This window comes from Pelmatolapia mariae, linkage group LG5, assembly GCF_036321145.2.
Source record: "Pelmatolapia mariae isolate MD_Pm_ZW linkage group LG5, Pm_UMD_F_2, whole genome shotgun sequence".
Lineage (NCBI taxonomy): Eukaryota > Metazoa > Chordata > Actinopteri > Cichliformes > Cichlidae > Pelmatolapia > Pelmatolapia mariae.
This window is the reverse complement of record NC_086231.1, coordinates 2,965,083-3,022,734: the sequence shown is the minus strand read 5'-3', so window position 1 is coordinate 3,022,734 and position 57,652 is coordinate 2,965,083. Positions and strand designations below refer to the sequence as shown.

Sequence of the window (57,652 nt, the reverse complement as noted above, 5' to 3'; positions counted from 1 at the left end):
GAGGCCCTTCTCTCTGGGGGCCCTTACGTCTGTGGGGCGGGGATGTGCTTGTTGGCTTATACTTGATCTCCGTGGTGACTTTAGACACTGGTGCAGACTTTCATTGTTTCTCAGAAAAAACAGAGACATCTGGTCTTCTTGGCTTTGTGGTCTTTGCTATTGGTCACGACCAATCTGGGGCTTCTGGGCTTTATGGTGTTTGTGTTCCAGTGATTTGGGCGAGCTTGATCGGGGTGCACAAGTTACCACACTACCAGGTGTTACACTAGTGTACTGTAGAACGAGGTGAGAGAAAAAAAATGGAGAGGTGGCGAATGATGCTTTAAAATAACATTGATTGTCAGACGCCCCAACCTATTACTGTCAAAGTAAATATGTCATGTGAGCCTAGCGCTGCTCCCCCCCCCCCCCCCACACACACACACACACACACACACACACACACACAAAAGAATAAAATGAATAAATGAAATAATTCGTACTATAAATGAAATGTGTTTTTTTTTCTTTCCACCTTCTTACATTTTTTTTCCTCTCAGTGTGTTGACTTGTTGTTTGTTGTATTTTATCCTACTGTAATTCCTTCATCTTTGCTCAGGCTTCCAATATTTAAAAAAAAAAACAAGCAAACAAATCAAAAACAAAAGGTAAAAATAATGACAACAGCCAAATCAAGCGTCTTAATTACATTCCTGGTTGCATAAAGGTTACTTTGAGTCATTGCTCCATCTTGTGGTAAATGTTGGTATTACATGAACGTGCAGAGAGGCCCTGGTTTTGCTCCAGTTGTCTCTTCACTTTCTGTTTATATCTTTACTTCATTTTTGAAGCTTTAAAACTATTTTTAATCACAGGAATTCACAAAAAGTTATTTTAAAGAAGTTCTCTCAGAAATCATCTCTGCTGTAAAGCCCTGAAGGCAAATAATTCTCCCTACAGTTTTTCCCTCATGTATTTGAACATGAATCAGTTCTCTACCTGGGCTTTGTCCTGGCTGAAGTGACCCTTCAGCGCTCAGCAGAGCTGCAGATCAGCTCTAGCTGCAGTCCAGACCCTGATGTGAGAGCAAACCAAGACCAAGGAAGGGCCTGAGCTACTCGGCTGTCCATGAATACCGAAAAAAAGGTATAATTCAAAAATTGCTTAAATGAATAATTTTTTTAATGAAGATTTAAAAAACAAAACAAAAGAAAAACAAAAAACAAAACTGTAAACAGGATGTAGAATAATCCACTGATTTTCAAAGTAAGAGTACGTTAAAATGCCTAAAAAATAAAAGCCTAAAGTCTCGGTGTGGGAGACACGTGGAGCTTGAGTTCTTCATTACCTCAAAATCATCCTTGATTTTATTCAGCTGAGTTTAAATAATGACTTTGATAATGACGGCGTCGGGCTACTGTGTGAATGTAACAGTAACAGAATCATGTTTAAGCAGCTTTCACAGAGCTGTCCACATGTTGGTCAGATATTTTAGATTTTTGTGGTTTTGGAAGGATGAGGACTGGAGGTGGACTCTGATCAGAACCTGTACAGGTATAAATCTTCTCTGGACTCGTGCTTTCTGTGTTTATTGGGCGGCGACCAGCATTAATTCTTGCAACGGGCCCGCGCATGTTTAAACGTGACATGCCCACAGTGAACTTCTAGGAAATGTGATGCTGTTTTGTTTCAGTGAACTGAACTTCTCTGGAAACAGGCGGTTTTTACATGTTCCTCTGTCATCCAACCAGCTCGACCAACGAAGGACAGGATGGAATATTATTACTAACAGCTATGACTTGATGCATGCATGAAAAATCTGAAGTAACGAAAGGTTGACTCAACGTGTGACGATGGTCTGCACTGCATATTTTTCTCTCCAGTCTGTTGAGGCAGAGTTTCTCACACACACACACACACACACACACACACACACACACACACCAGGGAAGACCTGCTCCTATTCCTGCTCCAGCCTGAGTCACACCGGACTCAAAGACTCGTGAACTCCCGGGATTCTTTTTTTGGGGGGGATTTGCAGGAAGTGCTCACTCACTTTTAGAGATTTCAGCTACTGCTGTTTGGATCGCAGGGAGGAACAGACTTTATTCAGCATCATGTTTTTATCTGAGTTTTTATCTCTGAGCCTCTTCCCTCTGACGGTGTCTGCGGTAACAGCAGGACATGAAAACGGTAAGAAATCATCAGTAACTGTGATCACAGCGTCTCCCTGAGAGTTGATTCTGATCTCCTTTATAAAGTGAACAAACTCAGAGCTTCACAGCAACTGTTTAAACTCACCTGCAGTCAAAGACAGAACCTGCCTGCCCCATTTGCTAATACAGTATAAATATTAATAAAAAATATATTAATGGTCACATATGATAAATGCTCACTTCAGAAAGAAGGGAAGAATGAGTCTGTTTTATATTCCCTTTTTAAAATCAAAAGGCTTAAATAATTCTCACATTTTGAGCTCTCTTTATTTGTTATGAAAAAAAAGAAAATAAAGTTGGTGGGATTAAAGGAACAAACAAACATCTGTGGGGTTTACCGAGAATCATTCGGGAAAAAAAAGAAACTGTCCCGTGAGCGCCCAAAAAGTTGATTCTGTTCATCTGGACGTTTTCAGTGGGAGAAACATTTCGTCACTCATCCAGGTGACTTCTTCAGTCTCAGCTGACTGCAGGTTTCCCCAACCTTATAAACAGTACATTTGCATAATGACTGAAACCAGTCCACTGAATGAACAATGGGCTGGGAGGTCAGATGAACAGAATCAACTTTTTCGGATTTACTTACCTGAATAATTGAGCATGCATTAAAACATCCAGTGAGCTGCAGTTCTGCAGTTGAAATGCCTTCATGATGTCAGAGAAGAATGGCGAGGAAGGCAACTCTAATAACGTCTCGTTACAACCAAAGTGGGCAGAAGAGCATCTCTGAACACACTTTGGACCTTGAAGATGGGCTGCAGCAGCAGAAGAGCACACTGGGGCCTGCTGTCAGCAAAGAACAGGAAACTGAGGCTAAACTGATCAAACAGCAGAATAGAAAAACGCTGCCTGGTGTGATGAGACTTTATTTCTGCTGCCATGTTTAGATGGAGGGTCAGAATATGGTGTAAATAAAAGAAAGCATGGCTCCATCCTTCCTGGTATCGTTCCGGTTGCTGGTGGTGTGGGTCTCTCGGTACCAGCGTCATTACAACTCCACCCTTCCTACCTGAGTTTTGTTGCTGACTGTGTTTATCGATTAATGACTACAGTGCACCATCTCCTGATGGCTGCTTCCAGCAGGACAGCACTTAAGGCTTAAAGAAAGAAATTAGCTTGTTGACTCTGCGCCATTAACAGCTCTGAAGGTAAAGACGGTCCAACTTAATAAGAGCAATGTTTCCCTAATAAAGCTGCTGTAGGAGGGAGGCATGCTTTCTGGATTGATAATGTTTGGTTTCTATGTTCTTGGTTGTGAGGTGTGTACTCCACAGGTAAAGGTGATCACACTCACCTGTTCACTTCACCTGGGGTTTGACGAACATGAAGTGAGCACAGGAGGAGTCTGTGTGTTTGATGGTTTTCCTGTCCTGGTGTTTGGCATGTTTGAAATAAACAGAACAGAAGTGCATCCAGTTTATTTTTACACTCATGCTAACTTCCTTAAATGGTTTGGTCATGTGACTCACATCTGCCATGAGTTCAAATGCTGAATAAAACTGTTTTCTAACTCGGTTATAAACTGTTGTTTCAGTTGAGATGATGTGTTTACGAGCTACTTATTTTATATTTAGCTCTGTATCATTCATGTTTTGTTCTGATGAGGTTTAAACTGTGATTCATTCTTTAGGAACTGTGATGGTGGTGGCATCTGAAGGAGGTTATATCATCTTGCCGTGCTCGCTCAGCTCCCAGGAGAGCCTCGTACGAACGCGCTTTGATTGGAGGAAAAACGACGACAGGGAGGTGTTTGTGTACGATGCTGGACTTCATTACAATAACGGCCTGCGAGGTCAAGACGAGCACTTCAGAGGACGCGTGTCACACTTTTCAGAGCAGCTGAAGTTTGGTAACGCCTCCATCATCATCAGAAACACCAAGGTGGCCGACAGTGGAGACTACACCTGTGATTTTCCATTTCATCAGCCAGACAGAGAAACGTTTAACGTCACCCTCGTTGTTGGTGAGTCTTTCATTTCTGAAAACAAACCAAAGACCAAGTTTAAAAAGCGAAGCACATGTGAACTTTTATAACAGACAAGAGGTGAAATATTCCTTTTTTACCACAATATTGATATAAAAACTTTATACTGATTTGATATCAGTAATATTTGGTGTTTTCTGCTGTTAATGACAAAAGAAATCAAGTGTATCGATCATGCTCCGTACTCTTAGTACTGTTAGTGTTGGTTCAAACAACCATTCACTTTGTGGAGAAAGTGACCGCAGATATTTATCTCCTGATGCCTCTGCTTGTTCTCGGGATAAGAACAGGGTGTGTTCAGACAGGCTGGCTGGTAGGAAAACAAATCAGCAGAAACAAAAATTATTCTACATTCCTCAGATTCAACAGTCCTGTGCTCTGTAACCCACTTCAGACGCGTCTGTCATGAAGCAGGAACACCAACAACGCAGAACTTTTCCCTGTTTCACTGAAGTCAGTTTTAAGCTACTTGGCTGATTTGCTTGTTCTGACTCGTGTCTCAGTGAGTGAAAATCACCCGTCCTGCTGCTGTGTTCACAGGTGCAGCTCCGAAGCCGTTTGTTGGGATCCTGAACATCAGCGAGGTCGGGGTGCAGCTGAAGTGTGAGGTCAGAGGTGCTTCTCCAAAACCTAAAGTAGAGTGGAGGGACAGCGATGGAAACATCCTTCCTGCTGAGGAGCCACAGGTGTCACACACAGGAGAGCGCTATGACATCACCCTCCTCACCACGGTGACCAGGACAAACAGCAGCCTCTTCCACTGTGTAGCCACACAGGAGGAGCTCAGCCACCGAGCTGCTGACGAGATCTTTGTTCCAGGTTTGATTCCCGCTCGTCATGTTTCAGTCTGTGAATGATGCTGTTTTTATGAATGTGCTTTTCATTGATCCCAGACTAAATTATTATTTCTGGGTTGAAAGCAGCACTTTGTGCATGTCATGGAGACTCGTGTTAACAGCAGGCTGGTGTCGTGTGTTTCAGACCAGCTGTTTGAGTCGTGTGGTGGAGACATCGTGCTCATAGTTTCATTTGTTTGTGGGATTCTCTCTGCGGTCGTGCTGATAGCTGTGTCTGTGTGTTTCCTCTACTTTACCGTCTAATCATCCAAAAAGGTACGTTTGATGGATTATATCAACATCTCTGTAATCTGTCGACATGACTATACCACGGATATTGAGTTTTGTTTTATTTTGTTACTCACAGCTCCTTCTTTGTTGGGTTTTTTATTGTGTGTGTGTGTGTGGGGGGGGGGGGCATTAGGTATGCTAAAAATACACTTCAGTTCATTTCTCAGAAAAGGACATCTTAAACAGCATTTAGGAATTATTTTTTTATAATTTTTTTGTTTCTCAAAATTGACAATAGTGGTGATGTTGCCTTAAATATAATTTCTTTGTCACTGTTTCACTGAACATATTCACAACACTTTGTTCTGTTGTGTGTTTGATTGTGCTGGAAGGTAAAGCAGGAACTATTTGATGTGTTCAGGTTCAGGGTTGATTGTCTGCAGTTTCACACGTTGATGTTTTGTATGTTTTTATCCGTGAACCCTGGGAAAAATATGAGTTGCTACAGAAACAAACAAAAGTTATATGAATGAATAAATGAGCAAAGAAAGAAAATGGTTAAACTCGAGCTCTTGTTGCAAAATCATATTTTTGGTTTATTGGTTGTTGTTGTTGTTTTAATGACCAAAATGAAAAGTATCAGATTCGGGAAGTTTGCATCCTGCTATGATGTGTTTAAAGCAGAGATGATGGGGACAGGAGGTTAACTGGTGTGAGTGTGAGTGGTTGTCTGTCTCTGTGTTGGCCCTGTGACAGACTGCTGATCTGTCCTGGGTTAACCCCGCCTCTCGCCCTATGGATGCTGGGATAGACTCCACCCCCTGCGTCCCTGAGGAGCATCAGCAGAGGAGGAGGGATAGTTGTTTCTCCTGCTAACAGGTGATGTGTGACTTGTTGAGTTTCTTTATTGAAACTTGGAGTCATGAACATGTTATAGATGCAAATTAATAAGCCTCACAGCTGCTTCTGCTCACTGGGTTCATTGTTAACATTAAAGTCTTTAAAGTTAAAGAGTTTCACTCACAGTCCAGTGGCTTTAAATGAGATGCTGATAATTCTCAGCTTTTTGGGAGCTCCATTTATCACGTGTATGTGTTAATGTAAAAGTTGCCTTTGTGTAATATTTATTTTGATCTGTTGTTTGCAGATTCTTAGAGAAACCAGAGTGATGATCCTTCTAAGGATCCTTGTAACGGTGACACGGAGCCGCCACATCAGACACTCCAGAAGAAACTTAGATTCTCTGTTCAGGACAACAGATTCATACGTCAGTGAAATGAAATCTTTACTTTTACTCTTGTCTCATATTGAGTCAGCGTGAAGGAAATGCTGCTGTTTTATATTTATGAGAAGCGTTTTTAAAATTATGGCTCATGATGAAATGAATGTCTTGTTATTGTCACATGAAGCAGTGACTTCCATGATGCTCATGATACATGAAACATGATACTGGCTGTTGTTACTGGGAAATGAACACTAAGCTACAGTAAAGTCCAGCTTTGCTCTGCACTTTAATGTTTGTCTCACACTGTGATTACCTTATTAATGCTACGTTTTATATCTGCAGTCAGATAAAATTAACCGTCATTTACACAGCAGACTCTCGTGCTGTTTCATTTAATTAAGACTTCATCTTTTATTCATTCTCTTATTTCTCTATATGCAGATTTGAAATTTTGTATAAAATCTTTCCTTCTGATTTAATGATTATTTGCTGCTGTTCATAAACCTGAAGTAGAGCAGCAGGACAGTGATGGAAACATCCTTCCTAATGAGGAAGTTGTACTTTTGCTGAGCAAGTCTTGACTTGTATGTTAGGTTTTTTCATCCTCTTGAAAATTAATTCTTCTTTCCAAAGTCTTTAAAAGAAGACATTTTCTGTCCTTACACCATTTTTCGAATATTTACTTAAGCCACGTATGACTGACCCGTGAATCTTTCAAGCCTAAATTGCAACCGTGTGTGTGTATATAGGTACGTTTATCTCTGAGGTATAACACATTATAACACTTTTTTAACTCCCAAAAGTCAAAAAATGTAACTACAAACAGTTCAAAGATATTTCTGTGTTTTTCACTGACTGATCAAAGAAAAAATGATGATCAAAAATGTAAAAAAAACAAAAACAATCTGAGGTTTAAATAAATTGTTCTCTTGTGTGTCTGCAGCTCAGACGCAGTCTCCTACACTCAGCCCAAACTTCAGACTCAGATGATTTCCCTCGTTTTGTTTTCACTGATTCATTTACAGTGCAGGGACTAACGCGTTATGAAGTAAAGCGTTACAGTAACGACGTTATTATTGTAATAACGAGCACGGTAACTAGTTATTATGCCAAAATCAGGAACGTTACTGGGATTTAGAGTCGTTATAGGGCTTTGGAGTTGACGTAACACCGCAATGCATTGTGGGAGTGCAGCACCATATTGGCAGGCCACGACTCAAAGATTCCCTCAAGATTCAAGACTCAAGATTCTTTATTTGTTGCATGCATAGTCATACAAGTACAACACGCAGTGAAATGTATCCTGACACGCTCCTCGACTGTGCAAAAGAGGGAGAGAAGAACATTATATACATTAAGAATATATACATGGGGGACATTATGTGCAGTAGTAGAATTGTATGCAGCAAGTAGGCGAATTATGTATGAATTAAATAAACATCAACATGTTTCAGAAACTGGAGCAACTCAAATGTATCCAGATAAAAATCCTCTTGTTAAATGTCAGAGGTTCAAAACACATTAGTGGCTTCTCAGGTCCCTCAAGACTATCCAGTCCCCCCCCCCCCCCCCCCCCCCCCTTAAAATATTATTTCTACATTATTGTTACTGTAAATGTGTTGGGGGGTTTTTTCAGTGTTTTAAATTATGTTTTGTTTTGTGTCTCTGGTTTAATCATAAAATGCCACCTTTCACATTTTCTCTTTTCTCTTTACATCATAATAAGAAAAATATCAGAAATATTAAATGTTTTGTTAAATGCCAAATGTTTATTTTGGGCTGTTTGCCTTTATCTCTCAGCCTGGCTGGGGGGCTTCTTTGCCTCCCTTCTGCTGTGTGCCCAGCCTGGAGGCTGCGGTCTGTGACCGGCTCCCGGTGCAGACGGCTCCCTGTGATAGTGTTTCCTCACTTGGCTCATGTGTGCCCAGCCCAATTTTACTCTTTAAGTGTGCGTGTGTGTGTCTGTGTGTGTGTGTGTGTGTTGGGGGGGGGGAATGTGTGTATTCATGATCGTTTATGTTAATGAGAGTGTGGGGGGTGGGTGGGTGGGGTGGGCTGCTTTTAACCATGTGAAGCACTTTGTGCTACATTTTTTGTATGAAAAGTGCTTTACAAATAAAGATTGATTGATTGATTGATCTGAACGTGTCGGTGCACTCAGCTGAGAGAGACACGGGCAAAGATGAACATGAAAAAGACAAATGACTTTTATTTTATTTTTATTTCTTTATGTCTGTTAGTTACAGTTTGATGGTTTTTTTAATGGTTTTTATTTTAAAGAAGCTGTAAGAATCCCCCCCCCCAACTGCACATAATAATTTATGTATCATGTTTATTGTTATCATGTGCTCAGTAAACTAAAGATTTTCTTGAATCAATTAGTTCATAAAATGTAATAAAATACTCGGATAAAAACATTTAAAAACAGTCCAAAGTTTAATTTTAATTTATATATAAGTACAGAAAAGCAGAAAGTATATGTGCACTACAGCTGCTTTTATAATCATATATCCAATCAGTCGTTTCTGGACTTCACATATTTCAGTTCATCACAAACACAATCACAACGTTCAACTTACAGTTGAGTCTGAAAGTAAGAATCTAAAGTCCTTCAGATTTGAGATCAATAACATGTTTTCATTGTTAGATTTCGGTTGAGCTTCGTCTGCATTTGGTCCACAAATTTCAGAATTGCTGTTTTATTTTCAGAGTCATGGAGCTCATTTTATTAAATGCTTTGAATATCAGTTTTACAAAGACATTTTCGTGGAGCAGCAGGCCTCACTTCCGTCTCTTTCTCGCTGCTCTCCTTTCACAAATCACCGCTGACACGTCTCCACACAATAAGTTAAAACTGGAAGAAAACAGTGAAACGTAAACACTTGAAAAACCAAGTCTGTAATACGAGACGTTAGTTAAGGTTTAACTTCGGGGTCAATCCTCGTTTTTTTTTTTCAGTGTTAAAATCATGATTCTGTTTGAGAGAAGAGATCAGTGTGTGTGAAATCACCGCCTGCTGATCGATCCATTCTCCGCAACACAACATCACCATTCCTGGAAGATGCATCACACCTCTGTCCAATTTCAACTCTTGGACTTGGCCTCTGGACGTCTCGAGGCAAGAATCAAGTGCACCCAAAGGAGCTCAGGCGCTCAGAGTGGATATTCCTGCAGTTTGGTGTGATTGAGTTGTGCGTTAATGAATCTGTGTTATTTCTTTGTCAGGTTAATTGGAATGATGTTGGTTATAATTGTTCACGCATGTTAAGATTAAATGTCTCAGTACTTTGATACTATGTTGGTAAGATATTTAGCACTAAGTTAATAGCAGCGGCCATAATCCCCACAATAATAACATCCAGCTGTGTAGATAAAGGACTGTTCGACTTTTTAGTTTAACTGCTGATAGTTTTACCATATTTGTGCCTTAATATGAGCAACTTGTAGGACACGTGTTAAAAAGCTTATCTATGGTCTACAGGGACCCCTTGTGGACATTGTGAGATATTGTTGTGTGGAGAAGATGGAGTTACTGTATTGTGATCACACTTATCTATGACACGTAAACGATAAGACAATAAGTTCAGTTATGGCTGCACCGCCTGGCAAGCACTTTGATGCAAACAACTCTTCTGTGGGACTTTATTAAAGACCAATAACCCAACTCCTGCACTGCTGCAGTCTTTCCCCAACCAGACCCTGGATCAGCAGTCAGGTACGACACATGCCGCGTACTCGGTCTCTTGCATTTACATCAGGCAATGAGACAGAGTACAAAACTGGACTGAGGAAAGCTATTACAGCGGCTGAGAGGCAGTATAAAGAGAAGCTGGATGACGTCTACTCTTCTGCTGACCCCGGGCAGATGTGGCAAGGCTTACAGCACATCACAGAGTACAGGGCCGCCATCAGCACCACCAGCTCTGCAGGCAGTCTGCTGGATGACCTCAATCGATTCTGCACCCGCTTTGAGACCCTCCAGACCTCGCAAACCCTGGAAAACAAAGACTCAAACATCAGGGTACTTTTTGTTGATTACAGCTCCACCTTCAATACTGTCATCCCCACAAACTCACAAGCTTGCAACACTCAGCCTACACACCACCCTATGTGACTGGCTACGGGACTTTTTGACTAGCAGGCCCCAGTCCGTCAGGATCGGCAACTGGACTTCAGCCAGCATTAGTACTAACACTGGCGTTCCACAGGGTTGTGTTCTCAGTCCCATCCTCTACACCCTGTACACCCACAACTGTGTCGCCTCCAATAGGGATAACACCATACTAAAGTTAGCGGACGACACCTCATCAATATTCGCATCACTGGTGGGGACGAGGTGGCCGGTCTGGTGTCATAGTGTGAGGACAACAACCTCACCCTCGACACTGATAAGACAAACGAGATGATAGTGGACATGAGGAAAAAGAGGAGGCCTCACCAGTCGCTGTTTATCCAGGAGCTTGAAGTGGAGAAGGTGAGCATTGTGCAGCTGCATTATGGAGAGCACATTCACCACCCGCAACACTGCATGGTACGGCAGCACAGCATGGTATGGGCCACAAATGCCTGCAGAGAGTGATAACAACTGCAGAGAAGATCACCAGGACCCCGCTGCCCTCTCTGCAGAGCATCTACCATCACAGAGTCCAGAGGAGAGCTGCCTCCATCCTCAAAGACCCCACACACCCCCAACACGGACTGTTCACATTTCTGCCCTCAAGACGAAGGTTCAGAAGTGTGAAATCCAGAACATCCAGACTCAACAACTCCTTCCTCACTGCTATCAGACTCCTGAACAGCTGAGCTATTTTAACAGTAACAATTTTTGCACATCAGGTCATCTCACATATCAACCAGCATATTAAGCTCATAACTCTTTTGCACATAAATCTATTTAATACTTCAGTTTTTCTTTTTTGTCTCGATTTATTTATTCATGCTATTTGTATTGTATCTATTGTACATATTAACCGGCATCTGTGTGTGGACAGCAAAGAAGGAGTTTCATTGTACAGAGAAATGCTTTTCTTGGTACACATGACAATAAACGCTTTGAGTCTTTGAATCTTTCTGACAGACTTGTAAACCCAGCATTCAGGTATATCTGCTACACATATGAAGACACTAAGCACCTAAAAGTTTGATGAGTTTGATAACAAATATAGATTTTTAGAAGGAACTTTTCCCCATTTTTTCCTGTTGGATTCAAACAATCTTGAAACTTTTATTCTTCTCCAAGTATGAATATGTAATCCTCAAACTGGACACTTATTCACACTGTGATGTTTATAGTAAATTTGGTGGTAAACTAAATATACATTTAAATTCTGTTTTTATATTTATTCTTTACTGTCAGACTGTTAGAGCACAGACCCGCTGGTGTTCACCAGATTCAAAATCAGATCATTTCAGATGATTACCTGAATCTAGCAGCAGCAATTTGTAATTTCTAATTTAAATATTAATGGTTAAACGTTTCAGTGGAAATGGGGCCTTTAGAGCATCATCAGTGAAACTGGCTCTAGAATTACTTGAATTTCCCGAACTGAAGTTTTTCCCACTCGTTGCTCCAAGTGGATGAAATCAGACTTTGTTTGTTTTTCCTGTTAAAAACAAAATTTCTCCCGAGGAGACGCCATGCTCTTACAATTGTCCCAAACTTGCAAGGGTGATGTTCTGGTGTCTGAGTTTTCATGAACGCAGCTCAGCATCACAGGAGAGCTCAGTCAGATATCATTCCCTCCAGCAGAAATATCATTATAAGTTATACTTTAATATGAATCCAGCAGGAAGTGACAGAGTTTATGCAACACATTCAGACTGAGGGACGATTTGAGTTTGGTGTCACTTAGAAGTAGAAGAAGAGATTTAAAGAGTAATCTAAAAATAAAACAAGTCTTTGACTTGGTGAGACATGAAGGAACTGTGCAAGAAGTAAATTCACACATAATAAAAAGAATCCATATTAATTCTGTAATTTACCTTAAAATTATCGTTCAGTGTTTAAATTTAAAAGAAGCTACAGGACTGAAAACTTTCTCACCTGTTTGTATCCTGAACTCGTCTCATGTGTCGTCTCTAGCAGTGAGAACCAACATCGAGCTGTGAGGCACTGAAGTAAAGCTGTGAGTAAAGAATGAATTTCAACAAACAAACCATCAAAAGATCGAAATGAATCAGAGAAAACTCAAAGAAGGAAATCTGAGCTGCTGATCATCACAGTTGTGCTCAAAGGTTTCATTTCAAAAGGAGTCTGAAGTTTGTGAATGTCTGAGCTACACATAAACACAACAGACACACAAACTCTGACACAAAGTTTGTTTCACATTATTATTCACCGCTTTATTTATTCAGTTCTACACATTATATATAATCCACCTGTGTGAAAGTGCAGTGAGAGGATCTGTGAGGGTTGGTTGATCATATAGTTTGATACTAAGAGTGACAATAATAAGATCAGAATTTCATCACACTTATTAAAACCAGCATCACAACCTGCTTTACACAAAAATAAAATACACACTATAAAAATAACCAACATCTGGACTGCAGCTGGGCTCTGAAATATGTCCTCATCACTTTTAACAGAACAAACATCATAACTGTCACAGTTTCTCATGTCTGTGAATAAAAACACAGTTTTTCATAATCCTCAGGTGTCCTCGTAACTCGCTGCACTTTCATTCAAGCCTTTTTCTGGTTTTGTCAGCTTACTTCATATATATATATATATATATATATATATATATATATATATATATATATATATATATATATATATATATATATATATATATACATATATATATATATAACACCCATCTCGCCCCTGCGGGCGGTTTATCCTTCAAGCTCGGGTCCTCTACCAGAGGCCTGGGAGCTTGAGGGTCCTGCGCAGTATCTTAGCTGTTCCCAGGACTGCGCTCTTCTGGACAGAGATCTCCGATGTTGTTCCCGGGATCTGCTGGAGCCACTCGCCTAGCTTGGGAGTCACCGCACCTAGTGCTCCGATTACCACGGGGACCACCGTCACCTTCACCCTCCACATCCTCTCGAGCTCTTCTCTGAGCCCTTGGTATTTCTCCAGCTTCTCGTGTTCCTTCTTTCTGATGTTGCTGTCATTCGGAACCGCTACATCGATCACTACGGCCGTCTTCTTCTGTTTGTCTACCACCACTATGTCCGGTTGGTTAGCCACCACCATTTTGTCCGTCTGTATCTGGAAGTCCCACAGGATCTTAGCTCGGTCATTCTCCATCACCCTTGGGGGCGTCTCCCATTTTGACCTCGGGACTTCCAGGTTATACTCGGCACAGATGTTCCTGTACACTATGCCGGCCACTTGGTTATGGCGCTCCATGTATGCCCTGCCTGCTAGCATCTTGCACCCTGCTGTTATGTGCTGGATTGTCTCTGGGGCATCTTTACACAGCCTGCACCTGGGGTCTTGCCTGGTGTGATAGACCCCAGCCTCTATGGATCTTGTACTCAGAGCTTGTTCTTGTGCTGCCATGATTAGTACCTCCGTGCTGTCTTTCAGTCCAGCTTTGTCCAGCCACTGGTAGGATTTCTGGATATCAGCCACCTCCTCTATCTGCCGGTGGTACATACCGTGCAGGGGCCTGTCCTTCCATGATGGTTCCTCCTCTTCCTCCTCTTTCTTGGGTTTCTGCTGCCTGAGGTATTCACTGAGCACGTTGTCAGTTGGGGCCATCTTCTCAATGGGATATTTAACGGGATATTTAACCAAGATGGCGCCGAGTATGGCAGCCTCGTCGCGAGCTCCCCCAAGCAACAGCTGTTTTTTGTGTTTAATTTTACTTTTTCTTTATTTTTTCACGAGTAGCACATGTCTCCTTGTGTACGACCGACAAACCTTACTGGACATAAAAGATGGACTTTCTCATCACTTTCCGGAGTTCAAGTTTTGCAACACGGACCCTCCGTTTGCAGACCCCCCATTCATCTCACCTGAGACGCCTTTGTTCTGGGCCCGTGGAGGCCGCAAACGCCGACGCAGAGGGAGAAGATCTGGCGTTCTGGTTCGACTGAGACGGCGCACTAACAGACCACCGTTACCCAGTTTATTACTGGCGAATGTGCAGTCTCTGGAGAACAAGCTGTGCGAGCTTCGGGCACGGATCTCATTCCAGCGAGAGATGCGGGACTGCTGCGTGATCTGCCTCACAGAAACCTGGCTATCGGACAAGGTACCGGACTCCGCAATACAACTACCGGGGTTCTCTGTGCACCGCGCGGACAGGTCACAGGAGCTTACTGGGAAAAGCAGAGGCGGTGGTGTATGTTTCATGATCAACAACAGCTGGTGTGATTATGCGAACGTGCACCCGGTCAAATCCTTCTGCTCACCGGACCTGGAGTACCTGATGATTAAGTGCCGGCCATTCTGGCTACCGAGGGAATTCACAGCAGTGATTATTACGGCTGTTTACATTCCCCCACAAGCCGACACTGACCGAGCACTCAGGGAACTGTACAGCGCGATCAGCAGTGAGGAAACCGCACACCCAGAGGCGGCGTTTATCACAACCGGGGACTTTAATAAGGGTAACCTGAAGAAAGTTTCACCAAAACTCCACCAACACATCCATTTCAGCACTCGTGGAGACCGGCTTCTTGACCACTGCTACACCTCTTTCCGGGATGCATACAAAGCCCTCCCCCGCGCCCCATTCGGCCAATCAGATCACCGCTCCATCCTGCTCCTGCCCGCCTACAGGCAGAAGCTGAAACAGGAAGCTCCAACCCTGAGGGCGGTGCACCGGTGGTCGGACCAATCGGAGTCTACGCTGCGGGACTGTTTTGATCACGCGGACTGGGAAATGTTTCACGTGGCTGCTAAAGACATTGATGAGTACACAGACTCAGTCTGCGGATTCATCAGAAAATGCGTGGAAGATGTCGTCCCATCCAGAACAGTTAAATCCTTCCCAAATCAAAAACCCTGGATTAACAGAGATGTTCGCACAGCACTGGCGGCACGGAGCACCGCTTTTGCCTCCGCGAACACATCGGACTACAAACACGCACATTACCAACTCCGGAAGACGATCAAAGCAGCCAAACGTGAGTACAGGGACAAGGTGGAGCAACATTTTGACAACCCTCGGAGTATGTGGCAGGGACTAAACACGATCACAGACTTTAGAGGGAAAACCAGCACACCGCAGACCACGGCCTCTCTGTGTGAGGATCTAAACGTATTCTACGCTAGATTCGACACAGCGAACACCACGAGACCGGACAGTGTGCGCACCGCGGATGACGTCAGTGCGCACACTGTGTCTGAGGAGGATGTGCGGAAGTGCTTCAGGAGGGTGAACGCACGCAAAGCTACTGGTCCGGACGGGATTCCCGGCCGCGTCCTCAAGTCATGCGCGGCTCAGCTGGCTGGAGTGTTTACACACATCTTCAACCTTTCCCTCTCTCTGTCTGTAGTCCCAGCCTGCTTCAAAATGGCCACCATCGTCCCTGTACCCAAATCCTCCACCATCTCCTCATTGAACGACTGGCGACCCGTAGCCCTGACCCCCATCGTGAGCAAATGCTTCGAGAAGCTGGTCAGGGACTTCATCTGCTCTGCACTACCCGACTCACTGGACCCTCTACAGTTCGCATACCGCCACAACAGGTCCACTGATGATGCCATAGCCCTGACACTCCATGCTGCCCTGTCACACCTGGAGAAGAGAGACACGTATGTGAGAATGCTGTTTGTAGATTACAGCTCAGCATTCAACACCATCGTTCCCTCGAAGCTGGACAGGAAACTGCAGGATCTAGGACTGAGCAGCTCCCTCGGCAGCTGGATCCTTAACTTCCTGTCTGACAGACGCCAAGTGGTCAGACTGGGCAGCACCACCTCATCCCCCATCACACTGAACACTGGTGCTCCACAGGGGTGTGTACTGAGCCCTCTCCTGTACTCACTCTACACCTACGACTGCACGGCCACTAGAAACTCCAACATCATTGTGAAGTTTGCGGACGACACTACAGTGGTGGGTCTTATTACCAACGGTGATGAGACGGCCTACAGAGAGGAGGTCAGCGCCCTGACCCACTGGTGTCAAGACAACCATCTCACCCTCAACGTCGCAAAGACAAAGGAGTTGATAGTGGACTTCCGGAGGTGCAGAGGAGTACACACCCCCATCACCATCAACGGCGCCGCTGTGGAGAGAGTGAGCAGCTTCCGCTTCCTTGGTGTACATCTGGCTGAGGATCTTACGTGGTCAGTACACATAAACAAAACAGTGAAGAAGGCGCAGCAGCGCCTCTTCTTTCTCAGGAGACTGAAGAGATTCGGCATGAGCCCCCGCATCCTCAGGACCTTCTATCGCTGTGCCATTGAGAGCATCCTCACTGGATGCATCACCACCTGGTACGGCAACAGCACCGCTCACAACCGCAAAGCTCTCCAGAGAGTAGTGCGGTGTGCTGAACGGATAATTGGAGGTGAGCTTCCCTCCCTCCAAGACATCTACAGGAAGCGGTGCCTGAGGAAAGCGGGGAGGATCATCAAGGACTCCAGTCACCCCAGCCATAAACTGTTCAGACTACTTCCATCAGGAAGGAGGTTCTGCAGCATCCGGTCCCGTACCAGCAGACTGAGAGACAGCTTTTTCCATCAGGCCATCAGACTGCTGAACACTTCATAGACACCTCACCCTCACTACTGGAACTTCAACATTATGCACTCCATACTGTATATAAATACCACTGTTTTGCACATACCAACCTCTGTATATTTTATATATCTTATTTTATTGTTTACTTTATTTCATTTGTAAAACATGTATATACATACTATATACACACTCAAACACACACACGTAGAAAAACATATTTAGTATACACATTCAGTAATGTATATACCTTTACATATTGTACATATATTTATTACTTTTTAGATTAGCCATTTTTATATTTTGCTTGTTTTACATTATTGTATTTTGCACAACTCTGTTGCTTGTGAAGCTCGCACACAAGAATTTCACTCACATGTACTGTACCAGTGTACCTGCACATGTGATGTGACAATAAAAGTGATTTGATGTTCGTTGTCTCATCCTAGCTGACACTCACCAGTCCCCGGCCTCCTTCCTTCCGCTTAGCGTACAGCCTCAGGGTGCTGGACTTGGGGTGAAACTCTCCATGCATGGTCAGGAGCTTTCTTGTCTTGATGTCAGTGGCTTCTATCTCCTCCTTTGGCCAGCCTATTACCCCAGCAGGGTACCTGATCACGGGCAGGGCATAGGTGTTGATGGCCCGGATCTTGTTCTTACCGTTCAGCTGACTCCTCAGGACTTGCCTGACCCTCTGCAGGTACTTGGTGGTTGCAGCTTTCCTAGCAGCCTCTTCATGGTTCCCATTCGGCTGCGGGATCCCCAGGTACTTGTAACTGTCCTCTATGTCTGCAATGTTGCCTTCTGGTAGTTCAATCCCCTCAGTTCTGACTACCTTCCCTCTCTTTGTTACCATCCGACTACACTTCTCCAGCCCGAATGACATCTCGATGTCATTGCTGTATAGCCTGGTAGTGTGGATCAGTGAATCGATGTCTCGTTCACTCTTGGCATACAGCTTGATGTCATCCATGTACAGGAGGTGGCTGACAACCGCTCCGTTTCGTAGTCGGTATCCGTAGCCAGTCTTGTTAATGATCTCACTGAGGGGGTTCAGGCCTATGCAGAACAGCAGTGGGGACAGAGCATCTCCTTGGTAGATCCCGCACTTGATGGTGACTTGTGCTATGGGCTTGGAGTTGGCCTCTAGTGTTGTACGCCACATCCCCATTGAGTTCCTGATGAAGGCTCTTAGGGTCCTGTTGATCTTGTACAATTCTAGGCATTCCAGTATCCAGCTGTGGGGCATTGAGTCATAGGCCTTCTTGTAATCAATCCAGGCAGTGCACAGGTTGGTCAGTCTGGTCCTGCAGTCTCGGCTGACTGCTTGGTCTGCCAGTAGCTGGTGTTTTGCACCTCTGGTATTCTTGCCCATCCCTTTCTGTGCCCCGCTCATGTATTGACCCATGTGCCTGTTCATCTTAGCCGCTATGATGCCTGACACAGTATATAACTGTAACTAACTGTATGCTGTAGTTGTATCACATGTTTTTTTCATATGAGACAACTACTTTCCACTTCTTTATTAAACAAGATTTTTAAAAAAGACATTTAAAATCTTTATTTTTTTATTTGAAATTAATTTACGAATGTAAAATGATTTCTATATTTATGGACGGTGATAATAAAGCTTCCCGGTGCTGAGCCAGAAAAAAATGACAGAGTTTAAAGTTAAAAGTGTTTATTTATAATACTTTAAAAAGTGTGATGCAAATCTTATAAAATCAGTGTCAAAATGCTTTATAAAACCATAAAATACAAAAATATCCATTATTTTGACAGCTGCTTGATTCTTAAATACATCAATATCAATTTTAACAGCACAAACTTCATCACTGTGAAAGGCACAGCTGCTGATGACTCTGAATAAAAACAGTTTTTCATCCTGAGAAATTTTACAAACAGATGTGAACACCTCACATACAGACAGACTTTCCTCCAACAAGTCGACTCGACAGGAAGACAAAAGAAAAAGTCAATCTCATCAAGTTTAAATACAGTCAAAGGTTTGCAGGAAACTTTGGTTTGTTCTGACAACAACGTGAAGCTGAGTGATATTTGAAGAAGTCAAAGCAGCTTTTTATTGGATTTTGTCTCGAACTTCTAAAAGCTTTCACACTGACGTGCAGTCAGTTTCCCTGAATGAAGAATCTCTGCTGCACTGATGTTTACAACAATCTGACATCTACAAAAGTAGAACCAGTTTCTGCAGGATCACCATCACCTGCTGTAGGTTTTGGAGTGAAACACTTACAGTTGATATAATCAATATGATCTCCTTGACTCATCACAGACTGTAGTGAGAAACATGGAGACACAACGAGACAGATAACAATAAAAGGGATGAAAATACAAAATATTAAAAAAGTAATGTTGACCTCAGAGATACGAATCCATTTCCCCTGAAATATACAAACACACTACAGCTGTGATGTTAAACAGTTTGTAAGTGAAGTGTCACCGTTACAAGTTTCCTTAGAAGGATCGTCTCTCTGGTTTCTCTGGGAAGCTGCAAAAGAAGAAAAAGTGAGAATATGAAGGATGAGATTATAACATCATGTCTCTGCTTTACTCACAGATGGAGAAAAGCAGCAGTTTGTGGTAACTGTGGTACAAAAACATGTAGTCAGACTAAAGTTATAATTTAATGCTCAGAACCTTGAATATTAAATGATAAAGTTTGATGGCATTATGTGAAGATGAACAGCTCCATGTTGACATGAATGTGCCTGAAACTATCAGAATAATCCTGGTGTGCACACTCTGAATTAGTGTGTACACCAGGATTATTAATTATTAATAATTATGAGTTTTTATTTTTCCTGTTTAAAGCAAAAGATTCAAACATAAAATGTCAGGAATGTGAACTCGACACTGATCAAATCATCTGTTATATGGATGTCTAACCTTACAGATATATGAAATAAATCATAAATAATAAATCCATTATTCTAACTCACCTTTCTTGTGTTTTCTGATGTACTTTGCAGCTACAGATGCAGCCAGAGCTGCAGCGACAGTCAGAACTCCAGAAAACCACAAAGCTATGAACACACCGACTCCACAGCAGGACTTCACCTCAGACGTTTTCTCTGAAACACATGAAAGTTCATGCAGGACTGTAGCAGGACGCCACATACAGCACACTGGATACACACAAACATTAAACACAGTCTAAACAAGGACACAATAAGATCTTACCACAGTAACGCACGTCGATCTGATCACGGGTCACATGGCCCATCTCCTCCTGTGTGGCTACACAGTGGAAGAGGCTGCTGTTTGTCCTGGTCACCGTGGTGAGGAGGGTGATGTCATAGCGCTCTCCTGTGTGTGACACCTGTGGCTCCTCAGCAGGAAGGATGTTTCCATCGCTGTCCCTCCACTCTACTTTAGGCTTTGGAGAAGCACCTCTGACCTCACACTTCAGCAGCGCCTCGTCCTCGCTGATGTTCAGGATCCCAACAAACGGCTTCGGAGCTGCACCTGTGAACACAGCATGAAGCTGCAGTTACAGCACAAATGTGATGTCATGCTCTCATGTCCTTCTCTTTCCTGATGGAGATGTCAACACATCGTGTTTGAGAGCAGAGAAATAAAAACCTTTACTACAGGTTACAGCAGAGTTTGGGAGGACTTTCATTTATCAACACAAACAGGAAACGTCCTGAGTCCAGCTTCACAGAAGTAACAGTGATGTCATCATTATTGAGCTTTCAGACAGATTGATTTGTTAGACTGTGACCCAGAGTGTGACCTTAAAGACTGATCAGAGAAATCTGAAGGCTTGACTGAGAACATCACTGATTTCTACATCTGCTCTCTGTGTGCTACGACTCTGTGCCCCAGAGGGAACGTACCATTACTCACACATTTGGACACCAGCACAGGTTTGATCCCAGTCCACACAGCAGCCTCTACAAACTGCACATGTAGAGCTCAGTGACATCAGAGTCAGGCTCAGCACCGACTCCTCTTCATCGGTCATTACTGACACAACCACAGATCTGATGTATATCTGACTAAAGTCACATTTCAGCAGGTCTCAAACCGCTCACACAGGTTACAGATGCACACATCAGTGACATCATCACTCACCTGGGATTTCTCCTGATCGATCTTTCAAGGTCAGTTCTGAAAGGCAAAAATTAAACATGTTTTTTCACACAGCATCATGAACTCATGATGGAGCTGCTGTTTCTGCATCACCTTTGTGAACATCTCTTGGTTCAGGTAACAAACTGATGAGGTGACAGCTTCCAGCAGAGTTAAAGGGTTTATTTTCAGGATGCTTTCTACTCACCAACAACAAGTTTAATGCAGAACCTTTGTTCTGGCTGCAGATGTGGAAAATCACAGGTGTAGACTCCACTGTCAGCCACCGTGGTGTTTCTGATGATGATGGAGGCGTTACCAAACTGCAGCTCTTGTGGAAAATGTGAGACCCGTCCTCTGAAGTGCTCGTCTTGACCTCGACGTCCATTATTGTAATGAAGGCCTCCATCATACATGAACACCTCCTGTTTATTTGGTGCTTTTTTCCTCCAATCAAACAGCTTCTGTTCAAGGTTCTGATTGGTGCCGAGGGAGCAGGGTAAGATCACAGCACTTTCTTCTGAGACATTCACTGTGACTCCTGGACCTGAAGAATGAAGCATGTTTGATTCAGTATGTTGAAATATGCAGTTCATAGTTTGATGTTTAACTTCAGATATTTTACTTCACTTATCCGTAGCTCAGGTCACTGATAAGTCCAACATACAATCTACTGTGACAGGATAAGCTCTATCGTCTTGATGCATGTTCAGTCATCCAGGTAAGCAGATCGCAAAAGGTGGATTCTGTTCATCTGGACGTAGCGTTTTCAGTGGGAGAACTGAACTGAAACTAAAAGTGCGTGAACAGGTGATCAGAATCAACCTTTTGGGATAAACTTTTGCCATCTGGTTGCTTCTGATAGAATACAGGTTTAAGGCATGTCCTCATTGGTTTAATATTTCTAAATAGAAGCTGTGCTATGGGCAGAACTTTGTGCCATCAGAAACTGAATTTAAATAACTTAAATTCAAATTCCAAAGTTCTGCCCATTGATCATACTATGGTTCATGTAAATGTATAAAACAACTTACTGTGAAATAACATTTTTCCTCACATTAACATTTATGTGTACCATTATTAATCGTCTTAATCTTATCAATAATGCTGATGTCTGTTAAAACACATTCCTGGAGACGTTACAGTCATTACAGCTTCTCTGCACTGCTTTAACTCACTGTTAGAAACAGAAACCCCACTTTGTCAGTCACAGCAGTATTTTAGTATTACTTATAATCAATAAAAAAAAATCATAACTGATTTGAGGCGACATGTAGGGGGTGAGGAGGTAGAGAGTGCCTTGCTTTAAATTTCTGCGAGTTTCCATCAACAAAGAGCTTCAATGATCAGAGAAGCTGCCGCTATTGTAAAAAAATAAAAATAAAAATACGCAGCAGAGACTTTATTTCCTCAGAATACTGAAGAAGGTTCACCTGCTGCAGGAGCAGCTTCTATCCAACAACTATCACTGAACTGAACTCCATCCTCATTCTATTGTATTCTACCGATCCTATTGTATTTATCAGTCTAAACTAAACGCTGCTGACTGTACCAGAAAGCAGATGAATATTTCAAATGAGCTCCAAAAATTGCAGACAGGAGAAGTTTTCTTTAAGTACTTTTACTCCAAGTACTGTAAGACCACACAGATGTACTTAAAGTGAGCGATAAAAGGATCCAATTCCTCCTTCGCTGCTCACCGTCAGTTCATTTCTGCAGAAATTTAGAATATTTTCGCTCAGAGCTTTAAATATTTACTGTCATTAGTTTTCTTACACTTTTCATTTCCTATAACTGCAGATACAGTCAGGAGACAGATGCACAAAATCCTCACAGACTTCATTTCGGCAAACTGAAAAAAGCAACGGCAGACCGATCGGCCGACAGCGGGGAGCTGCTCCGAGCAAAGACGAGAGGAGAGTGGCGGAGCGCGAGCTGACCGGGCTTTATAACCGGCGAGAAAGCTTCCTGTCCCCAACCGATGAAAGAATTCTCCAACCGATGTAGGTCCCGCCCCTTCCCCGACCAGCTCCCCGCTGTAGACTGCAGTCGATCGGGCTGCCGTTGCTTCAGTTTGTTGAAATGAAGTCTGTGAGGATTTTATATTTGTGCTCTTTGTCCTGACTGTATCTGCAGTCAGTGGACTAGAAAACGGTAAGAAAACTAATGACTGTAAATATTTAAAATGTGCAGCTTTGAGGAAAAATATCTTCTAAAAGAGCAGAACGACAGCAGCTGCTGCTCGTAAGGGAAGATTTCAGTTTTAGATTCAGCTTTATCCGTTTCAGTCTCTTCAACTCTGTGATCATGTGAGGAAGTCAAACATGTGGAGTCATGAAGTGATGACTGTGATCAGAAAAACACTCATATTTAAATGTTTTCTATTTTTGTAAATTATGGACTTAATAAAGAAAAAAGTTTGATCATGTAAAAATGGCACCTGAGCTTTAAATGAAACTGTATAAACAATGAGAGTTTGTGGAAGCTGCTCTGCTTCGAGAGAAGACGAGAGAAGAGTTACAGAGCGCGAGCTGAACGGGCTTTATAACCGGCGAAAAAGCTTCCCGACCGACGACCTCCCCGACCAGCTCCCCGCTGTAGACCGCAGTCGGTCGGTCTGCCGTTGCCTTTTTCAGTTTGTTGAAATGAAGTCTGTGAGGAGTTTATATTTGTGCATCTTTCTCCTGACTGTATCTGCAGTCACAGGACATGAAAAGAAGAAAACTAATGACAGTAAATATTTAAAATGTGCAGGTTTAAGCAAAAAAAAAAAAATCTTCTAAAAGAGCAGAAAGATCTTCAGGTTTATCCGTTTCAGTCTCTTCAACTCTGTGATCATGTGAGGAAGTCAAACGTGGAGTCTTGAAGTGATGACTGTGATCAGAAAAACACTCATTTTCTATTTTTGTAAATTATGGACTTAATAAAGAAAAAGTTTGATCATGTAAAAATGGCACCCAAGCTTTTTATTAAACGGTATAAACAATGAAAGTTTAAGGAAGAGGGGAAATAAAACACAATCACATGTAAACTAAAGTAGATGTCCACAGATGAATAATCCTTTAATTGTCCCACAAAGGAAAATTTGGTTGTATCAGCAGCAAAAAAACAAACAAACAAACAAAAAAAGTCCACATATACAAACAGAACAGAAACACAATTTTTGGGGGGAGATTATGTATCGGATTTTAAAGAGCAGGACCACGCCTCCAAATACGCTCCTTCCAGTTGTCATCTACATAGGACCCCCAGTTCTACAAGATGTTCATTCTCATTTACGTGCCCCACACTCCCTCCTTGTTTTCAATTCTTTAACTTCATCATTTCTATTTAGTACATGAGCATCTGCTCGGCCCGGGAGCCATCGCCAGTCCCCTTCGAGGCCTTCACCAAACCGCAGCTCACTTCATGTCAAAGCATTCACCTTTACCTGCTAAAATGCTGTCAAACCTAAAATGAGGACGTACATCATGGACAATAGTTACCAAAGCAGAGTACTATACAGTTATTAAAATTAGAGTACAGATAAGTGGCAACCCCAGGTTGTAGTGTGCAAACAGAGCAGGATACTGAAAGATGTTTAAATAGTTACAAATATTTAGAATAATTAGAAAAGTTCAGATTGTGTATTGTAAGTTAGTATAAAAGGAGAAAAGTAATGTGCAGTTATAACAGTAGAAGTTGTTGCAGCACTGATGTAAACATCTATGTTTGTTGGGAGCAGTTCTGATTGTACAGTCTGACAGCTGCAGGGAGGAAGGACCTGCAGAAACGCTCCTTCATGCATTGAGGATGCAGCAGTCTGTCACTGAAGCAGCTCTGCAGTTCAGCAACATTTACATGCATGTGGTGGGAGACTCTGTCCATCAGAGATGTTATTTTGGTCGGAGTCCTTCTGTCTCCCACCACCTGCACTGGGTCCAGGGTGCATCCCAGAACAGAGCTGGCCTTCCTGATGAGTTTATCCAACCTCTTCCTCTCAGCTGCCGATAAACTGTGAGACTGTGAGTGTGAGATTCCCCGGCCTATTCAGCATGAGTAGAACGAGGGGGGGTACATATGAAGAGTGAATGTTATGGGCATTAAACAACAGAATCACGTAAAAAGGAATATGTATAGATTATAGTTTGAACTAACAATAAATCATGATGTTGACATGATGATGAATGTATGTGAATCAAGAGTAATAACACGAAAGAAAAATGACTTGTATGTGTATGAAACTTAGGAGTTTTAGGAGAAGTTAGGCCGCAGCAGAGTTGGGTGTGGTAAAAAGAGGAACTGTTGGAGAAAAGCAATGAAGAGTGACTAAGAGGAAGAGGAGAATGTGGTAAGAACGATAGGAGGAGTCAAGACGGAACAATCCTGGACATGTCCTCATAACGCTATAAAAGTGAAGTACCAATGTAGCAATATGCTTATTCCTCTAGTTCAGGGCTGGTGAGCAGGACGAGAAAAGACCCAAGACCTCGCTGAGGAAAGAGTTCGAGCGAGGAACGCCAGAGGAGAAGCCGTGTGCCTTCCACTGTGGGCCGACTCATTGAATTATAGAAATTTTGGACTGCCTGCTCATCGCTTACCGAGTTGTTGGTGAGTAGAAAGCATCGTGAAAATAAACCCTTTAATAACTCTGCTGGAAGCTGTCACGTCATCAGTTTGTGAACATCTCTTGGTTCAGGTGACAAAGGTGATGCAGAAACATCAGCTCCATCATGACTTCATGATGCTGTGTGAAAAAACATGTTTAATTTTTGCCTTTCAGAACTCACCTTGAAAGATCGATCAGGAGAAATCCCAGGTGAGTGATGATGTCACTGATGTGTGCATCTGTAACCTGTGTGAGCGGTTTGAGACCTGCTGAAATGTGACTTTAGTCAGATATACATCAGATCTGTGGTTGTGTCAGTAATGACCGATGAAGAGGAGTCGGTGCTGAGCCTGACTCTGATGTCACTGAGCTCTACATGTGCAGTTTGTAGAGGCTGCTGGGTGGACTGGGATCAAACCTGTGCTGGTGTCCAAATGTGTGAGTAATGGTACGTTCCCTCTGGGGCACAGAGTCGTAGCACACAGAGAGCAGATGTAGAAATCAGTGATGTTCTCAGTCAAGCCTTCAGATTTCTCTGATCAGTCTTTAAGGTCACACTCTGGGTCACAGTCTAACAAATCAATCTGTCTGAAAGCTCAATAATGATGACATCATTGTTACTTCTGTGAAGCTGGACTCAGGACGTTTCCTGTTTGTGTTGATAAATGAAAGTCCTCCCAAACTCTGCTGTAACCTGTAGTAAAGGTTTTTATTTCTCTGCTCTCAAACACGATGTGTTGACATCTCCATCAGGAAAGAGAAGGACATGAGAGCATGACATCACATTTGTGCTGTAACTGCAGCTTCATGCTGTGTTCACAGGTGCAGCTCCGAAGCCGTTTGTTGGGATCCTGAACATCAGCGAGGACGAGGCGCTGCTGAAGTGTGAGGTCAGAGGTGCTTCTCCAAAGCCTAAAGTAGAGTGGAGGGACAGCGATGGAAACATCCTTCCTGCTGAGGAGCCACAGGTGTCACACACAGGAGAGCGCTATGACATCACCCTCCTCACCACGGTGACCAGGACAAACAGCAGCCTCTTCCACTGTGTAGCCACACAGGAGGAGATGGGCCACGTGACCCGTGATCAGATCTACGTGCGTTACTGTGGTAAGATCTTATTGTGTCCTTGTTTAGACTGTGTTTAATGTTTGTGTGTATCCAGTGTGCTGTATGTGGCGTCCTGCTACAGTCCTGCATGAACTTTCATGTGTTTCAGAGAAAACGTCTGAGGTGAAGTCCTGCTGTGGAGTCGGTGTGTTCATAGCTTTGTGGTTTTCTGGAGTTCTGACTGTCGCTGCAGTTTTGGCTCCATCTGTAGCTGCAAAGTACATCAGAAAACACAAGAAAGGTGAGTTAGAATAATGGATTTATTATTTATGATTTATTTCATATATCTGTAAGGTTAGACATCCATATAACAGATGATTTGATCAGTGTCGAGTTCACATTCCTGACATTTTATGTTTGAATCTTTTGCTTTAAACAGGAAAAATAAAAACTCATAATTATTAATAATTAATAATCCTGGTGTACACACTAATTCAGAGTGTGCACACCAGGATTATTCTGATAGTTTCAGGCACATTCATGTCAACATGGAGCTGTTCATCTTCACATAATGCCATCAAACTTTATCATTTAATATTCAAGGTTCTGAGCATTAAATGATCATTTTAGTCTGACTACATGTTTTTGTACCACAGTTACCACAAACTGCTGCTTTTCTCCATCTGTGAGTAAAGCAGAGACATGATGTTATAATCTCATTGTGTCTCCATGTTTCTCACTACAGTTTGTGATGAGTCAAGAAGATCATATTGATTATATCAACTGTAAGTGTTTCACTCCAAAACCTACTGCAGGTGATGGTGATCCTGCAGAAACTGGTTCTACTTTTGTAGATGTCAGATTGTTGTAAACATCAGTGCAGCAGAGATTCTTCATTCAGGGAAACTGACTGTACGTCAGCGTGAAAGCTTTTAGAAGTTTGAGAGAAAATCTAATAAAAAGCTGCTTTGACTTCTTCAAATATCACTCAGCTTCACGTTGTTGTCAGAACAAACCAAAGTTTCCTGCAAACCTTTGACTGTATTTAAACTTGATGAGATTGACTTTTTCTTTTGTCTTCCTGTCGAGTCGACTTGTTGGAGGAAAGTCTGTCTGTATGTGAGGTGTTCACATCTGTTTGTAAAATTTCTCAGGATGAAAAACTGTTTTTATTCAGAGTCATCAGCAGCTGAGCCTTTCACAGTGATGAAGTTTGTGCTGTTAAAACTGATATTGATGTATTTAAGAATCAAGCTGCTTTCAAAATAATGGATATTTGTGTATTTTATGATTTTTATAAAGCATTTTGACGCCTGACTTCAACAAGCTAACTTGAAACTGAAACCTGCCACATGCTGCCTCTTTTGCCCTGAATTTGCTTATCTTGGCCATGTGGTATCCGAGCATGGTGTGGCTACCGACCCCAGCAGAGTTCAAAAAGTTCAGATGTAGCCTACACCTACGTCCATCCAGGAGGTCAGACGCTTCATCGGCCTGGCCTCATACTATCCCCGGTTCGTGAAAGACTTTGCCTCTATAGCCGAACCCCTGCACAACCTGACCAAGAAGAATGCACATTTTCAGTGGCATGCTGAGCACCAAGCAGCTTTCGACAAGCTAAAGTGTCGACTCACCTCTGGCCCTGTTCTTTGCTATCCACTTGACCATGGTGAAATGACACTAGACACTGATGCCAGCGACACAGGCATTGGCGCGGTGCTGTCACAGATGCAACAGGGCGTGGAACATGTGTTGGCATATGGCAGTCGTAAGCTATCAAGAACTGAACAAAACTACTGCACCACACGACGTGAACTACTAGTCGTCGTGGATTTCACGTCCCATTTTCACCAGTACCTCCTCGGACGGCCTTTCAAAGTGCGCACAGACCACAGCAGCCTGCGCCGGCTAACAAAAATGAAAGAGCCAGAGGGACAGTTAGCTCGATGGCTCAAGAAGCTTGCCGAGTACAACTTTGAGGTCATTCACCGTCCAGGTCGAGTGCACACCAATGCTGATAGCCTCTCCAGAAGACCCTGTCACCAGTCCTGTCCATGCAAAGTGCAGGACCCTGCCATGCATCTCGGGGGGACCAGTCATTGGGCGGTCCCCTGTTGCTGAGTCCGGTGAGGGTGGAGGGAAAACCGGCTACTACAGCGGTGTGTCCAGTGGGGGTAGTAGTGAGGTTGTCACAATTGAGTAATTCTTCAGATTAGCAGTAGGTGGACCTCAGCTTCCCAATTTCAATTAAAGTCAAAAACACAAAAATCACAGGAGAGGAGCAAAGTTCTATGCCAGCTGTTTTATTGAACAGTGCAGCTCAGCAAAACAGAAGGAAAAGCAAAGCTCCCCTAGGGTGTTCGCTGTAAGCACATGCAGGTTGGGACCCCAACGGCCAAAATTCAAGGCACACTTTAGGTCACGGCCCAAACAAGATAAACATTTACTGAACACACTAAAACAATGTTTTTTAAACATGAATATGGATAAAAACAGACTGGAATATTATTCCAGAATGTCTGTGAAGGTTCTCAGTCATCCAGGTCATCGTAGTCTAAGGAGCTTGGAAAGAAAAGCGTCCGAGAAGCTTCTTCAGTTCTAAGGGTTGACCTTTAGAACTGAAGAAGCTTCTCGGATGAGAGGTGAAACGTCTTCAAGCAACTCAAAGAAGTCGAGACGCTTTTCTTTCCAAGCTCCTTAGATTATTCCAGAATAAATAAACTTAAAAAAAATAAACTTTAACATTAAATATTTACCTCTTCATAAAAATATATCCTGTCAAAATTATGCAAGTTAGAAATATGAACATGCTGCCAAAACCCCCAGAAAAAAATTAATGAAAGCAAACACAAGGTTGGAGCCGCATGTAGACGGAGCGTTGCTTCAGGAATGGAACTAATAAACTGTGCGGGCCATTCAGTGTCGTACTTTGCCTTGAGTGAAACGGTCACCAAAGCCTCAGGTTGATCAGCTGTGCATTCACCACCCTTTACCAGCTATTTTCCATACACACCATTCCATGCAAATAGGTTAAACAATAGTTTTTTTTATTTTTTTTTTAATCATTTCATGCTAAAGTTCAGTTTGATTAACTTTGTCATGCCATCCACCAGTTGCAGTCTGTTACTCTTATCTCAGCTATATTTTAGAATTACTGTTAGTCTTAATTAGTATTTCTTGCTGTTTTAGTTATTTGCAGGTATTAGTTCTTATTTTTTCCTTTTCTTTCCTCTTTTTTCTTTTAGAGCTCTATTTTTCTATAACCTTACAGTTACTTTATTCTGTTTTTATATCTTGTTATTATTTTTACTCCTGTGATTCTATTTGTCCCCTCTTTTACAAATAAGTACTTATTTACTCCACTCTACTCCAATTTTGTCAACACAATATTATTTTATCTAACCCTATAACTACTTACTCAAGACATTAAAGCGTCTGATCCCAATTTCGTCAATGATTTTCTTTTTTCCCTGAAGCTGCTCAGGGCATTGGCTCTGCCTAGGCAGTGCTAACACGGTGCAGTTCTCAGGGGGCTGCCTAACCTTCAGGGGTCCAGAATCTGCTGGGGGCTGAGACCTAGCCTCTGGGGAAGCCCTGGAGTTAATAACTGTGCCAAAAGCAGCTAAATCGTGAGAAACACCCTGGGTTGAAATTAGATTTTCTCCCTGCATAGAGATAACGGATGGCAAAGTGGCCGATAGAATTGAAGACTGAATAGCAGACCCAGCTAGCGGCAACACAGGAGACAGCGCTAGGGGCTGTTGAACAGGTGACCGTGCTACAGGAGACTGAACTACAGGAGACACTAGAGACTGAACTACAGGAGACATTGGAAACTGAGCTACAGTTGACTGAACTACAGGGGACACTGGAGACACTGGAGACTGAACTACAGGGGACACTGGAGACTGAACTACAGGAGACACTGGAGACTGAGCCACAGGTAGCGGGGACACTGGAGACTGAGCTACAGTTGACTGAACTACAGGGGACACTGGAGACACTGGAGACTGAAGTACAGGGGACACTGGAGACTGAACTACAGGGGACACTGGAGACTGAGCCACAGGTAGCGGGGACACTGGAGACTGAGCTACAGTTGACTGAACTACAGGGGACACTGGAGACACTGGAGACTGAAGTACAGGGGACACTGGAGACTGAAGTACAGGGGACACTGGAGACTGAACTACAGGGGACACTGGAGACTGAGCCACAGGTAGCGGGGACACTGGAGACTGAACTACAGGGGACACTGGAGGCTGAACTACAGGGGACACTGGAGACTGAGCCACAGGTAGCGGGGACACTGGAGACTGAGCTACAGTTGACTGAACTACAGGGGACACTGGAGACACTGGAGACTGAAGTACAGGGGACACTGGAGACTGAAGTACAGGGGACACTGGAGACTGAGCCACAGGTAGCGGGGACACTGGAGACTGAGCTGATGGCTGCTGAACAGGTGACACTGGAGACTGACCTAGTGGCAACTGAGAAGGTGAGAGGGTGACACTGGAGCCTGAACTGATGACAAAGCTAATGACTGCGCTACCAACTGAGCTACTGACTGAGTCGTGGACTGCAACAAAGGTTGTAGTGATTCTGGTTGTGATAGCAGCTGCGTGGCGGACGGGGCTGAAGACTGGGCTACAGGTAGCGGGCCAGATTGTGGTGGAGGTGTGACAGGTGGCGGCGTTGCAGCCGACACTGGAAGCTGAGCCGAAGGCTGCTGGGCAGCTGATAAGCAGTTCTTATTGGTATCTGCCGCACAAAACACAGCCCAGGAAAAAAACAGTTTCTCAGTCCGAAATAGGAAAATTGTCCGTTTCACTCACCACAGTCGGCTGCTCAGGAATCCTGGGGTTTGACTGTGGTGAGGAGCATCTGCGGTGTGAGCGCCGCTTCCTTTCTGGAGGCTGGACTGACAAGCCGGACATAACGACCTCCAGTGGGTCGGGCAGCGATGCAGAAGTAGCTTGGAGAAGGTCTAGTGTGTTCCGGAGAAAGGCCTGTGTGATTGGGTGAAGCAATCCAAACTGGAGTCCGGGCGGTCTGCTTCTCTCCACCCCAGGGAAAAGGGTAACACTACCTGGGTCTGGGTGCAGTTTCCCCCTCTAGGGGCAAGGGTACCTAGACCTGGGGTACAGAGTACGCTTGGGGAGTGTGATTGTGTGTACAGCGTCTCTTTATGTCTGTCTTCACGTTGGGTGAGTGTTGAGTAATTGCATATGAGAGCATGAGGGTGGGAATGGATGTTTGTATCTGTGTGTGCCTGTTTGTCTGTGTCTATATGTCAGGTCGGGTATCAGACGCCACCTCTCTAGGGACGTCTCAGGCCTCCATACCTTGGAGGGCCTATCTCCCCCACCACTCCCCCTGCCAGTGGCAGACACCCTCAGACATCGGTGCATTGGTTGTTCTTGGTGTCCAGGGATGGGCGTGCAGGTACGTACCGGCTCACTCCTGCTTGTCGGGGCCTGGAGCCTGGGGCTCGCTCGGGCCCCTTCGGGGGTGGGGTGCCCTCGGCCTCTCGGCCTGGGGCTCGGTCACTCTGGCACAGCTGGCTGCCAGCGGAGCTCACAGGCACGTCACTGCAACCCCCCCTGACTTCTGCTCCGCGGCTGCTGAGCGACCTCTCATCTGGGGCTCTCCTCAGCTCTTTCCGGGAGAGTGGCGCGGCTGCCCCTCTGTTGGTCTTCCTTGGTCTCTTGTGCTCTGAGGGCCTCTGGATGTCTGGAGTTTTGATCTCCTCCATACCTGCTTCATGCCTTGGAGGACGGGGCAGTGCCCCCCCCCCCCCCCCCCCCCCCCCCACACCCTCTAGCAGATCATTACATGAAGGAACCTTTTTAAAAAAACAAGCGCGCTCATGCTCACAGGTGTACACACGGTTCTCACAAACAACACCCTCTTTGGCTCCTACGTCAAAGCACACTGTGCGCTGTCGATCTTACGTGCTGCACAATAATATTTAATATTTAGTATTTACTGTTATATTCACATAGATCATCGTGATGATGTTGTTTATTATATTGCTCTCTTATTTTGCTTGTTTTCTCTTTTTTCTTTCTAAACAGGTGATCCAGGTGATTGATATATGTAGTTTTTGTCTGTTTGTTTTGTTGGTTTTTGTTTTTTGCCCTTTATTGCCGTTCCTCTTCCCCACTGTTTTTCTTTCCCTCCCTCTCTTTCTTTCTCCCTTTTCTTTCCCCCAGTCATGTCTGTCCCGTGTTTAGCAAGTGAAAATAAAATAAAATAAACAATAAAAGCAAAGGTGAATCAAATAGACCAATACGGCAAGGCCGGGATGATCCATTTTGGTAAAGTAAATCCGTTGGGCATCTTTCTTTGCCTCTTGACTATAATTCTGATGGCAAAAGATCCAAACGGGACAAGCGGGAAAAAACAAAAACAAAGAATGAGGTTTGGACATACTGGTTTGAACACTACACTATTCATGATAGGGAAACATAATACAGGGAAATGTGATTACTGTGGAGAAGAAGAAATTATAGAACATGTTATATTGCACTGTCAGAAGGATCAGGTGGAGAGGAGACAACTGATCAAAAAGCTGGACGATATGACAGTGGAGTTGGACTTGTTTGATTTATTTCGCGTGAGTTCTATAAGTGAAAGTTATCAGGCTGTATTTTGGTTTTTAAGGCAGACCCATTTGTTCGGGAGAATTTGAATATTTTATTTTATTTTTATTTTTTTTGTCATTTCGGTCCACACTCCACACCAGTTGGTGGCGGTAATGCACCATTTTGCTGTTTGCCAACCGCCAATAAACCTATACAGAAGAAGAAGAAGAAGAAGAAGAAGAAGAACTACAACCGGAAATCGTAAACAAACACGAAGGTTTTTGTTTTGGTGCCATTTACGCCCTACAGCTGTAGAAATTCGTTTAACTTGTGGTCTACTAACTTCTTCTATATTGGGATTGTTTATCGGGAGTTCCAAAATCATCAGTCATTTTGACTTCAGCCTGATAGCTAAGGCGGAGGATAGCTTCTGTAGTCATAAGCGCTAATGTTAAGAGACCTGTCGGACAATGAATCTTTTAAAGATGTTGTCAGCATCAGAGTGTTTGTGGTTCTGTCTCGACGTTCTGATACCATCTGCATCAGCTGAAGGTGAACCCGGTAAGGATGCTAGTGCTAATTTTTAGTTTACAGATATAAGTTCGTAGTCAGACTCAGCATTCATACTACTTAGATAGCTTAGCATATGAATGCTGGGTCTGACTACATGTTTTCATGTCTTACTGAACTACTTGTGCAAATATATTTGTATATATTTTAAACTTTACATTTTTATATAAGTGGCTTTCTTATACTTATTGTGTCACTAAAAACTCAACCTTAAAGGACACATTTTGCTTAAAAAAGAGTTAAAGCCTCGCTAAACGTCATCATCATCCAGTTTTAGTTCATTAATAAAGTTAACTAAGATAAAAAGCCGCCTGCACTGTCAGATGCATCTGAATGGTTGACCTAAAGTTAGGGATGCACCGATACCACTTTTTTGAAAACGAGTACGAGTACTTGCATTTCAGTACTCGCCGATACCGATACCGAGTACTTAATAAAAACATGATTTAAATTTACAGGTAACAGCTTTAGTCATATAATTTAACAAAAAACAAACAAGGGACTAGTTTGGAATTAAGAACATTTATTTAAAGTGAAAAGCATGTTGTATGCAACATATTACAGAATAAATAATTATAAAAAAACAAAATTTAATTTTAAATTTGTTCGTCTGTTTCTCTGTTTAGAAGTCTCACTAGCACAGTCACAGCTGGGATGACATCAGAGGCTAGTGCGTTGTAGCTGCTCACCTTTTTAGTTTTAGTTCCTGAAAAGGGGCGAGGATGGCAACTAGTGGTGTGCGATACTGCATATTTTGGTATCGATCCGATACCAAGTAAATACGGGCCAGTATCACCGATACTTTTCAATAAATAAGGTGGATGCCTCATTGAATTGCTAAATCGCCATTAATTTTCATGGCCTTAAGTGTTTTTTGTCATGTTTTACTTTTTATTATTAAATAGTTAAAACCTAGGACATAATTAAGAGAAATAATTTATTTACAATTAAATTAAAAATGCTTTATTATTGTTGCGGGTCATGGTCTGCGATGCCGCTATAGGTGAGATGGACTCACCTTCACGGGATCTACAATCATGCCTCGCTGGCTAAAACCTGTGCGCTGCTTGTGCTTTTGTTGTTTTTGGTGTTGATGTGTACAGCTGGCAGCGGGAGAGCTGCAGCCGTCGAATGTACTGTCACACCACCCGTGTGATTACTGTAAGGTTAGACAGCGCGCGGCTCGGGGTGAGCCGTAGGCTGGCGCGCCAGCGAGACCTGCCAAGCTGGAGACGGAGGTCGAGGTGCGCGTGGATTGTGCCACACCCGAGGGCGCCGTGCTGTCCGCTTCGGCCTCCTCCAACAGAGGCCGACACGCTGCATGGTCCTGCGTGCCGGCCTCTGCCCAGCTGCCTGTGAGCCCCGGCTCACTTCCATGCCCGCTGCTTGCCACAGTAGCGGCAGCTCCGGGGCTTCGAGGCTTCCGCTGGAGGTGCGGACACTTCCCCGTCGCTGGCCCGGGGCATGGGGCGCTGATGGTCCGGGCCGATTCCCTCGCCTGCTCGCGGAGTGGGGAGTAGGTTCGGCCGGATGACTCCCCTGCCTGAAGCGGGCGATGGGGGTATGTGACGGGGCGTGTTCTGTGATGCCGCTGCAGTTTTGGTGGTGGTGATGTGTACGGCTGGCAGCGGGAGAGCTGCAGCCGTTGAATGTACTGTTACAGCAACCGTGTGATTACTGTAAGAATAAATGATGCTGCGAAGCATGAAAATGCCATCGGATCTGGCGATCTTTTTTTTTTTTTTTGAAAAATCCTAAGTGCACGCAAACCAGTAAACAAATTAAAGCAAATACTGTTGATAAACTATAATACATAAATTACAATTAAAGTTCTCAACAACAAAAACAGCTGGAAAAGTATAATTAATATGTAAACAACTTTAAAAAACCCAAAGTGTCTAAGTCACGTGACATGACAGCGCAACACCGAAACATAAGAGTGGGGGAGAGGGAGCAAAGTGTGCCTGCTCTCCGCTGACACAGGAGCGGTGAGTCCAGCGACCTGGCTGTTTCCTCTTTGCCAAAAGCACAGCGTTGTAAATGAGCAGAACTCAAAGTAAAGAATCGATCTCACCAGGCTAGAATCGATCCGATACCGATGCCGACTTGGTATCGATACTATCGATTTTTGGATCGATCCGCCCACCACTAAATGGCAACAGTCTTCTCCATAAGAGCCCATTGGTGAGCGGTGAGATAGTCAGGGAGTTCATGCTCGGACACATACACCCCCAGCACTCGCTTTTGCTCAATGAGGGACTGGAGCATGTAATACGTGCTGTTCCAGCGCGTCTGTACGTCCTGCTGCAGTCTCTTTATTGGCTGGTTGAGCTGTCCCTGAATGTCCTCGAGGCGGGAGTAGGCTAAGGCGGAATGTTTAAAATGCCCAACTATTTTCCGCCCCACTGTTATAGCATCAGGTATGCTCCTCCGTGCTTATAAGCCCTCGTGAACAGCCAGTTGGAGTGTGTGCGCAACACGCGGCAGACTTGGGAGCCCTGCGTCATTCATGGAATTGTTTGGCATGTAATATGGCTCGTTGCGGGGTGAAACTCGTTTATCCACTGGGAGGTTAGGCTAATTAGCGACACGGGGCTAACACTGCTTGTCCAAATATCCGTGGTGAAACTAAACGCAGAGGAGGCTTGCAGTAGGCTGTGGATATGTTCTTTCAAGGACTCATGTAGTTTAGGCAACTCCGTGTCAGTCATGTAGTGGCGGCTTGGGACATCATATCTGGGCTCCAGAACATGGAGGAGATGCAGGAATCCAACATTTTCTACCTCCTGGAGTGGCTGGTCACTCAATGCAATGTACTCTATAATTGCCTGTGTTATTTTCACAGCACGTGGATTGTCTCTGGACATTTTCTCTCGTCTTGCAAGAGTTTGCTGCAGCGTGGGTTGTGTTGGTTTAGAAGCGTGGGTAAACTCTTTGTACTCCTTGTCGTGTTGGGATTTTAAGTGCTTAATTAAATTGCTTGTGTTAAATGCGCAACCTTTTGAGCCTCCTCTGGACAATTTCGCTAAGCACAATTTGCAGTCCGCCTTTGTTTTGTCATCTTCATTCACTTTGAAATAGTTCCACACAGCTGACCTGTCTCGCCTCGCCTTCTCCCCCGCTCTGAGCTGCAGCCGGGGCCTGGGGACGGGCACTCGGCGCCTGCGATTAACCCCTTACACGCCGCTCAAACATAGACATTTCTCAGACCGTGGTATCGGTCCCTGGTATCGGGGGACTTTTAACGAGTACGAGTACTTTAGAAAATGTTTTATCGAGGCCGATACCAGATACCTGTATCGGTATGGGTGCATCCCTACCTAAAGTCTTTAAACTCTACTTTCACTACCTCTCCTCCTTGCACCTGCACTGTTCACACCTGTCTTCATCTCATTCAGGTGTATTCTGTGTGGTGTAGCTTCTAAGCTGGCTAAGAAATATTTTAAAGAGAGGAGTCCTTTCTAAGCCTCCTTACTTAGGTTATAACAACATAACTAATCACCTTCACACATGCAACAGGTTGCATTTACAGCTGACTGTGACTTTGACTGTAGTGAGATGAGATAAGAGAGAGTGATCCAAAACAGTAATACAGTAGTATTACGGCATTTTTATACCTAAAAGTTCTGAAATCATCTTCACTGTAAAGTTCTTATGAAACACTTTTCAGGAGTGCAACGGCAAGTCAGCAATTCTATTTTTATCTAAACCTGTAGAAAAGGACGGTGAAATGTTTCTGTAAATGGAATAAAAATGTAACAAATGTTAAACTACTCTGAAAGTAAGCTTTAAATATGGTCTCATTGTTGTCTTGTGGAGAAATTTCTTGGCTTAAATGTACTTTATTATAATTATTCTAAAAAATAATAGCCAGCATCCAGGCTATTGTTTAACATTAGGGCTGCCACAAACGATTATTTTGATAGTCGACTAGTCACCGATTATTTTTGCGATTAGTCGACTAATCAGATCATGCATCCATTGGACATAAAACGTACAGCTTATTGCACCAGCATGCATCTGCTCTTATATAACGATCATTAGCTTACAAGTGTTTAAGGTATGTGCTAACTAAAAATAAAGACAAGATGATAGTTTATTAAATTTTAATGAAATTTGCAGATTGTTTCGGTGGAGTTTAATAAACTCAGCCGTCTGCTCCTTGCTATCTAAAATATAACAGGACACCGGAGTATATTCTCCAGCATCTCACACTTCTGATAATCAGTTGTCTGCTTGACGTTTATTCAGCTGTGTAAAAACTATAACTTTAATCTCAGCCAAACCGATTTACTCAGGAACAAATAAAATACTAAAAAAAAAAAAGCCAAACAGTAACATTTTAAGTTATCTAAGTGACTTATATATGTTTAACCTGAGTAGCGAAAGACGGCGGTGGGTTTGAAAATGATTTGCCGGGAGTCCGGTGTTCTCACGGGCTCTAGTGAGCCTTGCCCCCGGCTAGCTATCGAGCTAGTGGGTAACAGACGTCTCCGAAAACGTCGGAGCGCTTTTGAAAATATGTGGTGTCTTGATAAACTGAGCAGATATTTGAGGTTTACACAGCTACATTCTCGCCTGAAAATATGTTAAACGTTTATTTTGTCACCCAGAAAGAATAATAAGAGTAATATTAAAACTAACTAGCTGCCGCCATTGTTGGAAACTGAGCTGGGCTGCGCTATGAATTCTGGGACACAACTTCTTCTTCTTCGGGGTTTAACGGCAGCTGGCATCCTTGTACATGCAGTGCTGCCATCTTCTGTTTCAGTCCGTTATTACACTCTTAAATCCTACTACTTATTCCTGCGTCTTTTGGGATCTTACAAAGCTTCAAACGACGCGTCGACTATTAAATCAGTCGTCGACGATTTTGATAGTCGACGTAATCGTGACTAGTCGACTAATCGTGGCAGCCCTATTTAACATACATGTAACCTGTTTTTACAGAGCAATGGAACCCCATTGCTCACTATTCCCATTTGGTCCCCATTATGGTTAAAAAATGTTTTGTCCTTCAGGTTCACGAATCAAAGTGGTTGTACGAGAAGGAAGTGACGCCACCCTGCCTTGCTCACTCAGCACCAAGGAGAGCATTATACAAGAGCTGTTTAACTGGAGGAAAGTTGATCCAAATGAACAGGAGGTGTTCAGGTATGACGGAGGTCTTCATTACTATAACGGCCTTCCAGGTCAAGACGAGCACTTCAGAGGACGGGTCTCACATTTTCCACTAGAGCTGAAGTCTGGTAACGCCTCCATCATCATCAAAAACACTGTGGTGCCTGACAGCGGAGTCTACACCTGTGATTTTCCACGTCTGCAGCCAGAACAAACATTCAGGATTACGCTTGTTGTTGGTGAGTATTTTAGTTTTAATGCATCTGGAAAAAAAACCTTCTCTAAAAACTCACATTTTAATTTTTTTAAAATGTCGATGTTGTTTTGTCCACACTGTTGTACAGTATGTGCAAAAACAAAATACAATTTCACTCCTTATACACTAACATTTGCTTAAATGCACTTTTATTAAACATGCTGTGCAAACACAGCAACAATTTCATTACAAATTCAAATTTGCATGTAGACTTAGATTACATGTGAATTGGAAATAAAGGCTAACAGTGCAAAAAGGGTCTCTGCTTTAGGATCATAAATTCAAGTTGATCAAACAGTCACTGATTAAGTTTGGATTAAGGATCTACTTTTAATCATGAGGCTCTTGAGCTAAAAATCAGCCACAGCGAGGGAGGTGAGTAGCTTGAATAAAGCGATATCGATTCATTAAATCCTGACTTTTAAATATAAATGTATTTTGCCAGAAACGCCAGAATCTCTGGTTAAAGCTCACAAAACTATTTCAACAAACACCAAACAGCAAATGAGAGCAGGTACACGGATTCTGCACAAAGAAGTAAACACAGAGCGGACCCGACGCATCAGAATCAGCTTTCTCACCCGACAGCACGTACACAGACACGCCGTCGGGGCTGAAAGCCGACAGCTCACTGATTCTGATGTGTCGGGTCCGCTCTGTGTTTTACGTCTGTTTTGCGCTCGATTCTGAGCTGCAGGTTTTATCTCTCTCCATCCAAAATTCACTGAAACAGCAGCAAAAGAAGATCCAAACTACGCTTCACATTTGATCAATGTCGTCATGAATTCCCTCTGACTTTTACTGTCTTGTTTCCACCACGATAACATCCCACTTCATGCACAGCTCTCTCTCTCTCTCTGTACTTCAAGAACAGTTTCCCATCTCAAATCTCTGTTTTCTGCATTATTCATTCGCTTATTACCCACCAGTTTGTTTACAGTGCTGTCGGAGGCTGTCTTTTTTTTTTTTTTCTACTTAAATGTCCTTGGACAACAAAGCCTAATTTCTGCTGTTCAATACTGAAGAAATTTATGCTTTTTAAATTATGCAATATTGCAGAATATTTTTAAGGTTATCTGCTATAAAAAGCCAGAACAGAAAATCATCTTAATGTTCTTCTGTGTTTTATCCTCAGTTACTTTGACACAAAGGCATCTGCTGTGATGCTCACAACTTTCCCCCAAAAAAGTGAGCATGTAAAACCGGTTTTAAGCAATGCGGTTGAAAAATTTGGGGGCGCCTAACTTTTGGGCTGGTGTACCTAAGAAAAAAAAAGTTACAATGCAACTGTGGCAAAAAGTTATTCTAGAGCCCTGTGTAAAACTCTGTGCTCTGGTTCCCTGGCTGTGTGTGACTCTCAACTTAAAAGTGCAAATTTTGACCCGATTTTTCTCCCTTTCACCTGATTGGTCAATGTCATGTCAATCACAAATATGGCGATCCAATCAGAAAACAGATGGGTTTGGCTGTTGGAGGGGTGCTTTACTGAGCTTCGGGTCCTGGGAGGGTAATACAGTTTGAAGCTGGAGGATCTCTATATAAATATGCCATAGGGGCCATACAAGCTAGGTCCTTTAACTTTCGGTAGCTGTTGAAAGGATAAAGTTGTGGTATATCAGTGGTTAGAAATACCATTATTACTTTAGGATTAGTTTATCACAAAGTCATGTAATTGTAGTAATGTCGTTTCTATCTCTGACTGTATTGCCTCTACAAGAGTTTGTGTTGTTTTATCTTCAAATGTTCAATAGAAACATGTATCGCTCATTCATAACAAAGAAAGCTTTGTTACTATCCCCACTAGTGAAGACTGTCATTTCCACAATACTGCTTTCCCCCCGAGGTCTGCAGCACTAGGGCTGTTGGATATAAAGATATATATCGGATGACGATATAAAAACGTCTATCGTTTCATTTTACGCTATTGTTTGTTTTGTGGTGCCGCAAAATAAACTGTTTACGGCAATATTTTTTCATCGTTTTGATGGTCGTTAGCAGCAACTGTCACTACCCAGTCCAGTTGTTTATTTTCCACATAAACCTTTCACAATAAAGCTCAAGATCCTGTTGAGACTTTTCAAAATAAACTGAATCACGTGAAAAAGTATGCAGAGATTTTACGGATGAGAAGCAACAAAGAGCCGTCAGGTGAAAAAAAAAAAAAAGAACCTTAGACTCAAACGTTAGAACAGACTTTTCTCCGCAGCACGCCGTCTAATAAATACCGGTACTCACAAAGAAAACGGCGGCCGTTACAACTTATGTCTAAAAATATATGGTTTCATGCATCGGTTCAAACACTCGACTCCAGGTACACGACGCCCAGCTGGAAACACTTCAGCTGCCCGAGATTCACAGAATTTACAGAAAATGTTACATTTTTGTTATTTATATCGTTATCGGACGATAGATGTCTTATATCAGGATATGAGATTTTGGTCATATCGCACAGCCCTATGCAGCACTGTTGAAAAGGCTCTGGATGTCCCTGTATTAAGCACATGAACCTGTCACACAAAAATCACCAAATTCGGACACACACAGACTGTTTTCCTTCGTGGTGATGAAGGAAAACGCTGGGCTGGCATGTAAAAGGGCATTTATTCTTCCAGGACTTGAAGCTCCATAAAGCACCCCTCCAACAGCCAAACCCATCTGTTCTCTGATTGGATGATGATTGTTGGGTTTTTCTCTGTATATATTATTGTAGGGTCTACCTTACAATATAAAGCGCCTTGAAGCGACTGTTGTTGTGATTTGGCGCTATATAATTATATAACTATATAATTAAAATTGAATTGAATTGAATTTAAATCATTACTCACCAGGAATATCTCCAAAGAGATCTCTGATCACTGGCTCTGCAAGACAACAATAGGCACATGACATAAATATTTTGTACTTGTAAATCAAATGTGTATTTGTATTTCAACCAGGTGAAAGCAAGAAAAATCAGGTCAAAATTTGTACTTGTCAGTTGAGAGTCACACACATCCAGGAAACCAGAGCACAGAGTTTTACTCGTAGTTTGTTGCTTTGTATCTGTAACCAGACCTTAACAAAAAATGTGTAACTCCTGTAAATATTTTTTACAAACAAATCTTTTTACACACACAAAAATTCTCATCTGTAGATAAACAAACATAAAATGTTCACATATTTTAGCTCGCAAGGTTACAAAACGAATTTCACAAATACACATTTGATTTACAAGTACAAAATATTTATGACCACAATTTGAGGCCATGTGCCTGTTATTTGTCTTGCAGAGCCTGTGATCAGAGACCGATCTGAAGATATTACTGGTGAGTAAAATTGTAAAACTGTAAAAAATTGTAAAACTGTATTTGTATAGCGCTTTACTAGTCCCTAAGGACCCCAAAGCGCTTCACACATCCATTCACACACACATTCACACACTGGTGAAGGCAGCTACATTGTAGCCACAGCCACCCTGGGGCGCACTGACAGAGGCGAGGCTGCCGGACACTGGCGCCACCGGGCCCTCTGACCACCACCAGTAGGCAGTAGGTGAAGTGTCTTGCCCAAGGACACAACGACCGAGACTGGCGAACTCCCAACTCTTGAGCCACGATCGCCCCATCGTAATGATGCTGCTGTTTACATCTATAAGTTGTGTAGCTACACATCTGTTAGCCTCAGCATCTATCAAACATGTTTAAACTTGCCATAAACAATTTATGAAACCTGTGGTTCTGTCAGTAATGACAGATAAGGAGAAATCTGTCCTGAACCTGACTTCAGTATCACTGTTTATTGTTGTCGCCTTGAAGACTCACACAGCACCTGACCTTTTTTAAAAATGTGAATAGGCTGTTGCTGAAAGTGTTGTGACGCATGGTGTATCATCATTCTGTTGCTGCATTTGCACGTTATGTTTAAGCTGACGCACATGTGACTCTCCTGCACTATAAACACCTGAGAGCAGCAAATATATAAACCTGAGAATTAGTATAACTGTGATGTGGATTTGAAGATGGCAGTGCAGGTACTGGTGTCAGGTACATGCTGTGTAGCTAAGTTATGCTGGTTATGCTCGACGTGTCAGTTGTGTTGTGCGCTGATTTTCACATCACATCATGTGTCACACAACACAATCTTTGTGGTGCGTCCGCTGGTCATGCACCTCATGATTTTGCAGCTTAATAAGTTGTTGCCCTGGCTGCTGCAGTGAACCATCACACGAGTGTACGATTTTGTTTTTCCTGCCATTTTAATGATGTTCCAGCACAGAAGCTCAGAGATATAAGGAAACACAGATGGAGTCGTTGGAACAGTTTGAAAACTTGAGTTTGTGGAAAACACTTTGCACAACACACTCGACAAAGTCTTGGCTTCTGATTTTGACGATTTCTCCTCCGATATCAGCGCTTATGTGGCAATATTGTCTGAGTGTTCACACCTTTCATTCAGGAGAACACTGCAGCGGCTTGTGCCATTACATGTTTTACTGGATATTTTACTGCAATCAACCCCCCAAAAACCTAAAAATGAAACTACATCTATTGTCTCAACCCTTTCTATCAAAACAAGCTGAAGATTTTCTGAAGAACACACACACACACACACACACACACACACACACACACACACAAACTGTACACTTAAGCATTTTGAACAGGCTCAAGAGCTCCTGTGTTGCAGAAAGTCAGAGTTTGAGTGTGAGAAGTGTTTGTTTCCTGATCCTGTAGCTGCTATGTTAAGCTAACCATAGCTTATGTGCTAATGTTGTCTATGTCTAAGCCCTCTGTGAACCCACATCACTGTTAGTTTTTCTTCTTATAAGGACTTTGTGAGGTGCTGAGATTGATTTGTTTCCTAACATATGTTTAATGAATCATTCAGTTTAAAGACCAATTACCATAATTGTAGTTTTTCTTCAGAAGAGATCACACATTTTTTATATTAAAAGTAATTGAAAGCAGTGACACATTAATTTGTTATTCACATTATAATTTAGCTTAACAAATACAAACATTTCTTTGCGGTATTCAGCGTTGTAGTACTGTGGTGTTAAGCAGGTGCTGATTCTTTATTCTTTCTGAGACAGTAAAGGAGGTGAAAAGACTGATCGAGTGATTGACACAGCCACACTGTGTTCACAGGTGCAGCTCCGAAGCCACTCATTCATGTCCTGAAAATCAGCGAGGACGAGGCGCGGCTGAAGTGTGAGGTCAGAGGTGCTTTTCCAAAGCCTAAAGTAGAGTGGAGGGACGGGGATGGAAACACCCTTCCTGCTGAGGAGCCACAGGTGTCGCACACAGGAGAGCGCTATGACATCACCCTCCTCACCATGGTGACCAGGACAAACAGCAGCCTCTTCCTCTGTGTAGCCACACAGGAGGAGCTCAAACATGAGACTCAGGATAAGCTCTACGTCGCTTTCTGTGGTAAGATTTGTTTTTTGGCATTTTGTAGAACAAATACCTGTAATTGTTGTTTCTGACAGAATGCTTGGAAGAAGCTACTTTCTAAGTAACTTGTAGGTTTGTCTACTTGGGAGAACTTTTACTGAACCACAGCAAATATTTATTTGATGTTCCTTTTTTAACATCAGAATTGATAAGAGCTTTGTTTTGACTCTTTTGGAATTTTAAATATTGTGTAACTCTGTTAAATTAAAACCTTAATGTGCTTATTCCTCAAATATTGAATTATTCGCTGTGTGGGATTAAAAAGAAAAAACACACACATGACCGCATTTACCTAGAACTGCAGAGGACGCCATTGTTACCCCATAGAAATTAATGTAAAACTATTAATGCAGCATGCTGCGTTGCCTAGCAACATGATTGTTTACAGACATTGAAGGCTGCTATAATGTGAGCCAGAGCTGTCTATATGAGATTGATAAATGAACATATATGGGACTGTAGTTAAATAAAAGATGAATAATTACTGTCAAGCTGAGGATGAGATTTGAGCAGAACCAGAGCAGGAAGGGTGTGACTGAATGTGCGAAGAACGGGTGGCTTGGTGGCTTTGCAGAGCATTGTGGAAAATGCAGCTGAACTGAACAGAGACCAGAATGTGGTGAACTAATCTGAGCTAATAAAGAGTGAAATCAAGAGCAGAATAGCCAAACAGGTTTTCAGGCCTGAGCTGAGGAGGTGAAGCTCTGCAGACTTAGACTTGTTTGTCAAACCTTAACCAGTGCAGGGGCCTCCCTACACCCTGGACTGCGTTGTGTGATCTTGTGTTGGATTGGGGTGCACTGTAGAGAGACCAGTCGGACACAGGCGTTCAATTTGTGGCTCGGACTGCCGCACCATTTATTTAGACACTGGGGCATAAACCACTCCAACTCTGCTACTGCTGGCCCTTGCAAAGCAATCACAGTAAACACTGTGCCAAGATGGCGGCCACGCGAACAAGAAACTTACAACTGCGGTGTCGTAATTGTAAGTGAATTGTTAAAAACTAATTCAACTAAAAATTCAACCTAATTTTAAAGCTGTGCTTTTCCTCCATATTTGCTACAACATCCAGTGGAATCTATGTGAATTTTACTTTTGGTTCGTACATCATTACATGAAAGTCATGAATTGATTTTGAATGTCATTCAAATACCAACCAGAATTCTTGTTCCTCCAGACCAGGTCTATGGCCATTTGAGACACAGATTACATCAGTCAATCACAGATACTCCTGATCTTGACTCATTATGTGTATAAAGCACACCTGTCCAGAGAATCGGTTTCTTCCATTCTGATCTCTCCACCACCATAAACATGACTAAAGAGCTATCAAAGATACCAGTGTAGACAGGCACAAGGTGGCAATGGGCTACAAGACCATCAGGAAGAAGCTTGGTGAGAACCTGACAACTGTTGGTGCAGTTTTTTGGAAATGGAATAAAATGACCATTGTTTGCCTTTGGCCTGGAGCTCCATGCAAGATCTTGCCTCATGGGGTAGGACAGGGCAAGGTCTTGCATGGAGCTCCAGGCCAAAGGCAAACAATGGTCATTTTAATCCAAAAATATTTATCATGACATATATTTGAAAATTTGCGATAACAATATAACTGACGATATAATTGACTCGAGACAAAATACTTTACAACTCCACAACTTTTTTTAGTGCAAAAAATACCTCATCAATGTATTTTCACTTAAACAAGCAGCTGTTTTTTATTTGCATTAAAGTTATATAAAAATTTAACAGTGCAAATGCAAATTCCTTGCTGACAGTTGAACCAAAAGGCATTTCCAGTGGAAATTGGCCGACATATCCTCAGCATAACCATGTATAATATCCACAAAACTTAAAAAGAGGTTAAACACACACAATACGGTAATATTATGTTGAAGCATAGTACGTATCACTCCGTGAGGCTCCTGCCTACGATAGCCGTAAAGCTCCGACAATCCATCAAGCGGTGCAGGTTCGTAGCTTAGCAAAGTCGTACTAAAAAAAATTTTGACAGATTTTTGAGCGCCGTGTACCACATCAAATCGTTTCGGTAATATCGGTAATAACGACCGCCCGCTAGCATGCTCTACCAAAAATAGTGCTTTGTTGTGTATCTGACGGACGACAGCTAAAACAGTTCCACACCAGTGAAGTTACAGCATTTTTACAAACCAGTTCTGGTTCATCCGTTTCATTCAACGATCCGTGTTCGCCCTTCTCATTCTCCATCACCGCCATGCTTTTTCCGCCATGTACGTATGAAAACAAAGGCACTGCGCATGCGCGTTTTACCCATATTCTATCGCGATATTTCATTTTCTTATCATTGCCCAACATTATACCAGTATTACCGTGAACGGTATGATTTGTCCCAGTCCTATCATGAGGCGTAGATGATCACAAGAAAGGGATGAAACTAAACAGGAGGAGCTTGTTAATGATCTGAAGGTAGCTGGAACCACAGTCACCAACAACACCACTGGTAACACACTAGACTGCAATGGACTGAAATCTTGCAACTACAGGACTGTCTTAAGTTTGCCACTGAAAATATAAGTGATTCAGAGAAGGCTTGGACGAAAGTGCTGAGGTGTGATAAAACCAAAATCTAGCTTTTCTGCCGTGTTTGGAGGAAGAGAAATGCTGAGTATGACCGAAAGAACACCATCCCCACAGTCAAACACAGAGGTGAAAACATTCATCTTTGGGGCCTTTTTTTTTTTTTTTTTTTTTTTTTGCGAAGGGTACAGGATGACCAGAGGGCCAGTAGAGGGGACCAGGTACCCCAAACCTCTCTTCTTCAGCAAGAACATCGAAGATGAGTAGTTGATGGATGACAATGTCCCAAAACCAAGACAACAAAAGAGTAGCTAAAGAAAAGGAAAATTAAGATTGTGGAGTGACCTGGCCAGTCTTCAGACATCAATTCTTTAGATAATCTGAGGAGGGAGCTCAAGCATGGAGATGCTACGTGAAAGTGAAGAAACCTGAAGGATTTAGAGTTTCTGTAAAAAGGAGCGGGCTAAAATACCTCCTGAGATGTGTGCAAACGTGACGACAAACTATGAGAAATGTCTTATTATTGTGCTTGCTAGCAAAGGTTTCTCCACTATGTAGTAAGTCATGTGTTGCAGGGGGTCAATAAAATGAAACAACCATAAAGTTTAGTGTAACCCACATCAGATTTGTGGGTTGTGCTGCTGCATAAGGTTGGAGGTGTAATTTTCCCTCCCTGCCACTAGGAGGCGAGTATGCCTTGAGATGACTTTCTGTGAGTCAACATTTCCTGTTGTGAAAGCCATTACTCACGAGGCAACCGCCAAATTAGCTGAAAGATCCTGGTAAGAAAAGCTAAAATAAAAGTTCAATTCGCAATTTATCTTCACATACTAGCTGTTAACAGATGGCTATTTATTAGGATCTGAAATCTGTGAAATACGGCCGTGGGAAGCTGCGTCAGCCGGGCGAGCTATCTCACCACGAGCTCCGGTAAGGGATGCTACATGAATGTTAGCACCATAAAGACATGTAGTTGACTGCTGTTAGTATATTTCCTGTTTAAAAACAACCAGTCGGAGTTGTGATATTTATGTTTAAAGCACTGTAACATCACTGATGTGCAGATATTTAATTTTAAGTGCTAAAAAATATATTCAAATGTTCTAGGGCCAATAGCGCCCGGCTAACCACTAGTATTAAGCTACTGCTTAGCGATTTCTGTGTATTTCTGTGTGTTCTAACATTACTGTGATTCATTTGAGTTTGTTAGCTTTCCAAAATGTTGGAGAAGCAGTAATATCGTCATGTAGTGCTTAAATGCACCCTTTTAGTTTTGTTGACTTAAAAGTTAATTAATTTGATAAAGATGCAAAAAGTTCATAAAATGTGATTATAAAATGTGAGGGATCTCATTACTCTGTTGAATGTATTAATGTTTAAAAAAGTTGATATATTTTTCTGAGAAATAATTGAGTTTGAAATATCTGAAAAAGAAGAACAGTTAAAAGCAAGCTGTTAAAAAAAGATAAATATGGGAGAGTGAATCTTACAAATTTATTTATTCTTAAAAGGGTAAATATAAGGTATATTTTCTGTTGCGCTAAAACCTTGTGTGATGCAACTCAAGTTATTTCATGATGCTTGAGACATTGTATAACTAAAATAATTTGTTATACTTGAGCAATACTTGACTGGAATATGAGTGATGGAAGAAGCATAGATAAAATAGTAATGTATGCACTCTGAACTGTGTGCATAGATTGGTTTTTGACCAGGACCGGATCATTTGAGATCTGAACCCTGTGGGTTCAGTGGCGAGCCAATCCCAAGAGAGTGACTGTAGACGGACCAGAGTACGGTGTGGCCAGCCGTGGGATCCATCTTCAGCGAACCTCAGGACTATCACTACATCCCTTGACACAGATAAGACTAACACTTTAAAAATCTACCCGGGTAGTGTTAGAACCAGTGGACAGAAACACACACAAGGAACTCTAATTTCTCTTTTCAAAGAGAAGTGGACTGAGCAACAGGAGCGGAAGCTCTTTAATTGAAACTCTTTGGAGAATTTCCTTAAAGAGGATATTTGGTTTTGATTTTATTTTGGGTCCTTTAATGTGCGTTTGTGCACTATAGGAAGCCGGCTTTAGACAGGCAGGGTTTGTAAACCTCATAACTTTTCAATACAGTTTCTATTCAAATCATATCTTATCTATCCTTGTGTGGTTCCTTCTCTGCTGATCCTTTCAAGGCTCCATAGTCTTACCTAGAACTTTCTGATACTGGTCCAGAGTTGTCAAGACAATAATTTAATACCCATCTCATATTATTTAATTGTAATACCTGTTACAAAAGTGGCGAGCCAGCCAGGAGCCTAGTTAAGTGTCAGCAGTGAAACATATCTTAAGTTTGGGGAATTGTTTGAAAAAAAGTTGTTTAAATGTTTTAGCGTCATTGCCAAAGATGGAGTTCATAGCTAACTCAGGTATCAAAGTCCCAAATGCAGTGATTGTGAGTGGGTTGCTTGGATCGCCAGAAGATGAGGAGATTATAGACTTTCTGAAGAAATATGGTTCTTTTAGGCTTGTTTCAGTAACTGATGCTGAATCAGAGTTTTATAAAAACCTGATTATTGAGTATCAAGATGGTGCCGCCATTGAAGCCTTATCTCCTCTTTTGCCTTACACGCATGAACTCAAAGAGAACCCAAGTGTCAGGTATCTCGTTCAAGCTTTGGCTAGCATTTACACTAGAAAGGTTGGCTGCAATGTTACCAAAACTTACCTCAATGAGATAAAGAAATTGGCAAAATTAAGTGGGAAAGACTATGAAGAAGTGCTGAAAGACATGATGTCAGAGATCAGTGAGGTAATTGGAACAGACGGCATTGATGAGGCATCTGTAGCCAAGCCGTTCGACACATCTCTTGAAACAGTTGAAACCTCAGATCACCGGATGTTCAGAAGTCCCTCCTTGATGGATTCCGGTCAAGATTGCTCCGAACCGAAGCCACCCACCATCCTGAGGCAAAATCTACCCATCAGGGAGAGCGACCTGCATCCACCTGAAGTTCAAAAGGTCATCGTTGAACACATTGTAAGGAAAAGTGACTGTAACACATATCCACATTTTCCCATCAAGCTTCACCCATTTTCAGGCAAAACCCCAAGGCCCAGTAATGAGACCGATTACGACACATGGCGATCACATGCTGAGCTTCTCAGGAAAGATTCCACTCTGTCCAATCTTCAGAAGTCTCGGAAAATGGTTGAGAGCTTGCTTTCCCCTGCAGCAGATATTGTCAAAAGGCTAAGTCCTGAAGCTACCCCTGAAACTTACCTTCAACTGCTGGATGCAGCCTTTGGAACTGTTGAAGATGGCGAAGAACTTTTCGCCCAGTTTATGAACACTCTTCAGGACCCTGGTGAAAAGGCTTCGTCCTACCGCCTCCAGGCTGTTCTAAACCTTGCTGTTAAGAGGGGAGGAATTGCTGCTGAAGAAGCAGACAAATATATTCTCAAGCAATTCTGCCGCGGTTGTTGGGACAACATCTTGCTCTCTGACCTCAACCTAGAAGAAAAGAAAAGTCACTCTCCAGCATTTGCAGAGCTCCTGTTACAGATCCGTACTGAAGAGGATAGACATGCAGCCAAAGTCACACGCATGAAGAAGCACCTCGGCTCAAATCGACAGCGGGCCGTTACTAGCTCGCAAAGCACATGTGCCTGCAGCCAGCAAGTAGTGATCCCACCCGAGTCCAACACATTGGCGGAACTCAAACAGCAGGTCGCATCTCTTCAGAGCCAGCTTACCGCACTGATGTCAAAGAAACCCCAAAAGACCTCGAAACCCAAGGGGAGCGCTGAGCACACATCCAGCCTACCAGTACCACCTCAACTTAACCCTAGAGCACCAAGCTGGAAGCCATCCAACCCAAAACAGAACGCAAGGCCAAAGGCCTGGTATTGTTTTAAGTGTGGTCAGGATGGCCATATTTCCTCAACTTGCACTAACGAACCAAACCCCACTCTCGTTGATGAAAAAAGAAGTCAGCTAAGAGAAAAGCAGCGTCTTTGGGATGCAACAGACCATCTAACTCCCAATGAAAATTTTTAGATGAAGCCTCAGTTGTAGGGCAAACTGAGGCTGTAGCAGCTCACCAGCACCCTGTTAATAAAGACGCTACACCTAAATTAAGTGCTGCTTTGAACCAGTGTAATGTCAGGAAACACCTTTCGAAGGTTTCCCCAAAACTGATAGGTACAAAGAGTACATGTCAAGTGATGATCCAAGATAAACAGTTTAACTGTCTGATGGGCACAGGTTCACAAGTGACTACGGTTACCAAGTCCTTCTTTGATCAACATCTATTTGAAACACAGATAGAGCCACTGTATGATCTATTGGAAGTTGAAGGTGCCAATGGGTTACCCGTACCTTATTTTGGCTACATTAAAATCACCATCACCTTCCCAGAACAATTCCTGGGGAAGGAGTGTGATGTTCCAACCTTGGCCTTAGTGGTTCCAGACAGTGGAACATCTGGCTTTCATGTACTGATTGGTACTAACACCCTTGATGTGGCATATAACATGCACAAAGAGAAAGGTCCAGTGGTCCACCACACTTCCGCAGATGGCTACAAGACTGTGCAGAAAGTATTACAGCTGCGACATGAACAATGTCACGACAGTAACATTGGAGTGGTGAGGATGCATGGGAAAGAAAAGAAGGTTGTTCCGGCTGGAGAAACTGTTGTTTTAGAGGGAACCGTAGCAGTCAAGGGATTCCAGTCGGAGAAGTGTGCCATCATGGAGTACCCTACATCATCTCTGCCTGGAGGACTTCTAGTTAAGACCTGCCTCCTCAACATACCGACCAGATCCCCATGCAGGCTACCAGTTGTGATTTCTAATGCATCTGAGCACGACATCACTATTCCGGCCAAGACCGTGATTGCTGAGCTCAATGCAATCCAGGCTATTCTACCGCACAAACAGAGTGCGACGGAGGGTCAGGAGCCAACCAAGCTACCTGGATCCAAGTCCCCTGATCAACCTAAGCTGGTCTTTGACTTTGGGGAATCTCAAATTTCCCCGGAGTGGAGAGACAGAATTGTGGAAAAGCTGAATGGCATGCCTGAAGTCTTTGCCATGAATGATATTGACTTTGGGAGGACAGATAAAGTAAAGCATCACATCAAGCTGTCTGACCAAACACCATTCAAGCACAGGGCCCGACCGATCCACCCAAATGATGTGGAAGCCGTCAGAAAACATCTTCAAGAGCTTCTCGATGCTGGAGTGATTCGTGAGAGCGAGTCTCCATTTTCATCTCCCATTGTTGTGGTCAGGAAGAAAAATGGTCAAGTTCGCCTCTGTATTGATTACAGGAAGTTGAACCTGCAGACAGTGAAGGACGCGTACGCACTCCCAAGGATGGACGACACTTTTGCAGCACTCTCTGGTTCCAGGTGGTTCAGTGTTCTCGACCTCAAGTCTGGTTATTACCAGATTGAGGTTGATGAAGCTGATAAGCCCAAGACTGCCTTTGTCTGCCCACTTGGTTTCTGGGAGTTTAATCGCATGCCTCAAGGAGTAACGAACGCCCCAAGTACCTTCCAGAGGCTGATGGAAAAGTGCATGGGCGACATGAACCTGAAGGAGGTTGTAGTTTTTCTGGATGACCTGATAGTCTTCTCAAAGACTTTAGAAGAACACGAAGCCAGACTCATCAAGGTTCTCAACCGGTTGAAGGAGTACGGGCTGAAGCTGTCTCCAGAAAAATGCAAGTTCTTCCAGTCTTCGGTTCGTTATCTGGGACATGTGGTGTCGGAGCGGGGAGTGGAAACAGACCCAGAGAAGATAGCAGCGTTAAAGACCTGGCCAGTTCCTCAACGCCTAAAAGAGCTGAGAGCCTTCTTGGGATTCTGCGGGTACTATAGGAAGTTCATCAAAGGCTATTCAAACATAGTAAAGCCACTGAATGATCTGACATCGGGGTACCCACCTGTTCAGAAGCATTCCAAGTTAAAAGACAAGAGTGGCCAGTACTACCACCCAAAAGAACCATTTCTGGACCGTTGGACACCTGCCTGCCAGCAGGCCTTTGAAATGATTATAGACAAACTAACAACATCCCCAGTTCTAGCCTTTGCAGATCCCACGTTGCCCTACATCCTACACACGGATGCAAGTTCCACCGGCCTCGGAGCGGCCTTGTATCAGGAGCAGGAGGGGCAGCTGCGTGTTGTTGCCTACGCTAGCAGAGGGCTATCACGTAGTGAATCCCGCTACCCGGCTCACAAGCTCGAGTTCCTGGCATTGAAGTGGTCTGTGACGGAGAAGTTCAGTGACTATCTGTATGGCAACCAGTTTACGGTGGTCACTGACAGCAATCCTCTCACTTACGTACTTACTTCTGCCAAGCTCGATGCAACCAGCTATAGGTGGCTGGCTGCACTTTCCACCTTCTCTTTTAAGCTCCAGTACCGCCCTGGAAAACAAAATGGAGACGCTGACGCGTTGTCGCGACGCCCTCACGGCAATCTGCATGACGACCTACCATCTCAGAAAGAGTGGGACAGGACACGTCGTTTCACTCAACATCACCTATCTGACCCAGGAGACATTGAAGTGGTTAATCCAGAAGTCGTTCAAGCCATTTGTGAGAGACAACTTATTTATTGCGTCGACAATGCAATGGACTGTGATGGTAGTATCTCCCTGGTTGAAAGCCTGGCCATTTCTGCAGATGCGGTGCCTGACAGCTTTGGGCATGAGGACGGGCTTGGAGGACTACCCATCATCCCAAACCTTTCAGAAGAGGACCTCAGGGACAAGCAACGAGCTGATCAGTGCATTAAGCATGTCATTTCCCAGATTGAGCATGGAGTGAAACCACCACCTAGTCTAAGAACCGAGCTTCCAGATCTGCCTCTCTTGTTGAGAGAATTGAACAAGTTTGAGCTCCGAGATGGCATCCTCTATAGAACACGCCTAGAAGAGGGACACCCACAACATCAGTTAGTCTTGCCTGAAGAACTTCGGGACGTGGTATTGACCAGTCTGCACGACGACATGGGTCACATGGGAAAGGAACGCACAGTGGATCTAGTCAGAGCTAGATTCTACTGGCCAAGAATGGCTTCGGACATTGAGAAGAAAATAAGGACGTGTACCAGGTGTGTGTGCAGGAAAGCTCTACCTGAGAGAGCTGCACCTCTGGTGAATATAACGACGACGCGACCACTCGAATTAGTATGCATGGACTTTTTGTCTGTTGAACCGGACAGAAGCAACACAAAGGACATCCTCGTGATCACTGATCACTTCACCAAGTATGCTGTAGCTGGACCGACACAAAATCAAAAGGCTCGAACAGTTGCAAAGTGGTTGTGGGACAATTTCATCATCCATTATGGATTCCCAGAGAAACTGCATAGTGACCAAGGTCCTGATTTTGAGTCGCGGTTGATCAAGGAACTCTGTCAGATTGCGGGCATCCGTAAAACGCGAACAACACCATACCACCCAAGGGGCAACCCAGTGGAACGCTTCAGTCGCACTCTATTAGACATGCTTGGCACTCTGGGAAGTCAAGAAAAATCCCACTGGAAGGACTTCGTAAAGCCGTTGGTCCACGCGTACAACTGTACCAGGAGTGAGGTGACTGGGTTCACGCCATATGAACTAATGTTTGGACGCCAGCCAAGGTTGCCTGTCGACCTTGCATTTGGGTTACCAGTGAAAGAACAGCGACACAAGTCACATTCCCAATACGTACAGGACCTTAAATCTCGTCTTGAGCAGAGCTACGAAGTTGCCACAAGGACTGCTGCCAAGGTAGCTGAGAGGAATAAGATTCGGTTTGATAAGCGAGTGAGTCCTTCTGTTTTAGGCGTTGGCGACAGAGTACTCGTCAGAAACGTGCGTATTCGAGGGAAGCACAAGCTCGCTGATAAGTGGGAGTCCACAGTCCATGTGGTAGTGAAGAAAGCTGGAGACCTCCCAGTCTATACAGTTAGACCAGAGAATGGCGAGGGTCCCAAGCGCACGCTGCATCGCGACCTCTTACTCCCATGCGGATTTCTTGCTGCACCAACGGAGGAGCATGCTCAGCCCAAACGAGCTAGGAAGCCTAGGACACGTCAGAATACTCCCAACAGCACAACGGAGCTTGACCAGTCTTCAGACGAGGAGGACATTGTTCCCATTGCTTGGTTCGAAATACAACCACTCTCTGAGACGACTGGGGGTGCTGCAACGCAAAATGCCCCAAGAGACCTAGGTTCCAGTCACGCCAAGCATAACCTGACATCAAACGGATGTTCCGGAAGGTGCCAATGTTATGCCTGATGACACATCAATTTACCATGAAACAGATCAATGTGGCGATGAGCAGACTCCAGATGATGGTCAGACCTCACCTCCTGCTGTGGACGTACCAGCACCTGAACTCCATGAATCTGTGGGAAAAGCAAAGATGGATGATAGTGCATCCACTGAATCTGAGGGACAAAGGATGCCGCTGGATGGCAGTTCAGGAGAAGAGGATTTGCTTAATGAGGTCAAGGACTTAAGTGAGGACCAACCTAAAGAGATCCCTGTCCTCCCGGAAAGGTTGGAGGATGTGATGAATGATCCTGGAACTGAAGGACAAGAGGAGAGTGGTGAAGTAGAGGAACGTGCTGACACTGATATCCATGTCAGGAGGTCTGAGCGGGATCGTCAACCACCAATGAGGCTCGACTACACTGAATTGGGGAAACCAGTTGTCACCGTGGTAAAGTCTTTCTTCCAAGGGTTGACCGCTGCGTGGAATGACATGGTAAATGAAGGTGAAGCACCTGCTTCTTCTCTTGCCTTTCCCCCCAAGAAACATTTGTGTGAACCTTGTCATGCATAGGGACGTGCAAGAGTTCAGGAGGGGAGAGTGTAACCCACATCAGATTTGTGGGTTGTGCTGCTGCATAAGGTTGGAGGTGTAATTTTCCCTCCCTGCCACTAGGAGGCGAGTATGCCTTGAGATGACTTTCTGTGAGTCAACATTTCCTGTTGTGAAAGCCATTACTCACGAGGCAACCGCCAAATTAGCTGAAAGATCCTGGTAAGAAAAGCTAAAATAAAAGTTCAATTCGCAATTTATCTTCACATACTAGCTGTTAACAGATGGCTATTTATTAGGATCTGAAATCTGTGAAATACGGCCGTGGGAAGCTGCGTCAGCCGGGCGAGCTATCTCACCACGAGCTCCGGTAAGGGATGCTACATGAATGTTAGCACCATAAAGACATGTAGTTGACTGCTGTTAGTATATTTCCTGTTTAAAAACAACCAGTCGGAGTTGTGATATTTATGTTTAAAGCACTGTAACATCACTGATGTGCAGATATTTAATTTTAAGTGCTAAAAAATATATTCAAATGTTCTAGGGCCAATAGCGCCCGGCTAACCACTAGTATTAAGCTACTGCTTAGCGATTTCTGTGTATTTCTGTGTGTTCTAACATTACTGTGATTCATTTGAGTTTGTTAGCTTTCCAAAATGTTGGAGAAGCAGTAATATCGTCATGTAGTGCTTAAATGCACCCTTTTAGTTTTGTTGACTTAAAAGTTAATTAATTTGATAAAGATGCAAAAAGTTCATAAAATGTGATTATAAAATGTGAGGGATCTCATTACTGTGTTGAATGTATTAATGTTTAAAAAAGTTGATATATTTTTCTGAGAAATAATTGAGTTTGAAATATCTGAAAAAGAAGAACAGTTAAAAGCAAGCTGTTAAAAAAAGATAAATATGGGAGAGTGAATCTTACAAATTTATTTATTCTTAAAAGGGTAAACATAAGGTATATTTTCTGTTGCGCTAAAACCTTGTGTGATGCAACTCAAGTTATTTCATGATGCTTGAGACATTGTATAACTAAAATAATTTGTTATACTTGAGCAATACTTGACTGGAATATGAGTGATGGAAGAAGCATAGATAAAATAGTAATGTATGCACTCTGAACTGTGTGCATAGATTGGTTTTTGACCAGGACCGGATCATTTGAGATCTGAACCCTGTGGGTTCAGTGGCGAGCCAATCCCAAGAGAGTGACTGTAGACGGACCAGAGTACGGTGTGGCCAGCCGTGGGATCCATCTTCAGCGAACCTCAGGACTATCACTACATCCCTTGACACAGATAAGACTAACACTTTAAAAATCTACCCGGGTAGTGTTAGAACCAGTGGACAGAAACACACACAAGGAACTCTAATTTCTCTTTTCAAAGAGAAGTGGACTGAGCAACAGGAGCGGAAGCTCTTTAATTGAAACTCTTTGGA

The 57,652-nt window shown here is 43.2% G+C and overlaps 2 protein-coding genes across 2 annotated transcripts; one reads left to right on the top strand and one right to left on the bottom strand.

Moving 5' to 3' along the window:
• Positions 1–19,000: 19,000 nt before the first annotated feature.
• LOC134627529 (butyrophilin-like protein 1) lies at positions 19,001–21,778 on the bottom strand. Its single transcript, XM_063473712.1, has 4 exons — positions 21,424–21,778; positions 20,322–20,606; positions 20,081–20,212; positions 19,001–19,005 (listed from the first exon to the last, which is right to left on the bottom strand). Exons 1-4 carry the CDS (start codon positions 21,776–21,778, stop codon positions 19,001–19,003), a joined length of 777 nt encoding a protein of 258 aa, XP_063329782.1.
• An 11,894-nt stretch (positions 21,779–33,672) lies between these two features.
• On the top strand, positions 33,673–48,164 carry LOC134627348 (butyrophilin-like protein 1). The gene is made up of 5 exons (XM_063473354.1): positions 33,673–34,001; positions 39,032–39,370; positions 42,657–42,692; positions 44,514–44,798; positions 48,065–48,164. The coding sequence occupies exons 1-5, from the start codon at positions 33,911–33,913 to the stop codon at positions 48,085–48,087; spliced, it is 774 nt and encodes a 257-aa protein (XP_063329424.1). The 5' UTR covers positions 33,673–33,910; the 3' UTR covers positions 48,088–48,164.
• The last annotated feature ends 9,488 nt before the right edge of the window (positions 48,165–57,652 follow it).

Coding starts and splice junctions, on each gene's coding strand:
- LOC134627529 (XM_063473712.1), bottom strand. CDS start 21,778: ATGCTTCATTCTTCAGGTCCAGGAGTCACAGTGAATGTCTCAGAAGAA. Junction 20,607..21,423: donor CTGCATTAAACTTGTTGTTG/GTGAGTAGAAAG, acceptor CTGTGTTCACAG/GTGCAGCTCCGAAGCCGTTT. Junction 20,213..20,321: donor GATCGACGTGCGTTACTGTG/GTAAGATCTTAT, acceptor CATGTGTTTCAG/AGAAAACGTCTGAGGTGAAG.
- LOC134627348 (XM_063473354.1), top strand. CDS start 33,911: ATGAATCTTTTAAAGATGTTGTCAGCATCAGAGTGTTTGTGGTTCTGT. Junction 34,002..39,031: donor ATCAGCTGAAGGTGAACCCG/GTAAGGATGCTA, acceptor TTTGTCCTTCAG/GTTCACGAATCAAAGTGGTT. Junction 44,799..48,064: donor GCTCTACGTCGCTTTCTGTG/GTAAGATTTGTT, acceptor CCCTGCCACTAG/GAGGCGAGTATGCCTTGAGA.